This window comes from Oenanthe melanoleuca, chromosome 8 (genome assembly GCF_029582105.1).
Source record: "Oenanthe melanoleuca isolate GR-GAL-2019-014 chromosome 8, OMel1.0, whole genome shotgun sequence".
In the NCBI taxonomy this organism is placed as follows: domain Eukaryota; kingdom Metazoa; phylum Chordata; class Aves; order Passeriformes; family Muscicapidae; genus Oenanthe; species Oenanthe melanoleuca.
The window spans coordinates 9,224,272-9,296,360 of NC_079342.1; the positions used below are offsets into that span (position 1 = coordinate 9,224,272).

The following is a 72,089-nucleotide window of genomic DNA, read 5'->3' on the forward strand; positions in this document are numbered from 1 at the left end:
TACAAGACAGAGAATGCTGAGGAGTGGTGGTGAGTGCTGGATTTACAGAAATGTTGAGTCATACACGTCTCTGGTAATAGCCAGCTGGTAATCACAAACGCTGGGGGTGCTTTATTGCCAGGCTTACATTTCAGTTAAAGCATCTATAAAAAGTTGGTACAACTGTAGGAGGGTACATTTTATTTGCTGTTTTTGTATTGTGCTGTTGTTTGTAACTCAGAAATGCTTGGTGATATAATTATTTCAGTCTGCAGGTGGATGTGCAGCCATCTGTCTGTCCTGCCACCAGCCAGGCTGCAGCTACAACGCAGCCTAGAAAGAGACAGTTTTTTCATTTTCTCAATGAGCAATCAATGCCTTTCTCAAGTTGTCCAGTCTTTCAGAAATCAGCTCTTTTTCCTCAGATTTTGTGAACATACAAGAGATATTTCCATTATCAAGTGGGCTCATTGGCAGAGGCAAAGCTACTCCAACCCTGTACTTTTGCTTTGATCTCAACCAGAAATCTTTTATCAGGTTCAGTAAGCCTTCTTTTGCTCCTATACTGAACTGTAGGATATTAAAAAATCATTTGGAGAAAAAAACCTGGGTATCATGGGATTTTCTCTTTCTTTCTGATAAGCCACCTTTCCAGTAGCATTTTCCAGAGTGGAATCTAGACAGCTGCTGCTATTTGGCTTTGCTGACATATTCAGCAGCTGCACTTGCATTGGCATAGTAAAAATCTGCAAGATGCTTGAACATCATTTAGATTGAGTTCAGGTTTGAAATATAGACAAAATTATATCTAAAAATAATAATACATGAGTTAAGAAAAAAAAATTAGCAAACAAACTCTAAACTACAATGTATATATTTTGAATCAATTATTCTCTGACCATTTGTTTTTCTAAAAAGAAGTTTTCACAAGTTAACTCAGTTCATACTGAAGTAACAAATGAGCTGTTAATGGAATCATTTGAGCCTGAGGATTTCTATTTTAAATCCTGATGCCATTCCAAGTGAACTTTTTAAGGTAAGTGTTGCTATTCTGTGCTCTATAACATGATAGTAGACCGCCTACTTCAACAAAATGCTTCAGAATAACTCTCAAGATTAATTCTGTTTATGTCTTATAAATAAAATATAAAAGTGTCATTGCTCTACTCATTTACGTGTCAAAAACCATCAAAACCAAAGGTGTGCATTTTCTTTTTTAACGTGCCTTGACATGAAGATGACATTAACTTTCCTTGTGACAATGGCAGACCTTGATGTTGTTCAGCTGCCCAGTTTGGGCACCAGATCTGGGAGCATCATGAGGTAAGAAGTCTCTGTAACAACAACTGGCAGCGTGCCTGGGTGGCCAAGAAGGCCAGTGGCATCCTGGCGTGTGTCAGGCATAGTGTGGCCTGCAGAACCAGGGCAGGGATTGTCCCCCTGTAAGTGGTATTGGTGAAGCCACATTTTGACTGTTGTGTCCAATTTTGAGCCCATCACTTCAAGAAAGGCTCTGAGGTGCTGGAGAGTGTCCAGAGAAGTTCAGGAGGACTAGGGAAGGGTCTGGAGCACAAATCTGCTGAGAAGCAGCTGAGGGAATTGCTGCTGTTTAGGCTGGAGAAAAAGGAGCTTATAGGAGACCTTTTTGCTTTCTACAAGTACCTGAATAGAGGTAGATATCAGTCACTTGTCCCAAGTAACAAGTGATAGGATGACAAATTGCACCAGAGAGGGTTTGGAGTTGATACTTGGAAAAATTCCTTCACTGAAAGAGTTGTCAAGCTTTAGAACTAATTGCCTAGGAAAGTGGTTGTGTCACCACCCCTGGAAATATTTAAAAGATGTATAGATGTGGCACTTATGGACATGGTTTGGTGGTGGCTTTGGCAGTAAGGGGTTAATGGCTGGACTCAAACTTAGAAGTCCTTTCCAGTCTAAATGAGTCAATGAAGGACTTTGTTTCAGTTTCTGTGATTTCACTTGCAATAATAAGTTTGGGAAATTCAGGTATGTCTCTGTCAGAAAAAGCTAAACATTGGGTATCACTGAGTTATATCTCTCTGAGGTTTTTTATATAACACAGCCACTTGCAGTGGTGTCAGGAAGCCAAACATCAGATGACTACTTTCAAACGCAGATCCTTGTATGCCCTTGAAAATTGAAGGCTGAGTTTATGAATTTGAGGCAGGTCATCTGCTACTCTGCCTGATTCTGCAGAAATAATCCCGAGCCAGGTGCAACAGCTTGAATTTCCCAAAAAAGTCATGATCTATTTCCCTCTCCCCACTGGGAGCCCAGTCTGATGTGCCCTCCTTCTATGACCTGTTCATAGATAGGTTGAATCCAGGCCAGGTCCTCAAACTTTGAAATTGTTCAGTAGCATTGTTTACTGAAAAGCCCATGTTACAGCGAGTAAAAATAGAAGTTTGCATTGCAATTAGCAACAATAAGCTAATGAGAAGGTAGACTTACAATATTCTTAAAATATTTTAAGGGGCTATAGGTTTTACTGTCTTAAACATGCATTCTTGTGGGGAAGATCTTGATATTTATAAAAGTAATCTGAGACCCTCTATTTTTATGTGGCTTGTATGTGCTGGATCAGGATGTACAGATGGGAGTTACCACTCAAAGGAAATGCCCTGCAGTCATCTGCAATAAGTTGAAAGTATAGAAGAAAAACCAGGCCAATGATGTTTAATAACTTCATTTAATTTGATGTGGATAGATTACATAGACCTGTAAAATTGCCTTTTATATATATATATTTGTTTCTCTGTATAAAAGGGAACTATACAGGGTCATTATAATTTTCTGCAGTGAAGTATCCATCCATGAGTTTGCAATTTTGTTTATGAACTCTGGGGCATCAACTTGAAAAGTTTTAGCTCACAATGAAACTCTGAACAAATGATTAATATTAACAACATTATTGAGCTGTCTTGGGATTGGAAATAGAAATCTGAACCAAGAACCAAAAATGAGTAAAATAAAAAGCCATTAAAAATCACTGATTATCACCTATATTGTGAGACTATCCCATTTCAGAAAAAAACCAATCAATATTATTTTAGAGAAAATAGTGCTTAGCTGCCACATAGTTGCTTTGGTGAGAATTAATCTTTTGCTCTTTTGAAGGGGACGTAAACATTAAGATTTCTCTAGCTGAGGAGCAATAATACAAAGAGAGGAGCTTTCCTGCCATCAGTGAGTAAGAATGGATATTGTGGCAGAGATATATGATTCCAATACCACTGTGAAGTTGTGGGTGAAGTGAGGAAATAAGCTCAAGTTTGGTGATAAAATTAAAAAATGTAGGATGGAGATGTCAAGTCTGGAGTCATTGTACTTCTCAGTAAATAATTTAGTCCTGAAGTAATGTCTTCTGTCTGAAAATAGCTATTTGGCCATTTTATAGCAGTAGACTCACATTTTCAGAAATAGGGAAGTTTGGAGGTTTTTTTACTTTGTGGTAGGTTACTCTGTGCTCCTTATGAATGCGTATGTCTGCTGAAATTAGAGTATCTAGACTCTTAATGAAATATATCATGAATAATTTTCCACCTTTTAACTTTCTCTTGAAGGAGTTTAAAAACAAGATAGAAGAGTTGCCAACATAAGTGATAGAAGAGACAAAATTTTAGTTATGTAAAGCTGGCTCAAGTTCTGAGTTCTTATGCTAAAGGAGAACTCAGTGCAGTGCAGGCTGGGAACCCCTTGTAGCCTATTGGTGCTCAGTAGGTTGTGAGAGTCTTGAACACACACACATACACACACACACACAGCCATACTAGGAGTCTTATACTGGTTTTGATTTATAACCAGAAATACTATCAGAATGAAGCTTTTGCTGTTGAAGGACTGCTTTACTTTTGATTTATTTTTTTCTGTGTAATTTGATCCTGTTCTCATTTTATTTCAGTGGCTTTAGATCAGGCCCTATCGCTAATTTCAGTTCCATGTGGTTTCCCTGGTAACGTTTTATTTTTAGCATCATTATGCTTCAGAGATCTGTCATGGAGGGTTCATTTTAATTTTATTTTATATGTTTTATTTCATGGCAAAATGGTAAAACCCCCAAACCGTAGTCTGCTCCACAAAATGTCTGTAAATACCTAAAAATTGTGACCATCTTACATGGTTAAAATTTTTATTACTTTGCTGTTACCTCCCTCCATGGATTCAGTGGAAGATTTTTAGGATACAGGTTGTTAGACATTCATGCATTTTTAAATCTTTTGAAAATCATTATCCCTTTGTGCACTAGAGATGTGTTATTCTGTTTTTTTCAGATCTACTACCACAGCAGGCCCCAAACTCTCAGCAGCACAGTGATTATAAAATAATTGGTCTGGCAAAAAAGGAGGAATACTTCTCTCATTTCTCTTCAGCACTAGTCACCTCCTCTCTCTGCAAATTATCTGGACAGAAGTAAAGAAACCGTGGAGATTGTATCTGTTTCTACTTCTAGGTTCTGTTTAATGACATGTACTTGTATAGTCACCTGAGTGCCTTGCCTAGAAATTTCAATCTCTGCTAGGAATGTGGCTGGCTGACATTCCATTCTTGTTTTGGAGTCTCCAGCAATGATTGCATAATGGGATTATAGTTGGAGATTGCAGGGGTTTGTTTTTTTCTTTTTGCTTAAATATTACTTGCTTGAACTAACTAATGTGTATTCATTTTAACCCTGAGACATTGACCAACCACCCTGACAAAAAGCACTGCTTGAGAACTTAGGCTGAATTTACAGGGAATGAAAATAACCCTGCTAAACAATAATTGAGTGAAAAATCATAAAACCCCCACAAGAAAACTACAACACTCTGAGTACAATATCAATGTGATGTTCCGTGATACTACTTCACTGAAAAAGGAAAAAATGTAAAATTGTGTTTTAAAGCTGTCAGTATTTTTCAAGATAGTTTGGATTTAGAGTGCTATTAGCCCATTAACAGATCAAGGACTTTCTGATTATGTCTTTTACTCAAGCTACATAGGAAAGCTGATCTGTCAGAATTTATCAGCAGATGAATATTTATTTATCTTCTTATATAGGCTCCTATTTATAGTATTTGTCAAGCAAGTTCTCTCCTAGGGATGGATTATAATATGAGCACTTCTGGTGTGATGAAAGCCTTCCCATACCTCAGGCTTTGTAATCTCCTTTTATCTGAAATAATTGCCATAATAAGACATAAGGTCTAAAAAGTTTTAACTAAAGGTCCTGTGCTATTCAGAAAATGCCTTGGTTACAAACAGATGCTTCTATCTTCTGGCAGTCCTGAAATCAAGGCTCTTCAATAAATGAAAAAGAGCCCAAAATTTTCATGGTTACTAGGGAAAAGAGGAGAGAGAAATAATCCTTCCTCTTCCTTGAAGAAATGACCAATTCATTTCATAAAGTATGTCATTCTCAGAATTTTTTAGCTTTGTATCTTCATCGAACAATCTTGACTTAATCTGATCTAAAATAGTCTGATGGGACTTAGATGTTAGTTGGGCCAATAACATCTCATCACTATGTCTTGAGAGATGAAGAAAAATAATGAGAAAGTTGCCAATTATGGCCTTTGGCCCATTCCAGCTGCCATACCTAAGAGCAGTGCTAATGGGACTTACTGGGTTCCTTTCTGCCAAATTTGCTTGTTTTCTTCACATAGACACATTTTTTCACCTCTTGCAGTGAGCAGGAATGAAAGGCTTTTAAAAGAAAGAATTGCTGGAGCTTACATATTACAAAGGCTCATACAAATTGCCTGTCAGTCAATTGGATTTGATAGGCAGGAAAGACACATTGGTGAGAAATGGGGTTAGGACATCTGCAAGGTTCCAGCTAGAACATTTCTCATTTCACGGTTTTGAATTTTTCCACTAAGTGGAGAGCTGAAATGCTGCTGCTTTTGTTTGTTGATGTGGGTTAATAATTAGCCACTGCTTGATTTGATGGTTTTGTTAGTGCTGATTATTTGATCTATTTTGGGAGACATTCCTGTTTTGAAAGCTAAATGTGATGGCACTGCACTTTATTTGTACTTTGCTCCTGTAGAATCTTTTTCCTCTCTCTTAGAAGGGAGAGGAGGAATAAAGAGCAATAAAAATAGGTACCTTGAAGAAGTATCAGCTTTCTAGAAGCGTGTGTCAGTCACCTTTTTTTTCTGTAGACAAAGGGGCACAATGCTTCCAGTGGTTCATGCTGCCAGTACAGTAGGACCCAGGAGTGTCTCCATGGGCTGTGGTGTAGCGGTTCATGTTGGGTGATGCACAGCCCTCCCTGGAGTCCTGGCTGCCAGGATTAGCCTCTGAGGTCACCTTTGAATGTATATATTTTGGGCACCTATACAGCTTACTGTCATGATCTTTCTCACTGTATAGTGGCAAACACAGGAAGAATGTACTTCCCAGAATGTGTGCAATTTATGGAGAAAGAAAAGTAATGATATGGTAGAAAGGAAGAAGTGGGTAAACACAATCTATTGTATAGAGTTGTAGTTTTTGTGAGAAAATAAGGTAGGGTACTAGGACATGGGATTAATACTACAGTGAGGAGAGTAGGTGTTATAAAATCTAAAAATATCCAGATTTCTACTTTTCTAAGAGCATTAAAGGAGAATGGAAGAAACTGGAGACAGCTAAGATTTCCATAACTCATTGTCTTTCCCTCTTGTTCACATTCTGTCTATATTCTTGTCCATGCTGGTGAATCACTGACTCTGCTACTACTGCTGCAGGTTTATAATTTCCCAGGCTCTTACTGCTGACAGTTTCCAAAGTCCAAAGCCTCACACAAGCTTCTTACGCTAGACCATGGGCAGCCAGGGCTGTACTCAGCCTGTTTGTATCCATATTCTACACAGCCACACTAAGGATAGTGCAACAGGTTTCTTACTGGCAGGTGTCAAGTAATTCTGGCAATTTCAAGGGAATGTTTATTTCTATTTTTAAAAATTGTTTAGAAATTAATTTAATCCACGCATCAATCACAATATATGTGTCCATGTGTGTGCCGTGTTTTGACATTATGATTACTTACCTGGACAGAGCTGTAAGTTGTAGCAACAGCTAGAAGATTTCCTGCTAGTTTTCAAACATACAGGGTTATTTAATCTTGATAGTATACATTTCCTCAAGATTGATTTGGTTCCAGTGGACTTCGGATGCTGAAAAGACTTGAGTGATTGTGTGTGTTAGCTAATACACAGACTTCCAGAAGTTTTTAACATTTGCTATGATAGCTAAAGGATCTTGTTTATTGTAACTGACTCTTCACTGTCCCAAGAACCACTAGGTTTTAAATTTTTGTTTAAGGTGATGTAGATTACAGTTTGAAAAGAAACAGCATACAATATACAAATCTTCTGTCCTTTTGTCTCATCTTCTTAATATGCACTTAATATGCAAGTGCTTTCAAGGAGTAAAAATGAGGCAAACCTGAATTAAAGTATTTTCTTCTTCAGATTCCTTTCAGGCACTTGGTAGTAGAAGACAGAGATTTGAACTTTGTGTTCAGTGAAGAGACAATATAATCAACTAGATGCTCAGCAAAACATCTAAAAATATGTATTTGGAAAGTATATGCTAAAAAGACATAAAGTACTTTCAACACTTTTATGCTTAAGTGATAGATCTGTGATGTTCATATCCAGAAGCTTCTGCTTGCCTAGGTTGTTCTTTGGTATTGGTACCAGAGACATGTAAGTATTGCAAATATCTGAACTTCTGGATTCATAGCACCTTAATCAAATTGAATTTTCTCTTCTGGAAAAATGAAGGATCTTTTCATTAATGCAGGAAACAATTACTGCAGTTTACATAAGGTCAATTCATACTTTTTAGTAGAAAGCAGCATTACTGTGCAAGCTGCTGCCACAGAGTATCATTATGCTGTGAAAACCATGTAGGAGTGCATTTAAATGGAGCATTTTATTTTTGTCTCACAGAAGAGAGAAAAACGGAATAATTTTACAGCATACAATTTTTTTCCTATTTAAATGATAACATCAGAATTCAATCAGGAACTGGCAGCACTCAGTAAAGATAAATACAGTTGCAGGAGATTATGGCATGTACCAAATGTCATCTTTGTGCCTTAAATATAATACACACAACAGATATTACATGTCTGCCTGTAATTTATTATACGACTACTTTGTTTTATGTAGTCCAATCTTTTAAGAAGTGAGAATCAGGGTGGACTTGGAATTCAATTTATCAGCTGTATATCAGTGCTAAACTCTCTCTGGACAATCCAAAGCTCCATGTTGCTATAATTTAAAAGCAGAAATACATTTGCATTTTTCTAGAGAATTATGAATAATGAGATACTAGCTACAGAGAAGTAACATTTCTGCCTTGAAATGTTGTGATTATAATTTTTTCTAAAAGTAAACCCTAAAGTTTCTGCAGTGATTTAGACAGTGGCTTATTTTTACTTGTTAAAAATGTTCATTGATTCCACACAAAGCAGTTGCATTGTAGGTGAAACAGATTGGTTAAGTCTCTACAAGGACAGGACAGGGTATAATAGAAATTGGAATGGGCACCCTTGTAGTGTATAGTTCTGGCAGTTGGATTCCTTATGTACAAGAAAGTACTATCAACTGGTACTTGGAGAGATGGATTAGAAATATGGAATTTCAACTTCATTTCCTAGCAAATAGGAATAAACACTGCAAAAGTAAAGTACTCTAAATGCTACAGGAGCAATGTCTGGATAAGAAACGAACGACAAGGTGCTATAGCTTTTTTCATTTTTCTGATAATAGAAAGCACTGTGAACATCAGATTAAAGCTTCTGAATGATGTGTATTCCTTAATTTTTTAGTTTCTCATCTCCAGTTTCCACTAGTCCTGATAGAAAGTATGCTAAGCCTGTGCAGCTACACTATACTATAAGTAATAACTGATCGTTTATCTGTTTCAGATTTTAAATTCTGATTGAACAAAGCAAGTTGATACAGTCTGTGGTATACTGCTGATCCATGGTTTTCCTCAGTGTAGCAATGATGCAGCACATCTAGCAGCTACATCTGTTTCTATGGCAGCAGATCTCTTGCTGTGTCTTTCTACATGCTTTCCTTTGTAACAACAGACTGTTTGTACAGTCTAACATGGCTTAGTGGCATACAACTGATACTGCTCAGCTCACCAGCCTTGCTAAAAATCCATTCAGTGAGCTTCACTGGTAATATGTTCCTTCTCAATGACAAGAGCTCAGAGCTTTGTAAAGTAGGTACATTTTATATCTTAAGTATGGAGGAAATTAATTGTGTTGCAGTGACCCAGTCTTCATTTATTTGACGAATAACTGAAGAGGAATTAAGAAAGCACTGATGTGTACTAATTAGCATTCTACACTGCTTGATAAAAATCACATGCAAATTTAAAAATTTTATATTTTTTTCTTTCAGTGCTGCTTACTCTTCCATTTTGTATAGCATCTTCAACCTTCTCCTGACTCACTTTTTAAATCTTGGGTAAGGTATAAGTTTTGGAGCTTTTAGACTTATATCTGAATTCTTCCACCTGCATCATAAAGTAAGTTGCTGAATTGAGAACTCTCATTAAAAATAAAAGTGTTTTAAGAAACCTCTTCCAGCTATCTGCCTTGGTTTAGCAGATCAGACAAAGCTGCAATCTGTTAGGCTTACAGAGCTCACAGCACATTTGTTTTGTGTTACCAACCAGAAAGTGCTATGTGAAGCTGTCCTGATCATTTAAACTGCTCCTCTTCAGTTTTTCTGCTCATTATTGGTAGTAAACCAAGGAATGATTTGTCATCATACCCATAGTAGTTCTCAGGAAACTAAAGCCTAGAAGTGGCCAAAGCCTGCAACTGTTCCCTACCAGGCTGGTTCATAATTGTTGTTGGGAGATATAGGATAGTTCACAGGTGAAAATGAGCAAAGCTATTGCTCCCAGTTGTGTAATGTTATTCACATAGCAGAGGTAGTCTTCTGGCCCTGGCATGGGGTAGGAACAGACATGATCCACAAACTGTGTTTGAAGTAGAGCAGAGACAGGATCACATTGCACTTGGATATGCTCCAGTCTTCTCTGAATGATTCGGTGAGAGAGCAGAGCTTTTCCTTATGCCTCATTTAGTAGCTGTGGAGATTTGACAGATCCACAAATCCTCATGGCTCCCATTTCTTTCTGAGCAGATTGTCTGAAGAGATTACTGCACGTATAACAGAAAAATTTTAGAGAGAGTATTTGCAACCTTGCCACAATTTGTTCATTGATTCATATTGAAGGTTTAGCTTTCTCCTTCTAAACCTGGCTTGAACATGTTAACTTTGTGTTGTGTGTGTTTTTATGCACATATATGCAGCTGGAGTTCCCTTACTTTTATTTTGAATGTAGAGTATAGAGACACTTGGAAGTTTTATCCCACGTTTGATACATTCTGTGCTTTAAGGTTTGTGAAAAGATTTTATTCATAACTTTATGAACAAGGGTTCTAATGCTTTTAAAATGTTCCTGTTGAATTAGGTGTGCACTGATATGTCACACAAAAGGTCTTCAAAAATCTGTACCAAATATATTCTGATACAGTCTTGTCTTATGTGACTTCTTATATCCAGGCCTCTGAAGCTCTTATAAAGTTCAGCACAAAATAGATTTATGTTTCAGTTTAATCAATCATACTTGTCACTGTTTGAGGGTCTCTTGTGCCCAAGACCACTCAGATGGACATAGGATGGTGGTTTAAGGCTTAGGGTATTCTTGAAGCTGCCGAAGAAAGGCTGCAGGAGACAATCGTCCGGTCTCAAGGTCTGTTTTTTATTTCTTATCGATAAGTGTTCACGCTCGCGAGCAGCAGTCTGATCAGCACCGTGTCCAGGACGAAAGTCTGCCCACAAAAGGCAGGACTTATCTTTTATACCTTAAACTACGTATTCTATGTTTACACTATTTTTTCAATACTATAATATCTTATTACTATGTCTAGTTTTGTCCCCAACCAATTTGTGATTCCCAGCATTCCTTACCAACATGGAGAACAAGAAGAAGAAGAAGAAAGAAGACACTACACCCCAAATTTTCCATCTTGGCCTCGTGGCTGCTAATATAAACAATCCTAAAAACTACCTTTTTTACATGCTAACTATCTAAATCACACTCTAGATTCACTTAACGGTTGCATTTCTTCTCTGAGAGAAGGCAGATGTTTTTATGGTGCAGGACTCAGCTCTCTGACCCCCCTGGCTCTATTTGGGGGTCTTTTAGGGGTTTGACAGGGGGGTTTTCTCACCCACAGAGGGTTCAGAGGGACTCCCTGGACCCCCACAATACTTTTGCAAACCCCTCTGCATGATCACATTTAGTCATCAATCTTGATCACGGTGAGCGGCTCTCTTAAATCAGTGACACTCTTGCTGTAGCCAGAATGGTCTAAAAGAATGTGACAAGGTTTGTCATCTTCATCTTAGATGAAGTTTTATAATATAATCTCTACATCAAAGATACCCTTCATAGTGGGACTTTGTTTTTAGCCTAAATTCACTTGTTTAAAATGTGACCTTTAAAAGTTTGAATTAATTCAAAGGGGCCAGTCCCAGAGGAGAACTCATCACATTTGCATTGCATGTCAGCATTCAGCAGTCCTACCCTAATCTTTCTCTCTTGTACCCTTCACAGGGTCTCTCCCAGCCATACCAGCCATCACTGTCTGTAGCTTTTCCATGCTGCCAACACATGTCCCAGAGGATGGGACACTATAACCTTGGGCCACAGCCCTTATGCTTCACACAGCCTCACTCAAGGCATATGATGCACTGCCACAGCAGCATCTGCTGCTGGCCAAATGAGAGGCCTCCTGAAACTGACTCCTGATGCTGTGCGGGCAGGACATTCTTCAGCCCCAGCCACAAGAAGAAAGCACCTTCTGTCACCACAGAGGGAGCAGTATCACAACTGTGCAGACACTTGTCTTTTTTTGAGAGACAACATACTGGTTTTTGATTTCTTTCTCGCTTGAGGGCTCCTATCTTAACTTGTCATGAAAATCATGGCATGGGGATTGCCAAGTGACCCAGATTTGCACCACAGCTTGAGGCGATGTCAGTCCACCCTGTGTGCCTTGGCATGGAGCACAGCACATGTGTGACATTGTTGTCACCACTCAGCTCTGTGCTGCCTGGCTGGAGTCAGCAGGGACAGCAGCTGCCCAGTGCCCCCAGCCACAGCAGGTCATCTGCTCCAAGGACACACAAGTGCAAAGGGGCAGCCTGCACAAAGGCGCAGGCACACTTGGGAAAGCTTCTCAGAGTGTTTGCTGTGCTGCCATGCATTGCAGGGGCTCTGCCACTCCCTGTGGTCCTTATTAGGCCATTGGCAGTGTCAGTGCAAGCCTCAGCTGCAGCTGTGCCTCACTTCTGCCATTTCAGGGTGTTTCTAGACAGGTTTGGAGGGTCTTTGCTGTTTGCTTACCACACTACCTTGTGTGCCTTCTAGGTAAGGCTGCTTCTCTCAGGTTTGCCCCTGACTTCTGCCCTGTTCTCACAAATCCAAGGCCGGCCTCGCCATATCTGGCAGCTCTACCCAACACTAGCAAGATGGTTTAGGGCCATTAGGGGCTTAGTAATGCAGCTGGTGCTGCAGAATGATTGACCAGGTACATCCTCACATGGCTTGAAGTTCCCAACTCACTTGGTTGTTTTTTTTTTTAATGTTTTTTTGGTTAGAGAAAAGTTTGTTTGGACACAGTTCCTTACAAATTTTTACCACTGCACAAGGTCTTGAGGTTTCTCATCAATGACCACTTTTACACATCATGAGATACCTAATAGTGAAAAACAATTTGGGAGGAATAAGACTTTGCTTCACCACAGATAAACAAACATCAATGAGGAATCTTATCTTTATTTCATGATGTTAGCACAATAAACTCACACAGTAGCATTGATCTGTACTTATTTAACAAAATACATTTATAGCAATTTACAAATTATTTTCCATTTGAAAACATGGCATAACATTTTATTAAACACAATACTTTATATAGAGAATTCTCATTTAAAAACATATTTTATTTTTAAGTATTTTCTTTTCTCAGTAAAGCACAGCCTAACAAAGAAATTCGTGCCTGTTAGCAAGTAAGAAAATCAGAACACTAAGAAGATGTCACCTGTCAATTTATTTGATTAATTTTAAATTAAGGTACCAGTGGAATGTAAACAAAGAGTAATTTTACAAAAGGCTCCTTATCAAATATACATGCAGAGGTCTGAGTTCCAATGTATATATTATTACACTTCTGCTCTCTAACGTAATATAATTTGATAAGCCATTATTAAAAACAGTAGCCTTTGGCACTTTGAGTAAAAAAGAATATATCAATATTTATGTATAGAACATAATTTCAATGATTACACAAGAGCTTTAAAATCTTTTCTTAAGAAATAGGAAACTTTAGGAAAAATATCACACTGCACTTGAAATAGTGCAGCAAATTTTAGAGTAATAAAAGCAACATATATGCCAATATATATCTGACTAAAACCAAGGAATAAAGAACAAACACTCCCACCAGGAATCCTGCTGTTTCCAAAACAGCTAAATTGCCAGAGGGAACATTTTCTAATCTTTGCTTTATTGCCATTATTCTCCATTTCAATTTTCCTTTATTTCCAGGTTCATCTACTTATGTTCTTTTCCCCTGCACTTACAAACTAACAAATGATTGCATCTTATTTCCCTGCACTGATAGGCCAACAGTGTTTGTGTCTTACCCATTCCTTTAAAGCTAATCCTACCTGCTTTATCCTGTACCTAGACTAAACTAAATCCAAAGGGTTTTGTTCATGACAGTCCAAGTGTTTGTAATTCCTTGGAATCTTGTACAAAATTTCATATTAAATACCAAGGACTAAAGATACATCCTTTTGAAACAAAAAAACAAATCCTGACTTGTAAATACTAGCGTTTGAGAACTTATTTCTAAAAAAATTACTTCTTTTTCCTTTTCTCCTGGTACTATGATTATTTTTCCCAGCTGATGTGCCTTAAAGTATGTCTTCAACATACAGTGCCTTAGACAATACATAGACAATATGCTGCAACCCTACTGGGCAGCTTCTTACATGCAACCTGCAGAATGCTTTCTCCCAATCATCCGAAGTATGATGGGGTCATCTTGTATCACTAGCAGAAAGAGTGTGGTCATTTCTTTAAGGACTGACACTCTTCCATAGCACTGGGTGATGGGCAGGTGAGGGAAGCATTGCTTGGCACAATTGGCTTGACAGCAAGCATTCAGTAAGCCCGGAGCACCTGAAAAACTGGGAAGAACATATAAAGCTTTCCATCAACTCACAAACACCATCCTCATCCTTGTGTAATTACTTAGGTTTGGGGTTGGGTTTGGGATTTTGTTTTGGTTTGGAGGTGGTTTTTTTGGGTTTTTGTTTAGTTGTTTGGTTTGGTTTTTTTTGTTTGTTTGTTTGTTTGTTTGTTTTTTTGGTCTATGTTTGTGTTGTGCTGTTGATCTTCTTGAACAGGATGATTCTTCCTTCTACCTCCTACTTGGCCGGGGTAGGGTGGGCCCTTCCTTGGAGTTCTATAGGGTAGGGTCTGTAGAAAGGTTCTGACTATAAAGAATGTATCTGGTTTTCTGATACCCTAAATGAGAAGAGGACTTAGACCAAACCACTTCTCTCAAGAAGCCAGAGAGAACAGACCTGATTTGCTATTTCTTATTCAGTGAGAGGACTGCTAAGCCTCCTAGCTTCCCTTCCCTTCCTAGCAGGTGTCTGAGAGTTGTCTCTCAGGTAGAAATAGGAGAGAATGAAGAGCTGCAGTGGGTGAGCACTGCCCGTCTTCCTTCAGGGTTTAAGTCAGAGACAAATTAAATGAGGCATTTCTTCAAGTAGGCCCATTCAAGGACATGCTATGTTTATTCCTTTGAGAGCTTATACTTTCAATAATTTTTTGGCAATGGAGATTTTTAGCAGGCAAGTTTTTTCATTATACCCAAAGCTTGGTTTACTAAAATAATTCATGTTCTCTCAGGTGCAGAGGCCTTTTATATTCTTAAGTGGCAGTGGTGGGAAAAATATGCTTAAGAAGGCTCTGGAGAGTGTCTCAAGGAAGGTGAACTGTAGCAGTGGCACAATGCAACACTTGTTCAGTGATTCTGCAATACCAAGGTATTCCATTCTTAAAGAGAAGCACAAATCCCCTATGTGATGGTGATTGGGGTGAAACTTGTGATTGTTCTTGTGGCATACTAAGCAAGTGAGGTGAATGACTGCTTCTAAGTGTGAGCTATGATATTAATTCCTGTCTCCTTGGAAGCTGTTCAGGAAAGTTGCCATCTATTTTTATTTACTCATGGCTCACCTTTCACATTTGCACATCTTGCAACTGTTGGTGTCCTGCATTATTTTTTAAAAACTAATAGAAAAATGGAAGGGTCACTGAAGGATAGAATAAGAAGTTTAAAAATGTAAAATCTGAATTACTTGTAGTACTTGATAAGACCCCTTAAAAAACGTAATTGAATACAATTCTACAAGTTAGCCCACTAAGAAGCAGCCTCTTCATTAGTAGCACCTGTTCTTAAACAAAAGTTGAGCAGTAGCAGCAAAACTATTCAAAATAGATAGTCATTCCATTTTAATGGAATGTCACCCACACATTTTTGTTGCAGTAGACATCTTAAAGAACTACACAAAACCTTTGCAATCTTTGAATGTGACAGATCCACTATAACAAAGCTGTAAATATTTCCTACGCTAAATGAATGCAGCCAGCATCATCATAGTATTAGCAATATTACTTGTAAAGTAACTGCACATCAATATGTCATGTTTGCAGAGTCTAATAATTATATAATTTTTCAAAACATGTAAAGTTATCATCAGCACCATCCTGTATTAAAGATTTGGTGCAAATTCTGCAAAGGTGAATATATACCACTGATACAGCCTTTGCTGTGAAAAAGTCAATTTTGGACACAAATATAAAATAGAAAGTTGGCACATTCAGGAAATACAGTGTCTGTGTTCAAGACCATTCTTTTAATTGACATCATTGCCCTCAGATAAATGTTTTGAATCTGAAGAAACAGGTTGCATTAAAATGTTTCACATTAGTTCTGGCATTGTGCTTTTCCCCCCACCACATGCTTTTCACAGGCTCATGCACATTGCAGGGCTGCTGGTCAGTAAATTGGCACATAAAGGTAAATATCAGCTCAAAACAAAGACAGCAGAACCTGTGTCAAGACGTGTTTACTTTGTGGTGGTATGGTCCAGCTGATATGTCTCCTCTCAGTCCTTGTACGCTCGTGTGGGGGATGTGCCTTTATAGAAGATGTTTCTGGTGTTCTCTGGACTGCTCCCTCTCTCAGGGATTAAAATGATGTTACCTTTTCTTCGAAGTGTTGAGTCCCGGCTAGAAGAAATGGACAGAGTCTCTGAGCCAATCTCACTTCCCTCCACTGGTGTGACTCTTATCGTGGTGATTCCATGATGGTGATGCTCGGTGTTATCTATGTTGCTTCTTTTCCTGTCACCTGACCCATAACTGTCTTTTAAGGAGTCACAGCTCTCAGAGTCTCTGTTAAGATCATTTAGCTCATATGTTTGACGAAGAGTGACTTTTTCAGGACCTTTCCATTTCCATGACCCACTTCCTTCGCCTTCTGAGGGCATCTGAATTACAGGTCTGTTATTTTCTGGATGGGCCTCAACTCTTACAATGCTACTTGGCTCATGGTCTGTCAAGGTTTTATATCTGATGGCTCCTGTACAGGTCACTGTGCTTCCCTCTGAACTCTTTGGACTGCCCTGAAGCACTCCTTGCTGCTTAGACATGGCTATTACTTGCATGATTCTTGGCTGGCTATTACTCCTGCATGCAACACTCTTCTCAGCAGCTTTCAGCCATTTAGCTCTAGCTGAACTACTTTTGGGTGATGTGTTCACGTTCTCCTGAGTCTCTTCAGGAATGTGTACCAGCTGGGATGAGCCAGGACGGGACTGAATAGAGACCCTTGGCCCACCAGTAAGACCTGAGTTGTTACAACCTGGTACGCTGCCAGGTTGGATTTTCAGGTATTGGCTAGTTGGGCCATGATGATCACCATTTACACCCACTCTGGAGGGTTCTGAACTTGACCTCATTTCGATAGCCCTTGGTGGTGACTGGCCAGATTCAGTCTCTATTACCTGCAGTGACAACTTTCTACTTTCATTCTTGTTCTTCCACTGGGACAGCAGCTGTTTGGAACGGGCAGAATCCATTGATGCGTGTATTGTTGCATTTCGTCTTGCTGGATCTTCCAAGGATGGTGTGTTGACTCTTGGCAAAGTGTTGCTGAAAGTAACCATGTTTTCTTTTCCCATTGGGCTTCGTGGTGTTATTATTTCTACATCAGCATTTGCTCTCTTCAGATTGGTCAGAGAGCCTGAATCTCTGTGGTTTCTATTCAGGATACTATCTGTACGGTGAGAGACAATGCCATCGCTGCCACCACCATTTTTACCTGGCAGGATTCTGTTGGCATCTTGGCTGAGGTCTGTCAATGACCTTAGAGGTTCTCTGTGAAAATTTGGGTGAAACACATTCTCGTCACTTGGTAAGAAGTTCCCCACAGCATACAGGCCCTGATATTTGGACAGAAGCATCAACAATTGGTTAAGTTAAAAAGGATGCATTTTAAGGTACTTTAATTATTCTTTTGCTTTTAAATATAATTCAGTGACATAATTACTCCAGCTAAACCGATGGGTATGCTCACTTGCCTTTCCTCATTAGTATAGCCTTAGTCCAAATTCTGTCCTCAATCTGGTACCTCTAGGTATGTATGAAGTAGTCTCAGTAGGATAACTGGGGCATATTATTCATAGCACTAAACAGTTGAGGTATGGATTTAGCCTCCATGAGCTTTCTTTTTATCAAGCAACAGATACAGCTACAGAAATAATGTTTTGTCAGGAAAAGAGCAAAATAGATGTTTCCACTCTGTTAGGCAAAGCTATTTTACAGCTATACTACCGCCTACACTGATTTACTGAATCTTGTTACAGCCTGAGTTGTTCTCTGCCATTAGCAGATTCTGCCCTTTCTACTGCACAATAACCATGTAATACAATATCTACATAATAGAAAAATTTATCAGCTTTAAATCAATTGCTTTCCAAGCTGTGCAGAACTTTAATAAGATTTAGTTTTAAAATATTTTCCTAATCAGTAGGCTCACTGTAAAATGCTTTCATTTAAAAAAGACTCCACTGAGGGTAGCCTGTGAGAGGGTCAAATATCTGACTCAATCACTTGAGTTACTTGTTCTTTACACTCCTTTCAGAATTATTTGTAGTTTCACATTATTTCTCCATCCTCCTACTGATGTGTAGTCTTGAGGGCAGATTTACAGAGCACTGGGAATTCAGGACAACATACTCTCTGCTGTATGATGTCACACAACAGTATATTAAGACCTAACAAAGCATACTTGTTTGTGTATTTTAAACATGGGGATAACAGCTCCATTTAGGTAAATCTACAACGACAGTCATTTGAAATAATATTCTCAAAAGAGTGCCTTACTGCTCACAGTGCAGTCATAGAAGCTCACTTTAGTAGCTTATTGGGTTTCTGTTATTACTCTGACTGCTCTTTCTTCTGCCACTATGAAAGGCATTTTTCCATGGTCACCTCGGCAGACCATTGCAGGTACCTCAGGTTATGTTATCACAGAAAAAAGGAGGTCAGGAACTTATTTTAGTATTATACTAAAATTCATCATTGACTGCTTGGGGGTAAAACCATCCCACTGGCTCTTATGACCCTTCTGTTCACCTGCCTACACTCAAGCAGTGGTGTCAGCAGAAGCTCTGATTGCTCCTGGGCACCTGTGTTGCTCTCTGAGCAGCCAGGGCAGTGAATTCCTACTGGAGACATACTGAGAGCAGCAAGCAAAAGCAAGTGCTTGATGAGCTTCCTCTGACAGATACAATCAGGCCTGACCTACATGGTTCCTTACAGGGCCCTTCCAAGGTGTTCCATTTCTTTTGACATGGTACAAAGGAAAAACATAAGGAATAACCTGATCTGAGTATCCTTTTTCTGCTGCATGGTTTCCCTAAGAACTCCAAAGAATCACAAGTGTATAATATTGCCTTTAATTTCTTGAATATTCAGCAATTCACTCAGCTGAGTTGCTCCTACTAATTCAATAATTTTTTGAGATCATAAAGCGAATACTGTCAGTATCAAGTCAGGTCAGCAACAAATACTAATTAATCAAATATTTTTATTCTGGTATGCTTTTAAGTGTGGATTAGAAAATATGAGTATTTTAAAGTATTTAATAAAGCACATAAAGTTAAAACTGTTTTTGTATACAATGCCAGATTATTATATTCCACTTTATGCACTGTTCTGCAACTTCACATTGAAATACTTGTTCGCTTTTTCCTGTTTGCTTTTAAAGTCATTATCCCTAATTCATCATCTTCAACACATACTAACTTTATTTATACTTATAGCATGTGAGCATGATGAAAAGTTTTCATAAAAATACCCACTACTCTTATTCCAGCCTTATAAATGTAATTTTCTAAAACTTAATCATGACTATTATATTTACCAAATAGAGAGCAATTCCTCCTCCTATGAGAAAGCCACAGTAAACATCAACTGGATGATTCTTATACTGGGTGATACGAGTCAGACCGCATATAATTCCACAGATGATAAAGGCAAAGACCAAGAGTGGTTTAAGAAGTTTTGAGGAGTCTGTTAATGTAGAATTGAAGTACATCTTGAAAAATAAAGAAATAAAGAAGCAGTTGAAGAAACTTAAATATACCTAAGAGGATGTTAATTTCTCACATTAAGTGTTCCTTTTATATATAGATTACTAGTACACAGTAATATTACAAGTAATCAATTTAATTTTGCTTTACAGTCCTGTTAAAATTTGCTCACTTACTGAAATCACAAGGAATGGATTTCTAAAAACATAGGCAATGTTGCTTATTGACATCAATTAGGATAAGTATTTTATGTCTCAGTATTGTTCCAAATCAGCACCTAAATGTTCTATAAATGTGACTAAGGAGCCACCGCTTGTGAATTACAGAAGCCAGATGTCATGCCAGATGAAGGCAATAACCTGTTCCAACAAAAGCTACCACCAGATGCTTTAGAGAGCCATTTCTCAACTGAGGGCCATAGTATCAGGGAGGTCACAAAAATTAAGTGGAGGTGGTTCATCAGTGTTATTCCAAATCTGGCCTTTCTCTGGGCAGAATAAACACTGGCAAGCTCCCAGTACGTGCACAGTACTATTACCTAATGTCATTAACTGGTCATTACTGTTGTTCTCCTCTGATTTTTACAGCACAAGTGATGGAATTACTCTTTAAACTTCAATTAAGTTGTCTGTAGAACAAGCACTGTGGGCCATACTGAAGAAATGTTACTGCTCAGAAGTGCAAAATCAGCTGTGATTGCTGCAGCATGTCCCACAATTCTCTGCCAGTGACTGATGGGTTTTATTCACTTGCTTTGCAGTAACACCTTGAAGGCCTCTGGGAGTGATTGTGCCATTTCATCCATGCTGCAAATCTCTGGAGGTGAAATCAAACTACATCACATGAATGTATGGCCATTAATGCCTCAAGTTTAAAAGCAGCAAATCAAGTGAAGACAGCAACAAAGGAAGCACACATAATGGTTAATTTGACTGGTAAGTTAAAATATTGCTCTGTAAGACAGATAAACACTGCATTTTATATGAGGATAATATGAGGTATCAAATATACTTTAACATAACACTTTTGTTTGCTTCTTAGCAAAGGATATGAAGCAGTTGAATCTTTTCCTTATTCTTTAATAGCTACAATAAAAACAGCTTTATTAATAGTTTGAATTTACTTTCATATTGGTAATATAAATGCATCCATTCATCCATCCAAGATATCCAGGAAACACATAATTTTAAAATATACAGCAAATTAATTTCTGACTTTTGTCTTGTACAAATGAAACTGAACAGAGTTGGTTACTCACCGAAATGTACACTGCTGCAAAGGCTGCTAAGGTGGCATGTTGAGAAGGGAATGACTTTCTGCCAAGGAAGGACACTCAAATTATACTTCTCAGTTCAAATGCACAGTGTGAGTGCTCACTGATAAACACACTGGGTGGTATCCATCTTATACGTGCTAAGCAATATGTGATCTAGCAGTAACATTTGTCATTTGACATTATTCCTCAGAGAGGCAAACCACATCTTTATTTACTATGTCTATAGGTTTATTAAAAAAAAAAAAAATCAGAACTTTACATCATGACAGAAGCTAATGGAGCACAACAACTTGGGGAGGGTATTTTAAGAATTACTGGGCCCCTTCTTGATAAACAGAGAAAGAGAATAAATGAAAACATGTCCAAACTCTGAGACAGTAGGAAATACCAGGTCTGCTCTTGAAATTGTTGAGGGCCTTCTGCTCCAGTTGAAGACCTGGAGATGTAAATGATGTGGACTGGGTGTTGAGTTACAAGCTTCAGATATGAAATTTAAAAGTGACAGTTTAGCTTCTACTTCTCTGACAAGAAAAGGAGGTTTTGTGCAAGCAGGAGCTACATAGAACCATCACATGAAACTCTCTAATATTTTATTATTATTATTATTATTCTAGACCCATTTCAATTCTTTAAAAACAGCCAAAGAAAAGTGATGTGAATGCAAAAGAGGTTTTTACAAAGTAGAGAGAAAAAAAGCTGGGTTTGAATTCACTGTTCTACAATGGACATCTAGATCACAGAAGCCCTAAAAAAATTCTAAGTCTGCATGTCTTGGTGAAGAAGAATGTGTCTACCTTGCAGTCACAATACTAACTTTCACCTGAGAAAGCTCAGCTTGGGTTAAATAATTAAACTATAATTTGGCTTCACAGATGGGTCTTGCCACCCTAACTGGGCTCCACATACAGCCAATTTCCTAAAAACACCTGAGTGAGCTAGTTTAAAATAGCAGAGACTGAAACACAGTCCTTTAACTTTAGACAGACATTTGTTCTGCAAAGCAGCAGAGTCTGCTTTCTAAATTTGTTTCCTAGGCATTTTGCCTTGTCTGTTCTACATAATTAATTGGCAGTTAAAAATCTAGATGTAGTTCAGTGTGAGTGACATACTGCTGACCCGAATTTGAGCCTATGGCTCCATCAGGTTCATGACTCTGGCCAAAATGAATTCTGCATGGTTCTTTTTGCATTTCTAAAGACAGACCTAAATTCTTCTTCATCTTATTTTATTTTTAACCTCCCTGAAAAAAACTTTCACAAATATTATTCCTGCGGAACAAGCTCAGGGCTGAGGACAGGGGAATAAAGACATGAAGAAAAAGAAAGGTAAATGTTTATAAGAGCTATTCAACTCCTTTATCCTGTGCAGGTTTTAATGAAGCATAAATCTACTTAGAGTCTCTGTGGAGCTAATGAGTATATTTTAGTCTATGATCTTCTCTACCACAAAAACTTAATTTGATGGCATTTTTGTAGTATATAAGGTGTGTCACAATGGCACAGTCAATTTTCTCTTTATTCTCTTTTCTATTCACATGCTTTCAGGGCAAACACAGACTAAATGTACTCTCTAATGGTGCCACTGCTTTTGTTCCTCTATTTGTTATCTTTTAATCTAAAATGAAAATAACTCTAGCTAAAAATATGTAGGCTTTTTGTACGGCTCTGTATTGAAAAGGTGAACAAAGGTCTCAAAGAAAACATGTCCTGAACTCTGATGACAGTGTATCACTCTAAATGCTCATGCATGAGGATGTGTAGAGGGAACAATGAGAGCCCTACTGAGAGAGCCATACTGAGTCAGAACATCAGAGATTACAGAGGACAGAGACCTCCCTGAAGAGCTGAACAAGAGTGATTGAAAAGGCTCTTTGAAGATAATAGAGGAAAAAATGGACAGTAGGAACCACTGGATATTTGGGGATGTTGCAGAAAAATATTTGATGTAATCAGTTGGATAATTATGTGCTCCTCTCTATGCTATTCAGAGTCAGAGGCAAATTTCTGGAGCCAGTGTTTCTGGGAAGTAAAAATCAAAAATGAAGGCTGTTAGCAAAGTCAGAACAAGTTCCTTCCAAACTGAAATTAGTGAAGTCAAATTAACCTCCTGTACTGTAGAAGTTATACTATAGTTTCTATATAGGTGACTGAAGGAAGTAGCAAGTGCTACTGAAGAACCAGTAGCAAGTGCTGCTTGCTGGGGTAAAGTTGAGACTGGCATAAAGAAATAACAACATAATAAAGGAAAAATGCAATAAAATTGAATTAAGGAGAAGTTGTGGGTGGTGTCAGAATATTACAGATTGCCAAATGTATCCTCTATGATGGGAGTAACTTCGAGATGCCAATATATGGTTGTTTTTCTAGGGGAACAGAAACACCCAAAACCTGATTGCTTAGTCTTAATATTTTACAATTAATTTCACTGTGTTTTTTAGAAGTGATGGTATTTAAACTTAGGAGTGATTGGTGGTTTTGGAAAGGCCACAGGCATTCATTTCAAAGCAGCAGACATCATATTTGCGATAATGAAATTAATGAGATGTAACTGTGAAAATTTTTCTGCCTGCTCCTATGTAACCATGTCCTGTTTTCCCTGGGACACCATGCAGTTGCAAGACACTGCTTGCAAGAATCAGGCTTCACTGGCAATATCCCAGTAACAGCAAATGGTTATGGGGAAAGAAATAAAAAGCCAGTTAGAAATACCATGCAAGAAAAGACTGGTTTGGGAACACACAGCTTTTTACTATTGTTACACTTCCTCTAAAAAGGAAAGATTTTTCAATGTTGTTAGTATAAAAAAGATTAATTAGAGAAACAGAAAACAAGCTTGTCCAAAATAATTTATGTTATACAGAGGTCTCAGACCAAACACTTGGGAGACTTCTTCCCCTGCCTGTTACAGGGAACTTACCCACATAGCACTTTGGAAAGCAGTAGAAGCTATACATAGTGACAATTGTATAGGAAATTGTCTCCTTTGAGGGGGCAGAACACCTGCTAACAACCGTGCTTTGGAACCTGACAAAATCTTCCAAAGCCCACTGCTAGACTAGTATCTTTATGGAGAAAATTGAACATCACTAAAAAGACATTCATGCATTCACCTCTAACTCATTCAGACTTTAATTAGGAAAAAAAAAACTTGACATTGGAACAGAAAATTAAAAAAAAGAATGAATACTTTAAAATGCACACAATGAAGAACAGAACCAACCTTCCAGCGTTGATAATATTGAGATCAGCTCCTGAGCAAATATCTTCCACAACATATGAATTCTCTGAGCAAGATACATTTAAGGATGTATAGTTAGGTTTGCAAACAGTCAGGAAATATGGTGCCTGATATCCTGTTGATAGCTGTATAATATCAGTAACAAGAGCAGTTGCACAAAGACCAAACACATGAACACCTAGGAAAGAAATCAACAGAGCTTGTTAATTTTATTATATGCATTAATTAGGTTCATTAATTGTGCAAACTAAATTCAACAGAGCTCTGATGGCTTTTGTTATTGAGAGAACAAAAGCTTATTGCAAAGTTGAGTTCATTAATATAAAAATTTAGATAGCTTGTGCTTGTTTTCTTCCTGTTGATGCTTAAAATTTTGTTTTAATAGCTTGATGTCCTCAAACATCTTTTCCTAAAAGAGAGCTACACTGGAGCTGCTTCAGTTTGGAAAGTTTTCTGAATTGACTAAAGAGTAGCCAACTATTTGAGGAGAGCACATATGCCTATCCAGTCCTTGGAGCTTCCCATTGGAAGACAGGCTTTTAATAGTATGGACAACTGCCCATAGTTCTGAAGACCTATTCTCTTTTTGCTACTACAGAATCACCAGCTGGTGATAACTTTGGCTATCTCAACACCTCTGATGTTTCTTGAGTATTGTGTCCTTGTCACTAATCCAAATATTTAAATCTATTTCAGAAGGAATCAAGGTTTCAGACAGATTAATAATGCCAAATTCACAAGGCAATTGAAGTAATGCAATTGCTTCACTGAACATTTTCAACTGCTCTTCTCCTAAAGATTTTCCTATAATTCCTTACTTTTATCAATAGAGATAATTTTATTTTCATCCTAAAATTAAAAGAATGTTAAAGACAATAAAATATGAAAAAACTTTCAAATTCAGAGTGGGAATTGGGGATGAAATTAATGTGTCTTTGAGCTTGTTTTTTTGGTGATGGAATACCAAATAGGAGAATAAATGAACGTGGGGTATGTTTGCAGTCCTCCTTGCTCACGGTGTAATCTACCCTGTGCTCTCTTCCTCACTGCTGCTCTTGTGAAGCTTTACTGGTGACAGATTTCATAATCTCGCCTGTCACTACCTCCCTGTTTGCCAGACTACCAAAACCCAGGGAATAGTTGTGCTACCGGGTTTTCAGTCTGCTGTCTTGCTGGTTGTCTTTGCCTAGGCTGCCTTCTCTAACAAAAGATTTTTGAAACAGAGGAAACTTTTTCTTTAGCCCCTCATTGGGAGAGGAAATTACCAGTGAGAAGGGAATCAAAGTCCAGTTGCCTATCAAAGTAATGTTTTTCATAAATGACAAAACAGTAAAACGAAAGATTTCAACGTGTTCCTCTATCATTTAAGTTGCCATATTCTAACCCTTTTTGAAAGCAGATAAACACATTCCAGAAAAAGAATGTCAAACCTACTGTGTTTCTGACAAGTTTTCACTGTCATGCTGAATAGTGTGACAGGTGGGTTGAATCCTTATGATGCACTGAAGACAGGCAGGGGAAGCTATACACTGAAATGATTAAAAGGCAGCCAACTCGAGGTGGGCAGGGAAGGAAAAACAAATTTCTCTTTTAGAAATACTAACAATAGTGCAGGAGAGGAAAGGGAATATGGAATATGGAATAATGAATGCTCCGTTACTGAGTATGGGGCTGCTCTGTTGCAGTCTGAGTTTCTTCTCATCTTTTCTAGCAGATCTATGCTATTGACAGCTCTGCACTGTCCTGAAAGGCTGTTTCAGAGAAGCAAACCTGTATGGTCAATGTATGTGGAAAGTTCTTTCTTGTGAGCAAAACCCACCAACAAATCTGACAGCTCTTCTAAGAAAAGAATTGAAGTTGCATCCTCCTGCATTAATATTGGCCTCTGTTCCAAACCCATTTCTTCTTTTGGACAGGCAACAGTAGAGAATTCCTTCTCCTATCATTATCTGCAATGACAAAGGAGCCATTAAATTGAATGTAGCACTTACTCAGAAGATCCTGATTGAATTTAAAGGGCTGTAATACAATTGTAACACAACCAGTGTCATCCACTGACATGAACTCAACTTTAAAAGATTTACATCAGTATGTAAACATAAAGTAATGCAACTTAGCCTGAATGAGGGCAGGCAAGAAGATGGCCCTGAAATTAAATGCAAATGACATACAGTATACAGTGCTCAGTGCTATCCAGGCCTTGATCTAAAGCTGAAACTTAATGCTTCTACAATAAAAAATCAGTAATTGTAAAATATCACCTCTATAATAATCCAGAGCCAATGCAATATTTTAGTGCTCCTGAAGTGGTTTTAGCATTCAGTCCTGGCCACAAGTCTAGCAATCCTGAGCAGCTTCTAATTATGTGACAGCCTGTTCTTCTGTATTTGTTTAATTTGGCTTGGGTTTTAACCAGATCCACAGCAGCAGAAAAAGTCCTGTCCTTATGGTCCCTCACAACACACCAAGCAAAACAGATTATGACCAAAACCCTAGACAAGATTTTATAAGAGGGAGAATAAAAATTAAAAAATGGTGTCACTTGCTGGAAAATCCAGAGACATTTATACATTTGCAGTCTCAGATTTTATTGTTTTCTTTGTTCAATAGAACAACTATATTTGGAATTCTGTACAGGGTTTGTACAGAGTTCAGAGTAAGGGTTGAATTGAAATATTGCAATTAATGAGGCAATTCCCACCAGCAAAAGTAGATTCACTTTGCCTATCCACAGCTGCACTGAAAACTAATCCGTGCAATGCCCAAAGCTTATAATGCAATGAGATGCCAAAGAATCTGAATTATGCTGAATCTGCAATGGTGTTATCTATACTTAATATCCTCCCCCTGAGGAAAAGGGAGGTAAAGTGGAAAAGCTTAGTCTAACTCTTTATTAGCTGAAGTTTTAATAAATTGAAATTTCTTGACCAGGAATATCAAAGCAGTGAAGGTTCTCTTATGATATGGAAAAGCCAGTGGTAACGGTTATTTAAGGAATTCTAATTAGCTGAGAACTATGGCCACTATTATCTGTCTACATTTGATCAATTTATTGCTGAAGCTTCCCAGAGAAACCAGTAGTGTTCTAAACATAATACTCAGAAAAAACTCTTAATAGTTTTTAGCCAAATTCAAGAGAATGTCTGGTACAGGGAAAACACCAGACAGTTTGATTATCTTGTGTGATAGAGCAAAAACCAACAAGGCCTATGTCAAGGAAAATTCAGAGACTGGCATAGAAAAACACTCCCAGTAGAACAGGCAATAGGAGTGAAACTGCCAGCAGTGAATTTCTCTCCTTGAGAATTGATTTCCCAAATCAATGTGATTTAATGTCTTTGTGATCTCTGTTGGAAGGGATATTGTTACCTCTAAGCAGGTTTTTAGTCAGTGGCTGATAAGAGTTTGAACCTTCACTGATATGATTAAATAACTGGTCCTAACATTTCTGAGTGACTATCTAGAGAGAAAATCTATCAGTGTATCAGATTCAGAGTTTTTTGAAGCAAATTGAAATCATGCTGCAATTCAGATTTAACAATGTTCTAGACATAATATATCTATCTTGAAAATATCTTCAAGTCCAGGTGTTCCACACTAAAGTCTCCTGCAGTTTTTGAATACATACACAAAATTTCATCTATGCCACAAGCTGTAAGACATATATCAATGATAAAGGTAGTTATTTTCTGTAACCCTTCAGGGCTACAGAACAGATCTTTTTAAATGGATTTGCCACTTACTAATAATGAGAAAAAAAGTTCAAAGCCCCAAAGCCAAACAGATCCTTGTGTAATAATGGCATGCTTCTGATTAATTTTCTGTACTGCTGGTAGAATGATTCAAGGAAGAATAACATTTTCTATTTCAAAATGTCATGCAATGCTGAAAGAGTTAAGTTACAATCAAAGGCCTTAACACTTTATAATGAAAGAGGCATATTTTATCCTGATTTAAGGTGTTTGATATTACCTAGGCTTAACATAAACTCTGTGAAATAAAAGCCAGGTTTTCCCACCTACTGTGGCCCAAGTGAGCCTAAGACAGATTCCTTCTATAGCTGTTTCAGAAAGTCCAGTTTGTTGTCAGCAGACACACTTAAGAAACCCATCCAAACCCCAATACTAGTATTTTGCTTTTATCACAGTATTCAGTGTTTGCAACAATCTTTAGCACCAGGATCACAAAGAGTCCTAGCTCCCAGTTCCTAAATGTATAATTTTTAGCCTGCTAGTTGTGCAAAATCCTTCAAAAATGGTTTCTAAAGCAATGAAAATCAAATGCAGTAAGAACTGTTCCGTTCAAAAAAACAAAACAAAACAAAAAAACCCAAAAAAACCCCCAGACAAATAAAAAACATTCTGGAAAGCAAAGAGAGAACAGCACTTGATAATTTTTACACAGGCATCACATTTTATATGTTTTGTAACTGTAAATTGGATAGTATTATACAATGAATTAACTGACTGAAGTTAAGAAAATTAAGAGAAGCTGGAAGCAGTTATACTTGCAGCCGCCCTTCGAGAGGTGCCTAACAGAGATGCATAGTCATTGCTGTCAGGGGGAGAAGAGATCCTTTCAAAAGGTTGATCATGTTTTTTGGGTGCATAGAATCACCCACTCAAGGTGAATTTCTCTCTCCACTTGCCAGACAAGAGTGGTGTGAGAATCAGACTCCTATCTGAACCGCTAAAATCAGACAAAATGAATTCTCTCCTGTCTGTCTGTCTGTCTGTCTGTCTGTCTGTCTGTCTGTATCTATCTATCTATCTATCTATCTATCTATCTATCTATCTATCTATCTATCCATCTATATTTTATTTTCTGTAAAATACTGACCCATCTGCTCATTCTGACAGGATATTTCTGTTCTGTTGAAATCATCTCCTCCCTTTGAGTGAATGATTAAACCAGCCCACTTTTGCCTGCTCTTAATGACTAACTTATAATTTAGAGGTGTTTCAGTTCTATTTGGGAAAATGTAATTGAGTTCACTGACAAGACTGATATACCTTCTCTCTGAATAAAGCTAGTTCTGACAAAAGTGGCAAGTTCAGGGCTGTGAAAGGCTTGTATTTCAGAAAAAAAACCTTGCATTTTTGATATATCTGAGAGTATGGAGATGCCCTGTCTGTAAAAGTTCAAATATTTGTTCAGCATAACAGAATGATTCAAGCTATTCTCATGCAACTGTAGATGCTGTTTCTTAACATTAAAGCCCAACATCAAGACAGTGACAGCAGATGAAGTGCTATGTGGAATGTTCTAAGGAGTATATCTCCTTTTGTTACAGAAGAATGAAGCATGAATTTAAAATCCTAAGGAAACTAGCCTGGATGACACTTTACAGCTTAACTCAAACCAAAGGAGCTATTTTCTTATGCCAACTGAAACTTCAAAATCTTTATTAAGTGACAGTAGCACCTCAAACTTACCGTAACTGATGGTCCAGCAAAAACCAGACTAAGCAACATCAAGAAAGGAACAGACTCTTGTGTAGGTTCAATGTATGGCATACTCAGACTCTTGTCATAGCAATTAAATCCAGAGTGAACTGGCTTGAAGACATCAGTAAGTTCAAGAAAATAGAGGCTAACAACAGAAGATGCCAGTATGGGCAACTAGAAGAGAAGAAAGCAACAAATTACTGTTTGGAAATAGAATAGCAATGCTTTTGCAAAGACAACACAGTCTGTTAATACATCTCTTTGATGTTTGTAGTTTATATCTCACTGGTCCTTGTCATGCCTTTTTTACTATCTCTAAATAATTAATTCTCTAGAGATATGATACTGTTCAGTTGATATCAATAATCCTGCTGTATACCAAGCTAGTCAAAACACCCAGCCCAATCTTTAGCACATATAATTTAGCCTTTTCATCTATGAATCATTAACAGAAAAACTTTGATTTAAATTTTTTTTTAGGAAAGCATCAGGACTACAGTCTCCCATGTGGGGCCTCAGCACCCTGCTATTCATCAATCACCCTTTCTGGTCCTTTAGCAACTCCCTGTCATGTACGGCAGTCTTTACATCAAAGCCATTTTGCATTAAGTTTCAAAGTAATAGTTAATGAAAACCAGTATCCAGTCCTTCCCTAGAATCTAAATATGTAATAATGCACATCCATTTCGCAATTCTATCAAAAAAGCAATTAACTTTGGCAAGACTCAGTCTGTTTAGAACCTTGATGACTACAGCTCACAATTCTTTTATCCTCTAGCTATTTAGTTATCTAACCCTTTGCAATTACTTCCACTAATTTATTAAGAGCAGAGTTGGCCCTTCTGGGAACCCAAATTCACCTCTGCTCACCATGAGATCCTTAAAGAACAGGATCAACCACTAAATCTCTATGGAAGGAAGTAATTGAAGAGAAGATATAGCAAAAAGGCATTTTAAAGCTATTGGTTTATAAGTGAACAAAGAGAGCAGCCCTGGCAGATGGGCATTGGAGCATTCCGAGGTGACCAGCAGGATGTGAGGTACCTATGCTTAAGAGCATCTGAGATTATGAGAAACAGCAACTGTCCTAAAAGAATTTTGAGCATACTTGATTATTCTTGCAACGCTCAGTTCACATTTACAAAAACAACGGATTGTTTAAAATCAATGTCATCCATCCCATTCTACAATGCAATATAAAAGCAGAGGTAAAATGGGATCCATATGTATTTTGTGAAGATGATGAATAAAATCTGCTCTATATAACAGAGGGACAATGGTTTCTTGCATTAACAGGTCATTTTCTGATTTTTAAGCATTGAGCTTATAAAATTCAGGCTCTTTGTGCATAAAATGCAATTCTGAGTGATTAAAGAAGGAGGGTTCTTACTAAATTTAATCAAAACATCTTTTAATATGAGTTTTGTTTAAAAAAAGAACAGCTTATCTTTGATGTGCTGATTTGAAAAGGGTGAGTTTTGTCTTCAAAGTGTTCCAAGCAGAATCTGAAGAGGGTGGTGAGTGGAAGAATGTCACTTGTCTGGTTGTATCTGTGTTCAAGTTGATTGCATTGTAATGTCACATAGTATAGAGGCTGTGATTGTGCACAAAGGGAGGAAATGTGGATTGGCATCTTTAAATGCTGTGAGCATTACAGAAATAAGACCAGGCATCTAGGAAGTTTGCTCCAGTAAATAGTGTGCATATTTATATACATATATGTATAACCCAAACACATCCATTTTGCACTCACATACTCTACCATACACACATATTATGTACAGCATATGACATACACAGTATGTAACACATATTTTGTGAATGCATAATATATAACTATTTTATAATCTGACAGAAATATGTATGAAATAATTACATAGAATGTCACCAATTTAAGTCCTGCTTCTTGCCTATCACAGGAAGAAGTCCAGTTATCTAGCAAGATACATTATATAATACATATTATAATATATATGTATATATAATATGGTATATATATAATCCTCACTTTGTGCTGGATTGACCATAATGCTAGCATGCATGATTAGTCAACATAGGCTAGACTGCTTCCAGTCATTATATAGATGTGCAGGATGAAATAGGACTTCCCTGAACTCTTCATACTCTGGGAATAATTTAGATTGTTGTGGAGCTGGGTGTCCTTTTCTCAACACCTGTCTGCATAGAGACCTGCTGACTGGGGTAAGGGGCTTCATGACCCAAAGGCTGCCACACTGTACCCTGTCCTGGTGTGCAGGGAACCTGCAGTGACTCTGTGCTGCTCTTGCTAAGACATTGAAATTCTGCACAGCATTTGAGCTCTCAGCTTCCCTTCTGCACTACATTTAACTCTTGAAACATATGCAACATCTTTTATTATTAACTATTTGAAAGTCATACTTAAGGACTTAGTCAGGGTCCATGTCCCATTGAGCAAAGCACCTTGCAACAAGACACACTTATTCCAGTGGGCTAAATGGAGAAAACAAGCAGATGCCTATTGTCCCTTCTTTTCAGAAATTATGCCCTTTTATCAAGATGTCCCCAAAGGTTAATTTCCCAGAACAGAAACACAGAGCAGGCCCACTCATGGAACACCTTGTATTCATAGTTTCATCTTCACTAATTTTCCACTTCTTCAATATCAGGAAGGGAAGGTCTCTCTTAACAATAGCTTATGCATTAACCACAAGGCAAACTCAACTTGAATCACAGTATTTTTAGGCAGGCAACTGTTTTACAAGGCAGTATTCAACTATCAAAAATAGGCAATTATTTGAAGTGGTATTTTATTGTGGAACACTAAAATAAAAGGTGGTGAATAACTTTTTCTTTAAACTACCATGTGTAAACTGCAGCTATTATTAATTTAAAAAATCAAGGAGTTTTAGGAATTGCATTTTACTGTCTTATGACTTCAGTACAGGACTCACATGTTATTTCTGACTGTAATTATCCATTCTGCTAAAGAAAAGATATCATTCTAAAGGATTATGAATCTCTGAAATAACTGCTTACAATACTAATGAATAGGTCTGTAGTCACTCTGCTGTATATTGTATGTCAGGTCCCAAAGGACATTTTTTCCCATCTTTTTAAAAATACAAATATAAAATATGTCTTCTAAAAGTCTAACATTTCTAAAAAGGAAAAGGCAAATGTTTCTAAAATCTTCTAAACAGTATAACTGGCTATTTAATATATGAATATTTATGGAGTGTTCTGCTTAAGGCAGCAGCATTTCTGTAATTATAGACTTCGGCGCCCAACACCTTGAAAATGTCAAATATAATTAGGTGGTAGAATGTGTATTGTTTTAATTACAAAATGGAATAGGAATTTTCCTGTGCCTAATTAGAATAATAAAACCCCCAACGTCAATTCTTGACTAATCCTGACTAATAAGTCTTTATACACTTACTTCCTTGGATGGCTAATGGAGAAAGATCCCTGTTTAGCTTTTAATTTAGACCTGTAAATTTAGAATTTGACCCAAATGGTCACACTCTATTCAGCTTAGAATCTTAAAGTCAAAAGGATAATCAGCATAGCTACTGAAAAAGTTTGATTTGTGGTCTTTTTATTTATTTATTTTTTTTTTTTTAAGAGGTTTTTTTGTCTTTTCCCTCCTTGCTATTTTCTTAAAATGTAAGTTAAAAGCCTTCAATAAATCACAGAACTTTGCTATTAAAAATAATTAACATTATTAATATTTTAGAAGCTTTTGCTGTATTGATTGAGGAATAGTCCAAGCATCAGAAAAGATATTCTCTGTTCCCAAGAGTTCAACAAGGATGCAAACATCCAGAGATGCTGTAAGGAGAAAACTTCCTGTGTTACACAGTGCAGGAAAACCAAAGTAGCATTCAGCAGCACAACAACTTCTCTGAACTGATGGGACATGTAGCAAATCTTTCTGCTGGCCAAGAAGCACAGGACAGCTATCACAATGATAGATCACAGAGGACTGAAAGAATGGATGGCTGGGAGAGGAGTTCAGAGATCGGGGATAACAGTTCTCTAGGCTGTTCATCTCTGTTCTGTGGGACATGCTCTGATTGCTCTGGGGATAATTTTGGAGTGCTTCTGGCTTACTTGTGAGGATTAAGATTGTCCAGGATGCTCAAGTGCAAGCACAATTTGCTACAGGTCATATGATGCAGCCTATGCACAGAAGCCATGCTGGTCCTGCCCAAAACTCAGAAGTTGGTTACTTTTAACCTCGGGGCCCAAAATTGCTGGGGTGCTTCTAGATACCTGGAAATGCTTCTGTTAAAACTGGCCTAAGATTAGTTTTCCATTACTTTGAATGTATGAAACAAGGAACCTGTAGAGCTGTCTGTAGCCCACTACAGACAGTATCATCACTTCTACTAACAAGCTACAGATTTTGTACTGAGTTTGCAAGGACTCAGGGCTGAGGCTCATCAAACAGGCTTTGTCTTTAAACCTTACAAATCAGGCTATGGCAAATTTGTTTTACTTTCATATCTTTCTATGGCATATCTCTGCATGGTTTTTGTATTTATATCTTGCAGTAACAAGTAGTTATTTAGTATAAAATGAGCTGTAGTGTAGTGCATCCCAAATAATTTTTCAGGAGCAGTATAATGTTGATGGGAATTCAGATTCTTCCTCACTTTAGGAACTACTTTGGTTCATTTTTGTTTGTTAATGCACTTTTATGCCTTCTTCTCTCTTGGTCTGTCTTTTCACATTAAGTCCCAATTTACTCTATGTAGCATGGTGAACATACATTGGATTCTTATTTTTGATCTCTTTTTCTTTCTCTTTTGATCTCAAACCTTTCAGTTTTGCCAGCTGCAGTTCTGCATTTCTTTATCAGACCATTGGGTCAGTTGTTTATACCCTTCAGGTCTCCATGTACCAGTACCAGTACATGCCTCATCTCCTACCTACACCTACAACTCCACCACATTGCACTGTCTGTAATGCAGGAATACAGGTCTAGTGTGACAGCAGTGGTCTTGCAAATGGGTCAGTGGAAGATCAAGACTTAGTAGGAAAGTCTTATGGGAGTGGATAGAAACTGGGAATCCCTGGCTTCTATCAATTCTCTAAAACTGTACACTGGTAGTTTTATATTTTACTCTCAGATTCATCAACATTTAACGAAGCAAAAAGCCCCTCTTTTTCTTCAGGAAAATAACATCTTAAAATTCATGGGTTTTCGGGGAATTCAGCTATGGAATGTCACATACTCAGATACTGAACCTGTTTTGTATGTAGGTTGATGTTATGTGACTTTTGCTTTGCTAAATTGTACTGTCTGGGTGTCCTCTCTTACAATGAGCTCATACCCAGATGCTGTGGTGATGTTGCCTGTATGAAAGGTAGGCAGGAAAGAGAGGAGCAGCAGAGAAGAGAGGAGCTTTCAGAGAAATCAAGACATGGTTTGCCAGATGCAGACTAAAGACAGTATGATTAGCCCAGCTGTCGAAAGAAGGGGTTATGGGATGCCTGGTACACTGTTTGGATATTTTATATTTTATAAACGATTTTCAGACTTGGATGGCCAGGAACTTCTCAGTTTCTTAGATGGTTCTGCAACCCTTCCACAGCAAGCAAGGGGTTCCTGAGTATGGGAGCCGTCTCCTGATGTTTCTCTTGTTTTCTGGGAATTGGGAATCTTTGTAAGCAATCAAGTAGATAAACAGGATTGCCTCGAAGAGATAGCAAATGAATGCCATTGGTTTCCCAGCATGAAAAAAATATCAGCTAAGTCTTTGAGAGAAGGATTGTTTAATTAATAACTATGTTTAGTACCCATGACAAGGCTGTAGCACTGTAGAAGATTCTATTAAATTTATCATAAATGTCGGTCCTTGTGCCAAGGAATTCACGGTCTAAATGACAAGGCACAACAGATGGATGAGACAAGAAAGAGGGCTGTAGTGGGTTGGAGGAGACAAGGTGTTCCTTATCCAACTACAAACAGTGACTGCAGCTTTCAACCACCCTGGCTGTTGTCCTGTTGTACTTTGCTGTGGGATTCACAATGGACACAAGGAGAGAATGGAAAGAGGATAGAATTCTCTTATCCTGACAGGGGGGAATACTGAGGTCATTGCTGTAATTGAAGACCTTCCAGAACAGGTCAGTATTAAGAAATGGCATCAGCCAAATTCTGCCATTTTCTCATTTTTGAGGGCTCATGACTCAAAGAGAGTACTCGTCTGAAGAGACAGTACTAAGCATGGGATGACTATAGAGCAGGGGACTGGCTTGACAGAAAAGTGAGTTTTTTAGATTTATTTTTATGTTCTAAACTTAATTCTTAAATGTCTCAGGCTTATAAAAGAAGGCATTCAGTCTTTTCAGAAATCTAAGGCTTCCATCTGTAGAAAGGCTTTTTGCTTTTCTGCCTGAATTTGAGTTTCTGCTGCTCCTTGTCCCTTTTCTGGATGCAGGTTTCATCTGGCCCGAAGCTATAGGGAATTACTCTTTTCTCTAAAGTACTTGTCCCTCATCATTGTCTAACTTTTGTGGAAATTATGTACAGATACGATATAACAGCCTTTCTTCTCCTAGATTTAATGCTATTTGATTTAATTTCAACTTAAAGTTGAGTTTCAAATCCCAGATGTCTTTGAAATCTATTATAATCACCATTTTGGAAAATTAAGTTATCTGTATTTCCAGCATTGGTTTTAGAACCTAATTTAATTGTTTTGTGTCAATTACAGTCTAGATTTGGAAATACAACAACTATCTTCATGCAACTCTTCAAATTATTCTTATCTTCTACCAGATCTTAATAGAAAGGTCTCAGTATCTGTAAAACCATAAACAAAAACCAGAGCTGATAGATCAATGACACAATTCCTATTTATTTCATAAAATCTCAGTCAATAATCCTGAAAGTGTTTTTTCTCTTTCTTTTATAAATATATGTGAAGCAGCAATCACACAGGGAGAAACTAAAAAAAATAAAAATGGTTTAAAAATATTTTGGGCAGGAGTAATCTATAAATACTTTACAAATTTTATATATTATATATTATATATATTATATTAAATATATGTGTTTAAAGTAAATTCTCAGACACAAATTTAAAACACAAAAACACCAGTACTGCATTTCTTTTCAGTGTGACTTCAAAGACAATTGATGGCTCCTTATCATAATGATTATTATATGATTACATGAATAATAATTATAATAAATTAATAATTGATTGTTACAATCAATTAATAACCACATACAGTGAGATTTAGGATATTACATGAACTGTTGATTACAAAGTTTATTTTATGCTCCTGCTGCAATGTTATGGTAAATCAAGAACAGCAGCACTTCAACAAAAGGCAGATGTTTTCAGGTCAGTGTGACCAAATTTCAGCTAGAAGTTTCTTCAGAAATTCCATCTCGAAGGGACAAAGCTGCCAGCCCTTGCACAATGCTAAAATTTACTGTACTCTCTAAAGCATGCTGATTTCCCTACATACAAAAAAAATGTAATCCTGTAGATGCCACCCCTTCTCAGTGGCTTCCTCCCATGCTGTTTAGCCACTTCTGAACTCCCTACAAACTAAACTTTCAAGTGACAGGATCATCAGACAAGGTACCATGTTTGTAAAAGCTCAGCTCCTGTTCTTGTTAAGGTTCCAAAATATGCTGTTTTTTATTAACTTTGGCTCCAGAGTAATAGATTTTTAACAACTATAAAAGATGATCTCAGATAGTAGGATTATACATTCTTGGAAGAGGTAGTAATTCAGAAAAATGTATCTCCATTAATTTCTAACATATTCAGGCTTTCTTTTACTACTGCAAGTATTAGGTCAAGAGTATGTTGCTCTTCATCATCCTCTGATGAAGAGAAAGGAAGCAGGGCCTTCTTTCACTGAGAGCTACTCAAGCTCTACATTTGCCAAGCACATAGCCAAAACCAGAAGGGACATCTAGCTTGTGGCATTTGCATTTGTTTTCCAAAGACAGCCTTGGCACAGGTGTGACACCTCCCTTTTAATTCCCCTTTTACGGTCATCTCCTTCTAAAAGCTGGTATTGCTTAGGCTGTATGGCTCTTCCAAAAGCACAGAAGTGACAGGAAGGATGCAACATTGATGACTTGGCCAATGAATTATACAGCTACTCTGAATGCATAGCAGCCTCCTCAAGTCTCAGACAGTCCCCTAATATTTTGGGGATATTGGTCTGTAATGCAGCTTCGTAAGCACATGTCATCTGTCCTCTGAGAGTCAGCCACAGGACTGGGTCAGCTCAATGAGCAGAGAGTTAAGTGTATTTCTCCTCCTCCTCTCATTGACTCTTTTGAGAGAAAAAGGCATATTTGGAAAATATTACGCTAATTTGACAGTAACAAAGGGATAATTTCATCTTCTGTCATTGGGGATCTTTGTTGGGTGCAGCCCCCAGTTAATTTAAGTATAACAGAAAACCAATCTAGAGAGGACTATAACTACACTGTGCCTCTAAGGCACAGTTTAATTCTTACATTGGATCAAATCATCTTGTTCTTAGGAAGCAAGATTCATTCCTAGAGCCTATAATTCTAATCACAGATTTTTCTTTTATTTATTTTTTTTGGTCTTTTGCAGTCACACCTATACAAGACTTGCAGATCATTGTAATTTAAATATTTTTGTGGGTCATACATGGCTGAACAGCTGAAAAGCATTCCAGATGTGACGAAGAAGTGCTGCTGAGTATCAAATGATGTTTCAAGCCCATCTATCTCAGTGTATGTTAGAAACCAAAGGAAGTAAAGCATCTGTTACTGAGACCCAGTGGCCATTCTCTACATGCACTTATTTCAGTGGGGTCTCATGACTTCCTGAGTTCTGCAGCCTGGAGTTCCACAATGATAACAGATCCTTGTGCTTTCTGCTAGTGAGAATTACAACTTCTTTGGGGAACAAGGAAAATAAGTGGTCATCTACTACTGGAAGAAATGTTTCCAAACTGATTAAGGCCTGGCTGAGCTCTGGTAAATGCAGAAAAATCAGCTGTATCCATATGCATTCATAACACAGGACCTAGAAGACAGCATAAGGAAGAAAATTTAACTGCACAAGAGACATTTCTAAATATCTCCAATTTTAGTCACGGGAAGTTATACAACCAGCAGATGAAGGCTGTGCTACAGCAACACAATTTAGCTGGAGAATAAATGCATAGAGTCATGCAGATTGACAACACCTTGACCTTTTGCATTCCCACATACTCGGCACTGGATGAAGCAGTAACATCACTGAATTCAAAAGAAAAATTTATGCAACTTCCATAAGAACAGGATTTAAACCAGGAGTTTTTGGAATGGGAGAGCATAAGTAAAGACAGTCTATTTCCTTCACCAAGAGAAATCTATCTATCCTGACTCCAAAGTGTGACCACTATGCCAGGAATAGAAACTACATATCTCTGGAAGTTTTCCAGATTGATACTAAACTTCAAGACATCAACATTTCTTCTTTAAGTGAATATAATAATGTTATACTCTGAATATGCTGAAAACAGTCAGTTAATAAAACCCAAAACTTATTCCAGGAATACTAATTTTCAAAGTCTCCCAGAGGTATGTAGACTTCGTACCATGAAAAGTAATTCCCACTAGGCCAGAGGGACTATGAATTTTCATGGAAAGCTTTGTCTTTCTCAGCTATGCAAATGAAATTCAGATAACCCATAACAGTCAGTCTACAGAACCCTAAAATGCCTTAAGCATAATTAGAAATAAAAGAGGCCTAACTGCCTGCAGTGATGATTACCATGTCCTTCAGGTAAGCGTGCACAAGGCAATCTAAAATTATTCAGCTCTTGGGAGTGTGTGCTAATAAGAGGTTCTGCTAAGCAGAACTATTGCCAGTCCTTTAAAATAACCCCTAAAGCATTCTTATAAGACATAGGATAAGTCATCAAGTTATTTTATTTTATGAATCGTGAAACTTGAAAACATGAAATTGAAAGTGTGTTGAGATTTAATTCATAACATTTATTTGCCTCCAATGCTTTTAGAGAATGACCCACACACATTTTTCAGAAGCTGTCTCTTCATTTTCTTTCCATTTCCCTGTCTTTCAAAGCTCTAGCTCAAGCCAAAGGTCTTGCTGGAAAGTGGATGTCAGCAAGCCCTACTTTTCTTGTTTGAAGGTGGAAACTTAATGGGCTATGGTTTTTTTTTGTTGCAATTCAGAGTGGAAAGGCACTGTCTGCTATGATCAGGAGAGGGAAAATAAAAGAGGATGAGTGCCAAAAGGAAAAAAAAATCACATAAAATAATTGACAGAATTCAGAGGCAAGAGGTTGAAAGACTGTTTCTTACCATCAATTTATGAAAATAAAAGCTTTGAAACTAAGAAAGCTATTTAAAGTAGGTAAATTTTTGGTTTAAGTAGTTGGCTGTTGTTGGATTGCATTAGGACCTTACCTCCTGCTTACAAAGGAAATCCTTATGACATGGTGAATGCCTGCCAACCACACTGGGTGACTCCTCTATCCCTTACACTTGCAAACTTCTCATTGCAATTAAATGATCTCTGAATAAATCCCTCTTTATGGAGTACAACTTAATCTGGTTCTGTTTGAGCCAATCACAACAGAAGATTTGAAGTCATGTCCTTTCCCTGATGCTGCTGAAGTGCTGGCATTTGCTGTGCTCCAAAGCTTTCGAAAGGCATTCCCGTTAGTCTGATTGGAATTGGTGCGCGTGTGTGCAAACGCAGAGTGGGAGTTCACAGGGAACACGAGCTACATGCTCCTTTCAAGTATCACATGAACTGTTGTTACCCTTTCACCTAAGTGATTTGAGTACTCAACTGAGAAGTGGGAAACGGTTTCATATCCTCCTGCTATGTAAAGGGACTGGGCTGATACCTCACCAAAAAGTTTCCTAATAACGTTTAGGTTAAGGTGTATTGCAGCCAGTTTTTTCTCTTGATGTTGCTTTTACTTTTCAGTTCAAGAGCGGCTGTAAGTCTGCTGCTCAATAATGAGAAATTACTCCTGGTGGGGAAGGGCTCACATAGGCTCTTGACTGCTCCTGTGACTGAATAACATAGAAGTCTTAAAAATTAGGACACCTCTCTGTTAATTGAGGACTTGACTCCCTCAGACCAACTGGGTGTTTTAAAATGAAGCTTGAAATGATTTGCTGAGGGAGCAAACAGTCCAGACCTGAGTGGAGAACTCGCCTGGATTATGTGGGAGCTGTAAACAGAGCTCAGTGTAGGTTCTTCACTGCTCACAGAATCCTTTACCTTATTCCTTGTACAGCTGCAGGGAGCTTCTAGGGAAAGGATATGTATGCAATCAGTATTACATAAGGCAACTCTTAAGAACAGCAGGCACACACTTTGTGCTGTTGCTCTGCATTTCATCCCATCTTGCTGCAGGCCAAAGCACAGCCCACCTAACAGCACAAGTTCTGTTGTGTCTTGCAGGACCTCTACATCATTTCCAGCATTCGTGTCCTGCTCAGGCTGAGGTACAGCAACCTCCCTTCCTGTCTGCATTCCCAAAGTAGCAAAGAGAACATGGAGAGTGAAGAAGCCCTTTACCTTTACTTAGGGGCTTCTCCAAGCTTGACCTTTCCCTCCTATGCAAAGCTAATATAAGATATATGGCACAGTGTCTTCCATCAAAGGGCTTTTCTTGAGCAGGCCTAATCACATTGATAGTATGAGCTTGATGCTTCCATATAATGATGCTTACAGTCTCTGCTAAGCTTTCCAGTTGGTGCAGCTTAGTGTTAGGTGCTGACCATATCCAGTTGCTTATAGAACAGAAACACCCTGCTGTTACCTAAAATTCCTTCTGAGCCCAACCCCCTTCTACCTTCTAGAGAACCTCGGAAGCACTTCAGTTGCATCTGTCAGAAAAGGTATTTTTTTTATATTTCACCCTATGTTTATATTTTTGTAATTTTATATATATATATATATATTATAAATATTATATATATATTATGCTTTTGAGTGCCAGATATAGTTAACTTACACTGTATTTTACCATTAAGTTATTTACATTATTTTCACAATCTGTTTCCTATCCAAGTTAGGCACCTCAAAGTGCCTCAGGCTCTCTTCCCTGTGAGTAGGGTCACATGAAACACTTAACCCATAAAACATTTTTACCTTCTTCTTTTTGCTGTGCCATTAAACAAATCCACATCACAACGGTTTCTTTAAGCTTAAACTGTGTCTAGTCGTGATCTTCCAGAAGTACCCAAGTGACTGTACTTTCCACGGAGGCTAAGTGCCTCCAAGTGACACACCAAGCAGCCAGTGTCTCTGCAACTCCACCTGCTACCAGCTGAGCAGCCATAGCAGGTTTTGCCCTAGATGATGTGCCGAGAACCTTATTCTGTTTTCAAAACAGACATTTTTAGCTCTGATAGAGGAAGCACATACTCCAGGGTTCAGCAAAAATATATCAGCGATTACCTATTTGAGAACATTTCTATTTTTCTAAGTGTTCCCTTATGAATGTGATTTTTTAGTCTATCAAAGCAATGCAAACGGCATTTGCCTAGAAGCCAGCCCTTCTTGAAACATGTCTTCCTCCCGAGAGGTTCTTGTGCACATAGCCTGATTTATTTAAGCAACCCTTTCATATTCTTAGAAAAAAATCCTGCTTCAGAAGGCTCGGAAGATGAGATTAATGTACTCCTGCTCCTTATAGGGAGCTCCGATGCTGATTTTGGCGATGCAAAGCATCACGTCAGGGTTTTGCACCAGACGGTGCGGACAGCGCACCGAGGCGAGCCCTCTCCCCCGGGCGCACCGCGTTCCCCCGGATCGGCTCCGCGCCGCTCCCCGCGCCCGCCGCCAGCCCCCGGCCAGCCCGCTCGGCGCAGCGGCCACTCACCTCCACGAAGTAGAAGCAGGGCAGGAGGGTGACGCTGTCCTTGGTCACTTTGCCCTTTTGCCGCTCCTTGGCGGACATGCTGGCGGGGCTGCGGGCGGCGGCCCCGCGGCCAAGCGCAGCCCCGGCCGCTCGCAGCCGCCCGCCCGCCGCGGGTCTCCTCCGCCCGCCGCCGCCGCGCCGAGCGCTGCGCCGTGCGCGGGGCTGACGTCAGGAGCTGCTCGGGGCGGGCGGGGGTCCCGGCTTAACCCCTTCGAGCCGGGCTGGGGACCGGGGGATAGGGGAGCCCCGGGCGGGGCGCCCACACTCGGGGATGCTTTGGCTGCGGCAGATTTGTGCGCACCCGTACAGGTTTGAGAGACCTGAACGGGATCCCGGCGGGCATCGGGCTGTTCGGGATGCTCCTTGTGGAGTCTGCTGCGTTTATCTTATTTCTGGGAAATATTTTTTCTGAAACAGGGTAGTAGAAGGTTCCAGGAAACAGCATTCCTGTGCAACCAGTGTTCTCTTATTGCAGGTGTACTCTTTTTGAAATCAAGATGCTAATGACAGCTCACCTCAGTCTTAGTGCCAGTCAGGGGGAGTAGTGTGACTAGGACTGAACCAAACTGAGCTCTTCAACCCCATGTGCAATACTGAGGCATGTGATTTCTCTGATCTGGGAAGTATCTGGTGCAGTTCCTGCTACAGTCTTGAAGAGAACAGAATTAACCTGAGCAATTGTTTCCATGGTGAAATGTGCTAAAATCCTATTTATGGATCAAAGTTTGCAGCCTTTTCTCAGGCAAGCTCCTGTTGATGTCAGTGAGAGGTAACCTGGATAAGGCCTGCAGGAATTCTGTGTAAAAGATAGCATTTTCATTCTCTGTAGCACATTAATAGGGTCTGCAAAAGTTGACTTGTCCCTGTAAGGTTATTCTTGCATTGTGATGTTCAGCTTTAATGTGCAAGGAGAGAAGTGTGACTCAAGCAGTCATTGTTTATTTCCAGACTTTCTCCTTTCAGGGGAAAATGGGAAATTACCTGCTGTTCTTGTTCAGATGGTTGTTAGTATTTTGGCTGCTATGGCAATGGAGGTGAAGATGCTCATCAGCCCCTTTTCTTCTCTAGCTGTTCTCCTTTCATTTATCTAGAGTGGATATGCGAATCCATGCTCTGCACTGAGTAGACAAGCTTCATGAGAGGGTAAAATCAAAAATGTACTTCATGCCTGCAGGCAGATGTGGAAGGTAAATCTGTAGTCTGACTCCAAATCATTGAAAAAGACTTTTCAGAGCTGTAACACATGTTGCCATACCAACACATATTCTTCTCTTAACCCTGCTAGGAAAGATTTACAGATTTGCTGCTGGCTCAGGAGTCAGGGCAATTGTTGGTAGCCTTGTTAAAGGCCGGTCAGGGGCCTCCAGTTAGTGGAGGTAGCCAAGGGGGTTACTGGGAGCTGAGGAGCTGTGGGCAGAGGAGGTTTGTGCCTGTCTGTCAGCACTAAATTCCAGGAAATTATTCTGAGTGGTGTGGGGATTTCCAGTAGTGGTTCATACCCATCAGTAAAAGTCTAGCCTTTAAATAAAAGAAGTCTCTTTTTGTTAACTTTGCTGGTGAATTATCCCAAGAAAAACAGCAACAGTTGAGGTGCTGTTGTAAGATTTTGTACCTGCCAAATATGTAACTGTTATTGGAGAGAGTGGGTAATGAGAGACACCACTTAAATTGCATTTCCTGTATCGGCCTTGATTGTGAAATCATGAATCTGGCTTGAAAATAATCAGCACATTCTAACAACAATTATTCAAGAGTACTTTTTCTGCCTGTTTCACATATAATTGCTTCATTTGGGAGAATCAGGGGGATCAGATGCTTCTCTGGTAAAATGAACGAAAAAACTCACATTATGATGTAACTTTAGAAACTGGAAAAATTCCTCCTATAAATTATATTTTATCATTGGACTACCTAAAGGTCAGTTAAGAGTGTATTTATGATAGGTACAGTGAAACAAGTAGTAGCCAGCTTCTATTCTACAAACTCACTATAAAGATATGTCTGGTGTGAAGGATACCATGCAAGCTGTGTGACTTCTGTAAGGGCAGGAAGAGTTGTGCTAATTCTCTGTGTTTCTTACAGAGCCATGAAAGGGGTTATATATGAGTTAGCTGTGAAGTGGTTACTTTTTGTCAGTGGCAGACCTTGCCACAGAATCACAGAACATGTTGAGTTGGAAGGTACCCAAAAGGATCATCAAGACCAATACTTGGCCCTGCAAAGGACCATTTCCAAGAGTCAGACCATGTGCCCGAGAGCATTGTCCAAATGCTTCTTGAACTCTGCCAGGCTTGGGACTGTGACCACTGCCCTGGGGCAGTCAAACACTGAGAAGGAAATGAGCCTTCCTCCTGGTGTGCACAGTGACCCAGCCTTCATCTTTAACAGACCCTTGGCTAACAGTCCTTATTACCCTGTAGGGTTCTGAGTCCACCGGCTTCTCCACTACACTGGAGGTTTAAGACTCCCAAAAGTCTTGAGACTGTAGTGTCTCTGGAAACAATCAGTCTATCTCTTGCTCATTCACTCAAGTACTGGGTAGCCTGTCCACTTCTTCCTATAGCTCCTTCACCTAGTGACACAGCTCCTCACCCACAGCATACCCTCTGCAAAGGAACTGTTCATCATCCCTAGCCTCACAAAGAGGCACCAGGCACTCCTGGAAACCTGTGACCTGGCCAGCTGCATCACCTGCCAGCATGCTCTGGCATGGCTGGCTCAGTGACTCTTGCAGCTACACAGGATTCTAGTTCAACAGAGGAGGAGAAGGCTCATCAGTGCCTGAGCCCAGCTTGAGGCAGGTCTATCTCACACTGCTCTAAAAGTGACATTGATGGGCAAGTATGGGCATGTCTAGGGTGCATTTCCCACCCTTCTCTCTGGGCTTTCACTTAGGTTCTCACTTGAGACTCAGCTAGAACAACCATTCTCAGGAATAAGTAACCAAGGTACAGCTAAGATGCCACTTTGCCATTTCTGTTGTGTCACCAGCAGTGGATTCCTAGCTGCCAATAGGGTTGGCAATAAATTTACTAATAAATTGATAGTAAATTTCCCAAGACTAGTCTGTTTTTCCCAAGGCAGCAACTAGTGAGTGATCTCTCTCTGTTCTTGTCTTGACCCATGAGCCTTTTGTTATATTTTCTGTCCCCTCTCAAGCTGATGAGGGGAGTGATAGAGCAGCTTTGGTAGGTGTTTGTCCAGGGGCAGTTCACCATGAGTGTCTATCCATATGATCTCCTAATGGAAAATGTGCTGGTGGTAACTAATTCAGAAACACCTCCTGTCCATTTCAGTCATGATAGTCTTACAAGAAGGTGTGGTGATGTGGTACTTACGAATGTATCTATGTGTTGGATAGTCATATGTACAGGATCTGCACAATTCCTGACAGCTTTTCCACCCGCCTTCAAGCAAACTCAGAGAAGTGTCATAGAACGTTTAGCATAAAGCATAAAATTGTTTGTTTATGCTTTGCTTCAGCTAAACCAATCAAGATCACAAAAACATTTAAAGGATTTGGGGAACTAAAAGATGAGATTCATAGATGTGGACAATAGGCCTCTTCTGACTCATCTAGAGTGAGTTTTTAGGAGTGATTTATTATTCCATCAACAGAAAGAAAACTTGGCAATCAGTGGGTGGCACTGGTGACTGCAAGCTGATTTTTTTAGTTTGACTTAAGACCTTGGCCCCCTAAAGCATTGTTGGTGAAACTTCTTTAGGTGAAGAAAGCACCTTTCTCTGTGCTTGTCGGGCAGGCAGTAGCTGCCACAGTTATTAGAAACATGATATGAAATTCTTTTCCAATACAATCTAGTGTGTTGGCAAAGTTGCAGTGCATTAAATGTGACTGCAGGTCATTGTCTCTTTGTCCAGGTGCTCTCTTCCCTCTGCGGCAAAGCCTGCCTTTGCTCCCAGGCTTTGGTAAGTGCTGGACACAGGCAATGGCTGTGGTTTCATTGCTTCCATGGCAACAGAAAGCATACTGCAGAAGCAAGGACCAGTGTTTCTTCAGTGAATAAACCCACTTGCAAAAGCAGTATGAAATAATATGGCAAAGATTTAGAGGAGCTCGTGAGTCTACGGCTGTGCAGATTACCTGGTCAGAGAGTGGCTCTGGGCATTTGTAGCAAGCAGAAGTTTGGCCAGAGGCTGCAGCAGCAGCTGTAGTTGCAGGTACCATTGCTTAGTAGCCTACAGAAATGGTAGTTACCATTGCTTAGTATCCTAAGGAAACCTGCTTTCTTCTGGTCATCACACAATTTTCCCACACAAAGGCCACTTCTAGGGCTCTGTGTATGGATCAGGGTTAAATCGTATTATATAGATTTTGTTTGTTTGGCTGGTTTGCCCACTGAAAGCAGAATAGATGATGTGAACTCAGCATATTAAAACAATAATCCTCTCTTGAGAAAGGGTGGCATATGGGAGCTGGACTTTGCTATGTGGAATTGACAGATGTTTTTTGTTCTGCTTTACTTGCCATATCAGAATTCAGAAATGCAGCAGTGTGTGTTTGTATACATATTCTTCTTCACCCCCTCCCCCACACCCCCAGTCCCTCAGGAAAATCTGTTTGGGGGAATTTCCTGTGAATTCACATGTTATTCTATAGGTAAATCTGCCCTGAGCAATTGAGAGGATGTTGCTTGTTTTAGTCATTCATTTAAAAGATTGTTCTGGTCATAAGACAGATAAATTTTTATAAATATTTTATGAACAGGCTTTCTAATCTTTGGTGCAACTACCTCTGTATAGCCTGTTATTTGGAGGAATAAAATTGCTGGCTTCTAGGACAAAGCTCATATCAGACAACATGGCAGCATCTTTTCCAGCATTTAAACAAGGTACCTAACATATGAACCTGATAAATGCTATGAAAGGGAAAAATTACAGGATATAGCAAAATTGGATAGCTGAATGGTATCAAGGGCATTCCCTTAATTATCAACATTTGCATTAGCTTTCTTCAAGTGCAGGATTTTATTTTCCTTGCTTTTTCATGTTAGGGCAAAATTTTCCTCTTTGACCCATCTGTAGATCCCATGTTGGCAGCACATAGCACTCTTGGGTAGATGGCATGTGACAGCACTGGGACATTCATAGTGGAACAAGTTCAAAACATACAAAGGAGATGCACAGTGCAGATGGGAGAGTTAAATTCTGCTTTGAAGTTGTAATTGGAACAAGCAATTGTTTCTCTGCTATGCCTAATAATCTCCTGTTGTTGTAAAGCTCTGTCTTCTAACGTCTTTTCCTTGGCTGCTAGATATAGGTCACAGCTTTAAAGTAGCAGATGACTCTGAATGATTCCTGGCTTTCCTGCTGCCTTTTACACTGTAGCGTTTAGTTTGAAAAATGAATTTTGCATATTTTGCATGAGTCATGCTAAGATAATTTTTCTGAATCTGTGCCTTTAAATTCTATTTATGAACACATCTACATAGTATTTTGCAGACTTACATGGCTGTGCTTTCTAGCCTTAGGCAAGTTATAGGTTGCAAGCCATGTGGCTGCAGCAGCATAATGCTGGACTGTGGTTTGTATGAACTGCTTTCCCTTAAGACAGATTTAGCAACAGGCAGAGTGGTTATGTGGCTTTTTAGTGAAGCTGCCTTGTGAGTCTGTGTTTACTGTGGACTGTGCCCAGTCTGTGTTTTCTGTGTCTATATTTCTATGCTGATAATGGTAGATTCTTGATTACCTGCACACATCTCTATTTAAGATCTTAAGAGTTACAGGCATGAAGGTGTGAAAACGTCAGAATGTGAAAACCCCAGCCCATTTCTGGAATATCAATAGCTCTTTAAAGCAACTTTCTATAGATAGCAAGAAAAACCAAATCTGGATTACTGTGCAATGACCTGTCGTAAATATTTTGCTTGAATCTGGGCAAGTTATCACCAGCTAATTAGGTATCAGCCATTTTGTACATGAGCTTGGGCAGAGAGAGGTTCAGTAAGAAACAACAGTCATGCAATTAACTGTAGAACCCATTTAAATGAGTTTATAAAAACCTGATCTATGAATAAGTAGAATAGAAATATCTGGATTATAAAGAATAGTTGAATACTCCCAGAGACAGTGTTCTTTATAAAATTAGCACTTGGGCAAAAATATAAGAGGTTATACAATAATTTTGTACCTTGGTTCTGTAATGTGAGAGTGAAGAGCTGACAGGTGGCTTTCAGCCCCTTTGTGATCATACTTAGAAGGCTGTTAAAATCAACCGTTTCTGAATTAAATGTGGAAAAGTCTGTTAAGAATGGAAATGTAGACGTGAACAGTCAACAGGTGTTCACATGGAAGTATCTTGCTAAAGTTCAGAGTGCAAAGCCTGAACAGAGTTGTAAGGCCAACTGTAACAATATTTATCATGTAAGTGGGTGATTCTCCTGGTACAGTTCTTCATCTCTTTTGACTGGAATATACTAAACACCTTCAAGCCATTATGAGTTCTCACTGAATTTTAAGGATTGTAACTATTAGATGTAACTTGCAGGAAAAAATGAAGATACGTGGAAGATATAAGATGATTTTGCGACATTGCAAGCAGAAGCATAGATTGTGTATACTTGAGCTGTGTGGTCATGGCATGGTGTGGCAGTAAGTTCTTGTTTTGTGTAGCTGCTCCAGTAAACACAAGCAGTAGGATCGATAGGAATGGGGAAAAACAGGGAACTAGACATATCTTATGGCTTAATGAGTGCTTTCAGCCTCAAGTTCTTCCTTTCAGCACCTGGCTTTCCCTGGGTGGCTGCTCCTGAATTTGACAGATTCTAGAATGGAAATGGTATAAAATCTTGGAAAATTAGGACTCAAAGTGTTACCTAAGTTAAATGTACTTCGACTTTCTTGCCTGACCAACAAAGCTTCCAGCCTGTGGTAGCATTCAGGAACACCAAATATTATAGTAAACATAACTCCTGCAGGCCTCTGCTTTGTAGACTGGCTGGTGAAGAATTTTGCTGGCCTTATATTTCTGCAGTGTGTCCCTCAGCCTAGAGAAATGCCTCCAAATGGAGATCTGACATCTTTATGGCTTCAGTAATATCAGTGTAAGAAACCCCCAAATGAGGGACTAAAGCTTTACTCATATAATTTTAGAGGAATTAATTTTTATTGTTGATTTTGTTGATGTATAGAGAGGAGAAGCTGTGTAGCCCAAATGCAGCAAAATTCAGATGCCATTTCCAGGGAATTCCGCCCTGAGGGGACGCTTTATGAATTAGATGGTGAGATCTACAAAAGAGGAGAAGCTTATTTTGAATGCATGGGAGTAAATGGCTTTTATGGACAGACAAACAGCTGTCAATTAACTGAGGAGCAAGGACTGTTCATTGCCTGAGGCAGGAGATCATTTTAGGTTAAGGGAATCCGTAGTGATTTGCTTTGGTAAAAACTATATTGAGCTAAAACTTCATCCAAACACTTGCAAATCTATGAAAAATAAGGCATTCCTTCTTGGAGATATTACTTTAAAAGGCCCACAGCATTTTACATACTAGATTTTCAAATTGCAGCATAATTAGAGACCAGAAATCCATTAAAATCTGTTTTCCTATTGTGGACAAAGGGATGTCACTCTGACCAGTTTTCAGCAGCACCCCTGAATTGCACTGAAATATAATTATTGATAGCTTTAATCTAACTCAAATTAAAAAGCAACATGTTGAATTTTCAAAGAAGAAAAACCTTACAAAAATGTTATTAATTCCAAATTAATTCGAACATAAAATAGTGTAGTTTTATTCATCTTTCCCAGGAGATCATTTATGTTGATTGAAGGATTTATTTGTATGGAGTTTGAATATCTTTGATAACAGAATGTCAATATAAGTACTTATTTGGAAGAATGTGATTTTCATGTGCTTTTCATTGCTATTATTTTCCTTCCTGCTCTGGTAGAATGCTTTCTGGATGCAAATTCTAGTGATAAATAGGGAAGTGTGACCAGTGACAAATTACATGTCTAAACCCAAGGAAAATAAATGAAGGAGGTATTACTTTCATAACTGCTTAATACTTGATTTCACCATACTTTGAATGGGCTCATCTGTCTATCTAATGGCAATAATTTATTTCAACTATTTTTTCTACATTTTCCTGCTTTGGTAACAGAAAAGCTTACCATTTTGATGTAAAATTCTACATTTAATTGATAGTAATTAAATAAGAGTGTGGGAATCATTCCTTTTGTTCACATTGGAATTTAGTTCAGGTAGTCTGACCTGCTGTTAAAAGACCGAATGTTATAAATTTCACTATAGTAGAAGAAGTAGGGCAAGTAATCAGCAAGACTTTCTTGTTTATGTGATGCAACTTGATGAATATGCAGATGAACCTTGTCACCATCTTTGGCACCAGAGGAAAATTGTTTATGTGTCCTGGATATCATCAGCTAGTTTATTTATAGCACAAAAGCAAAATTGTCATCTAAATTAAGCAGGTTAAAATGCTACATTTTAAATTGCTCTGAAGTCAAGATTGTGATCATTGTTAAGAGGATGGAAAGTATTAACATTTTCCCAGGATTTAAAGTGTATCCATCCATCTGTTAATGGATTGGTGGCTGGAATAATAAGTATTGATTTGTCTTGAGATAGAGATGTGAGGTTTGGAGATTTGATGTGATGTTCCAGAGTCAGGTATTACTGCCCACAATATGGATTACATATTCCAGTATTTCAGTTCTTGCCACACGTTTTTGTATGTTCACAGTTTATTTTATGCTCTCTAGATACTGTGCATCTCTTGTTCATATCTCTTTCACATATTTTCCCCATTTTCCTTGCCATTTCACCAGCCCAATTTTATGACTCAATTCCATATAAATCTTTTCTTTTCTTCTACTTCAATGTCTGGATTGCTCCCTTCTCTACAGTTTTTTTACTTTTCTTGCCTCTCCCCATCCTTCCTTCCTTATCTTTTTCTGTCATCCAGCTCTTCCTGTCTTTCATTTTAATTTCCTCTTTTTACCTTTGGCACATCTGTTTCCAAACTCCCTGCACCTCTCTTCATAGTGCTCCAATTCTTTGTTCTTCCCTAGCATGCTTCCTCCTGTGTCCTGCTAGCCAGCATTTCTGCTTAGGGCAGTAGTTATTTGAGACAGAGAGCAGAAACCAGGAGACTGAGCCTGGAAGTGAAGAGCAATATAACACCCTTCTCTTTACTTGGACCCATGCCCTGTGCTTACCATACCCCTTGAAATATTACCTGTACCCAGGTCACTGCTGTTCAGTGGCACCATCCCCTGCTCACGGGCAAAAGTGATGCTGAGGAGCTGTCCAAGGTATGGCTGGCAGTCCCATCTATCTTGCCCCATCCTGTTTTGTCCTGCCCTTCTACCTCTGTCCTTCAGCATTTTAGCATGGAGCTTTTCAAGAAAGTGACTGAAGGTGTAGCCAGGAAACCTCTCTTTCTCTCATCCTAGTACCTCCACTGCTGTCTGTGGGGTGGTGTCTGTTATCTGTGACCAGCTAATAGAATCCAGGATAGCAATCTTGAGGTGCTGGAGTCAGTAGCATGTTGCAGAGCAGGCAGCTCAAACACCACTTTAGCTGGGTAACATAAGGAACACAGTGGAAAGCCTTATCTCTTATTGCAAAGTTTGGCAGAAGAAACATGCAGTTTATGCATGGAGATAGAATTCCAAACAGATTACCAGTGTCCTGCTTCCCTAATCCCTTGCCTAGTTAGATTTCTCAGATATGCAGATATGTTGTTCTACACCAAATTCATACCATCTAATTTGGTTGTTTTTAAGTGCTTGGAAAATGCATTTAAAATGTTTTTCTGTGCATTGCTGTCAATATTGTGAACTGACACCTAAGGACACTTTTCCAGTCTGTTGATCCAACCTTTCATTTAGAATATATGTAACAGATATCTGGTGTATCAAAGATGTGGTGAGAGATATTGACAGGTACAGGGGATCAACCTTCACCTCTCCTTGTTCAAAACAAATACTTGTTTTAATGAGCATTCTGAAGTAATCTTACTTCTTGCTTGAAATATTTTCATCATCTGTTTGACAAAGTAACATCTCTACACAGAGGATTAGGGAAAGTTTGTCTGTTGTTCAGTTTGCTTAATTTGTACATTTTAAAAATTCCTTGTGTGTATTTAGTTTGTTCCTTAAGAGGTTCAGTTTCCCACTCATTTATATGACTTTCCAGGAGTGATATTCTCAAAACCTAGAAAAATAGGGTTATAAACTCACCTTCTAAAAAGCAGAAGAGTGACATTGGCACAGAATATAAAACGTTGTTGTTTCTGTCATTAACTTTTTTCCACACTTTTTTTTTTTTGTCTTTCATGAACTGTGCTGAAGTTTATGCATTTGTAAAATGGAGATAATGTCCTTTGCAGTATTAGGAGATGGTATGAGTGTTATGTAAACTATAATTAATTCAGTACTGTGAGGCCATTTGAAGGAAGTCTGTTGTTATTATGAGTTACTATAAATCTAAAGATACTCAGTTGGGTGCAATTTCTAGCAACATCTACTGAGTCCCCTTCCCAGAGGAGCTATGGGACTCTACTCTCACTAGAACTTTTAGGATCAGGTGTGGTAACAAGAGGTTCAGCCACTCCTCTCTCTGATCTGTTCCAGTCCCATTGTCACTGAATGACAACACAGCAATTCTTAGCTCCTTCTGTGCCTCCGTAAGAATTTCCAAATAATATATAAAGTTCTTCTAGGAAACAGTGAACCTGAGGTTGTGACCCAATGGATATTTTCCATGGCTGGTGTCTTTTTTAATGCAATCACACATTTATAATGATACAATGGGATAATTTTTCATGTAGAAATTTCACAAAACAAGAAATAAGTGTTGTTATTGTTACTGCTGTTCTATGAATACTCTCACAGATTTTCCCTTTAAATGTAGCACATAAGATTATTATATGTTTGTAATAATTTATCATCTTTTACTTTATTTAAATTCTCAAGTACTTTCTTCCTCAATATATTCTGAATCTCTAAGTAGTCTTTTAAAATGTAAAATACAAAAGGCAAGAAGTAAGAGTTGGCAAAGAAATGCTGAGATTTTTATATGAATCAGCTATTTTTCCAATTATTTCCTGTTATGAAAATATGGTGAACTAGTAGTGTTACAGTGTAATGGTCAAATGTCTTGGATATCAGTTCTGAGTAAGATCAGCTTTTTTATTTTGGAAAATGTTGAATTTGTGAGAAATGGGAGCTGATTCTTGAGCAGTCATATAAAAATAATTATAGTCACATGTGATTTATAAAACTATGCCTAAAAACATGCCTCTGGCATGTAAGAAGAGAAATTTGCCATGTGAAGTGTAGTATTCCTCTGTGGGTTTTCACTTCAGGAGTTGTGTGGACTCTGGGGATAGGAGAGAGGACAATCCCCACATGGCTCTGTAGATGAAAGTTGCATTGATTTAAAGCTCACCCCTGCCACCACAAGATCTATAATGAATAGGTTACTTACTAATAAAAAGAAGAAGAAAGAGCATTTTTCTGAGTTATTTGCTACTAGTTAATCCACCCCAAGAAAGAAGAATTTCAGTAAGATACCGAGCAGAGAGGTGCAGATTACACCTGACATAATGGGACATGTGTTAATATTGCATTAAATGCAAAAATGAAAAGGAAATATTCATATCTGTTCCTCACCTTTGACTTTTTCCACCTCTTAACCTACACAAAGTCCTGGGAGTGAAATGCTACTTTAAGTGCTATTTTTATCTAGAATGGATTTTACAGTAATCAGTAAATCAGGACAACATCATTTCCCTCAAGAGTTTCTCTGTAAACATTGTTGAAAACCAAAAGCAGTTGCTTGCCCTCACTTCCAGTCTCGAGTGCCTAACCTGGGATGGAAGAATCCTGCTGAGTTCTTTGCTCCAGTGAATCCTCACCTGCAATTAAATGCTGCAGATGGCATTAGTTATTCACTTATACTTGATAGCATCAATGCCTTCAAATGATATTAACCTACCCCCTGAGCTGTGCTGTTCTCCTTCTGCTGGTTTGTGGGAGTTGTTGATGAGAATTGGGCCTAAGTAACTTGTTCTGTACGAGTGCAGCCAGGGTGTGTGTGGAAATGTTGGTTATTGCTCACTTCAGATGCTAGAAATTTCACTGCAATGCCTAAGGGAAACCTTTACCTAATCTTCAGTTAGTAATTCTGCCCTCCAAATTTTCAGGCAATTGTTTGGTGTCTGGAACATTAACAGTATGTAATAAAACAGCCAAAGTCCCTTCAAAATGTGGTGCTAAGTAACAGATGTTGCTGAGCAAGAGCAAAAAACCAAAAATGTATATTTAGTTCCTTCATGTTTTCTTAGGAGATGCAAAGAAATAAAGGAAATAATTTTGTCACTATGGTTAATAGAAAGTACTCAGTATTTCAATGCAGGTAATCCACCATGCAAAGCCTGAGTATTTTAATATGATCACTTTTTAGATTAGTACTGTATTGCACTTAAAAGGAAAAAATCTGAGCCAAATTGAAGGTAAATACTTCAGTCAAACTTTATATTAAAGTATTTCATGAGGAACTGCACTCCTTTGTCTTTCTAAAGAAACAGAAACAGCTTACTGAAATGAGTCCATGATCCCTTTCTAGGCTGAAAAAAAGGGTAAATGGGAGAAAAAAGTTAAGTCTTACATTCATAAAGATCACATATATTTGCTATACATACAGGGCAGTTTTGTTTAGAATTGCCTGAGATTTTTGAAAGATATCTTTTGACTGTTCCTTTCTGAAATTTGCATTCAGCTTTCAATGCATTAAATTATGCTATAATGATATTGATGTTTCCCACCCCACTGGTATTGGTTACATCACTTCAGTACCATATAATGTTTGATCATTACTACAAAACATGTATTTTTGAGCAAAAAGAAGGAAAGACTCAAGAAGGCACAGCCAGAAGAAAATGAATGAAGAGAAATATCACAGATCAGACTACACATGCATAATGTATGTATTTTTTCCTCCTATTTTCTCTCGATCAAGTCTTATTATGAGGGGAAACTAAAAAAATAATGGACATTCCTAAATGGAAATTGCTAAACCAACTATCTTGGTTTAGAATGCTTTGATTATTATTAAATGAATTAGTTATGCCATTGGGAGAGAGCAGCTGCATTCTGAACCAGAAAATAGCCTGATTCTGCCTTCATTTTTATTTTAAGCCAGTGAAAATAGCATATGACTGAAGTCAATGCATCTAATGAATCTTTCAAAATACCTTCCTGGCAGGAACATAGCCACCTTGTGAACAAAACCCACTAGAAACAAATATTGCATCCTGGTGTTTCAGAGCAACTCCTTTCATTTCCAGTAGGATTAAGGAACATAGTCTGGTGCTTTGTTTTTATGTCTCTTCAGACTATACATTACAGAATGAAAAGGTTACCAGTTCAACAAATTTGTAGAGTTCCATGTAGTAAAGGAGCTGACTTAGTATGTTTATAATACAGAAGAACATTCTGAACACTTTATAAGGACAAAATACTAATTCCCTTACAATGTGTTTTAGACATTTATTTGTTGTATATTTTAGGTCAGACTAATTTTAAAATTTGAAGTAGACAGAGGACCATATAAGGTCATATTTCTCTGAATTCCCTGTGTGCTTGCCCCAAACATGAGATCTGGGAAAACTGGGAGAGTTGCTCTGGAGATGCAGCATCAAAGGGAATATTTACTTTGAAATATATAAAGTTGTCTTCATCTTCCTCTATCAGGATTTCCCCTCTCCTACTTGAAAAGGCAAGACTATTTTGGCACCTATAATGCAAATTTCTCAGGGATATGTGCTGTGATGAAAATACATAGGGTCATCTGGAGAAGAACTGCATTTTATAATTTATATAAAACCTAATCATGCTGGAAAGAAAACTGGTCATTACAGAGTGTTTGATGGTCAGTTGATATTTTTTCAATGCTTTCAGCTCAGCAGTGCAGTGATCTGTGTTTAATGAACGTAGCTATGTAAGGAAAAAAGGACTCATGGTAAAACTGTGTTAAACATCTTTCACAGAAGAAAAGAGGGATAATTTTGCTACCTCCCCAGTGAGATGGGTACTGAGGAGCTCTTGGCTGTCTAATGTCCTCTTCTCCCATTCTTTGTCCAACACTACTCTCTCCCTTAAGTGCTGTATTCTTCCATGTCTCAGGGAGGCCACAGATATCTGGGCCAGATATTTGGGCACAGATTAATTCTGCCCACGTTTAGGTATTCAGTGCCCAAGTTTTCCATATAGTCAATGGAATGAGTGGGTGTGTTCTGTGAGACAGAGGCATCTCCAGAAATCAATTCAGGCTTTAGGAGGACTTAATGTACTCCCTGAGTTCTGTTGACTTTTGGCTTTTGTAGTCAAAGAGTTGTAGTTGGAAGCCCTTAGCTGAGGTACTTCAGTTAAATAACTAAATATGGACAAACCTAAGCCTTGGTATGTATTTTATCCCTCAGGTTATGCCAGGGAAAATCTGCCTCTTAGAGTGTCGGTCTTAATTTGAAAGAATGCAACCCACATATATAGCACTGAACTAAGATCCACTGAGAGTTGCAGTCTTTAGAATATATCTTCAATTAATGTCATGTCAAATTGTGTTTGTGGTGGAAACACATGCATATGACATTTCACAGGAAATATGAAATCACAAGCTGATATTTCACGGAGTAGAGTCCTCCTTGTTACAGCAGCTTGTGTTTGTGTAAAAGTTTATCTGCACTGCAATAGTGGAAGAACACCAGGCAGCACTGATTTCATGGCTCTTTGCCCCACCATGTAACTGCTACATTAGGCTCAGGGCAGAGACCTTCTTCTTCCTTGTTCCAAAATGTTGCCCACAGATTTTGCAGGGATAAAAGATATGATAAATCTGTGGGGGTTAAACTTCTTGTCTCTTCTCAGTAGGAGCTGGGCATTTTAACTGCACTCTAACATTAAACTCCCAGGTATGGACTGCATTCTATGATGCAGTTTCAGAGCAGAGCTACATTTGCTCTGAAATACCTAATAAACTCTTACATTTCTTTCTCTGTAACAGGATAATGGACCCCTTAAAAATTACTGACTTGGTCCTGATAGTTTTCTATTTAAAAAGGAGAAGAAAAATTTGACTTCCACTACCACAGAAACAAAGCTAACCAAAGAAGAAAATCTGCATGATATGGCACTGTGTGTTTTTAGCACCTCTCATCCTTAGCTCTAAAATGAACTCTAAAAATGCTAATTTTCGATTTCAAATTGCTGGTGGTGTAATTAAAATAGACATTTTTACTGGGGTTACATACTCCTTCTTTTTACAGTGCCATGATATTTTAATATATGATACTCTTAAGTTCTGAGTGTACTAATGTCCTATCTTGTGAAAAGCTGTTATGGCTATATTCACTGAAAATCTCATTTGTGCATATAACTAACTATAACTATAACTAACTATAACTAACTATAACTATAACTAAACTATATAACTCTAACTAAACCTAACTATAACTATAGATATGTATGTATGTATATACTGTTTTCATGGCCTACTTCAGATATCTCTATTAACAAAAAACAGACAAAGAAGAATAGGAAGACACATTATAAGAATGGTGTGTTTCAACTCTTGCTGCTTTAATTTAAATAGATTTATTGAAATAAACTGAACTTTCAGGCCAAGCAATGAATAACCCCTGTTAATACTAGATTAGAAATATGCAAAAATTCCAACATTCCCTTAATTCACTTCTGCTCTAATACTTTTTTCTTTTTACTTCTTTCTAACCTTTCAAATTCAGCAGGAAAACAAATATACAAATCTCTCCTGTTAATAGTCCAAAGAGAAGGGATGGTAATCATCCCAGGCATTCCAGGGATACAGCTGCCTGCTGTTTGTAGCCTGCTCAGAATTGTGTTCCTGCAGTTACAGTTGTGACATTGGGGCATCTTCTGCCTACAAATTGGCTCTTCACAGCACCAACAGCACTCTGCACCAGTAGTCTGTTGTATTAAGGGGTACTTTAGAGCAAGTCACTTTCCCTTTGGATTTTTACCTTCTGAACAGATGATTTGCCACATGTGTCACTGAACATCATGAGGAGTAAAGTCTTCCTATTTTGGACAATATCTCTGCTAGAGAAAACCTTCATCTTCAGGGTATGAGTCATAAATTGAGAATTTCTCAGTGTGAATTCAGCCTTGCTAGAATGTCTGTTGAAGATTGGAGGCTTGTTTTTGCATAAATACTGAAGAAGAAAAATATTAATAATACAAGCTATCCATATGCAAAATTCTCAAATTTGGATAAGGATAAAGATCTTAAAAGCAAAAATATGTGAAATTAAGTAGGAATATCATTGTTGTGTTAGAGTAAATACCACAAACTGTACAAAATGTGTTAGTATACACTGAATTCAATGATATTTTCTCATGGGGGATCAATATATCATCAGAGTCCTTGGGGTCTTCTTTACAGTTACAGCTAAAGACAGCTTTCAGTTTAGATAAAGTGATGTCTGCCTCTCAGCTGTGCATATGCAAGTGAAGGTTGTCCACCTATGTACTTTGCACTCCCTTGTAACTTTGCCCAGTTTCCTGGGTATCAATTCATATTCATATTGAAGCACTTGCAATTAGCCTGATTCTTGGAGCCTTGAGAATAAAAATGTTAGTGTATAAGGGGAAGTGAGGGAAAGGATGTACATTTGTCCTCTATTGTACAATTAGCCTCTACTGTACAGTTAAGGATCCAAACACAATCAATAGGATAAAACTAACTGGATAAAACAAACAGCACTAAGCACAAAAAAAAACTTGCTCTTTCTTTGATATCTAGCAATGACTGTAACAAAAAAGAAATAATAATTGTTTTTATTACCGTCTAGAGAACATATATTGCAAGGCACAATATAAATGGTGGGATGTAGACTGAATATGCTTGTGAAGAGGGTTTAATTTAGAATTCAGCTGATCTACTTGCAGAGGCACACTTCAGAAGCAACTGTACTGCAATGAAGGGAGTAATCCCAGCACACACTCAAAATCAGGCCAGTCGGATTGCTTCTTTATTTCATGTTAGGCTTTATTAAGTAGCTGTTTCAAACGTTTTTGAGATGGTATTATCAACAACTTCAAAGATAGTACTGATCTTCAGTACTAAGGCTCATTTTTGTCTGCATTTGGCTCCTTCATTGTTTTTCTGTAGCCTAGAAAGCACTCAGTGAAGGAGAAGATGGAAGCAGAGACTGACATCCAGGCATGTTTTTTAACAGCATCTTTAATAAGAGAGAGAACAAGTATTTCACTCTGTTCACTCAAGCAGAAGCAGTTATGATATGTCACTAATGCAGAGTGCAGGGGCACATGAACCCAAGCATGCTTTCTGCTCCTCTTTTATCTGTGTGGTGGAGATCGCACTGAAGCAAAAAGGACATAAGCCATTTTATTTCAGTCTCTGCAGCTCCTCGGTGCAGAAGCACCACTGATCTTTTTATTTTTTTTTTTTTTTTTTTTTTTTTATTTTTGTTTTTTTTTTTTGCTAGGAAAAAAATTATTTCCATACAATTGTATGAAGAGAAATCATGCAGCTTATTTATTCTTTGAAGCAAACAAATATCTCAGCCCTGGCGTGCAGGCAGGTCCGTGTTGGCTGCGCCTTTAGTCCGTGCGTGTCCCCCTCCCGGGAGCGTGTGCGGCTGCGGGCGCTGCTGCGGGGCGGGAGCCTCTGCGGGCGGGAGCCTCGGGGCTGGAGCGCTGCGGGCTCTGCTCCCTTCCTGCTCGTGCCTTTCCATGGCGCAAGGACATGGCAGAAATGCTTTTACCCAGCTGCCCGGCTCTTGGGCTGGGGGATCCGTGCTCAGTGAGGGCGGGGATGAGCAAAGGGAGGCTGCCTGAAGAGCCATGGGCCCGGGCTGGGGCTGCGGGGACAAGCGTGTGCGGTGGTGGCATTGCCAGGGACACAACAGGAGTGGCACCAAGGTCCAGGCCCACCTTGAGCCCTGGAGTCCTGGCAGTCAAACGGGAATTCTGCTATGGGAGGCAAAAGTCTGCTGTCTTTCGAGCATAATTGATTTATAAAAATCAATCAACAGTGATTTGCATTGCTCCTTGCTTAGCTGTGAGGGACTGTCAGTCATGTGTGCATAATCCTGTTTCACTTGGCACCAACGATTCCTGTTGGGATTTTCCACTGCCTCGACACAGTGAATTCAGAAGTGACTATGCATCAAACTTGCTCAGTCAAAAAAAAAAAAAAAAAAAAAAAAAAGACTCAAATATTTGGCTTTTAATTATTATTATTTTTTTTTTTTTTATTTTCTAGCAAGTTCATGTAATGTACAGTCTACATAATAATAGCAGTCTATGCTATTTTTGAGCCATTATTCCTCTTACTCCTGGCAGCAGCTGAGTGCGGGCAGGCAGCCATCGAGAGCAGCCTCTCGCCATGCTGCCCATTGTCCCGACTCTCCCCAGCCCAGTGCTCTGCCATGCCCTGCCTTTTCCCTTCATTGCCTTTTTAAAATACTTTGGGCACCTTATTTCCTTCAACACAACCATTTAATTCCATTAAAAGTATGTTAAGGTAGTTTGTTTACATAAATGCCTAATGCATATGGATAGTTCCTAAAGACTCTTGTTACTTTGTACCTGGTTCTATTAATGTTGACTTAACAGGCATAACGAGTAACTGATGTTGCTAAGGATGGCAATAATTTTTAATATTTTTAATTACTGAAAATTATCTCTTCTCTGGAAGAAATGAACTAGAGATTGAAATATGCAGTGAAATGTTTTTTAATGCATTGGGGAATTGAATATATTATAAGAACTCACATAGATGAAATCCTGATTAGTATTTAGGGAGACTAATTATAGCTAAAGATTGCTCTGCAGAGCAGAGGTTGATATGCAGCCTTGCTGCGTCTACAGAAATCTTAGAGTGCAGGGCATACAAGAGACTTTACCTTTTTTGAAGTCTGTTACATGTGTATTTGTAGGGCTTACAAAATGCTTTTTGTATGCAGTGAGTGATGGATTGGTATGTAAATAAGGAGGCAAAGCATCACACAGCTGTAGCAAAACTGGATACAACTTCCCTGGAAAAATGGAGTCTGATTTCTAAGGGTGTTCATCTAACAGGATGAAACTGTGCAAAGCTTGCAGGATGTAAACAGGAATGTTTTTGCTGATTTCAAGGGCTTCGTGAGCGGGGAATAAAGTGTACTGGAAGGCAATATATGGTGTGGCTTTAAAAAAAAATCTACATTTGTCTATTTTTTTTAAGTAGGTTTTTCTGTTAATATACAGTTGCAAACTCATAAATATTTTCTGGATTTTGGTAGAAGATACTTTCTGCAATAGAGCTGTTCAGTTCTTTATATGATGCTTTTTCATACTGAACTTTACATATATTTGCATGCACTGTAGCACCAAGAATGTTTAAGCCTTGAGACTTAAAATGAACTCGGAATAGGAAGAAGTTCATCCTTCTACCAAACAATATATTATTGGAGTTAAATGTTTTCTGGAGCAATAGTGATTGTTCAGAAAAGATATAAAGCTAGATAGGTATTTAGTCTTTTCTTACATAGTGTTTCCAATGTTTCTAAATTGCTATAGACAGCTAAAACTGAAAGGAATATTGCTAATGTTGATCCACAAAGCAGTTGCTTCCTTTACACAAAATGTTCCACTGAAGGCAACTGGATAAATCTCTGAAGTATATTAGTTTTATAAAAATGTAGAATACTAAATAAGTGTTTGGTAATATTTATCAGTAAAAAATGATAAAGCATATTTCATTTTCCAGCCACCAGAAATTCCCTTTCATAAAGCCTTTTTCTCTGAAAATAGAAAAGGAAACATCAAATCCAGTAAATGCCTCAGTAGCGAAAGCATTTCTGCTGAAGTCCCTGATTTATATTGACGTAATGCTAGATGGCTTAAATGCCCTTCTGCCTAACACAGTCCCTCACTCCAAGCTAGACACCCAGAATGGGATCCAATGAGACAGTTTAAAAAGGAAGAGCTTAAGTAGTCACTAAAGTGAGCAAAATAGGCCAAATGGACACACTCCTTCTGACTGCTTTTACACAATGATTTGGCCCTAGATTCTGCTTCATCCACAGTAGCCCTTCTTATTTCTTTAGAATCTGTCACATCTTTAACTGTAAAATGTCATTTCACTTTATTTACATTTATATCCCTTTTCTGGTGACCGAGTTCTTTTTGGTGCTGGTATCCTCATCACAACTGCTATTTCAACGTTTCTCTCTAGACGTTCTTTTCCTTCACACAAATACTTTTCAGGTGTTGCCTAATGTTGTTTTTGTTAAACTACTTTATCTTAAAAGTCAGATTTTAACAGCTATGTCACTGACTCTCTTGATGATATCAGTTAATATTGTCTTTTATGTCTCTGCTTGTAATCCCTTCCTTAAAATGTCTCTCATCAGAAACAATTCCTCTATTGAGTGGCCAAGCAACCCAGACCCTTCCTTCTAAGATTAGACATTGAGTCACCTTGCAGTTTATTTAATGCTGTATTTAATATATGTTCCTTCTTCTGGGACTGGAAGAATTCCATTAAAGACCAGAGAAGGCAGTCTTTCCCATGTGGAAGCTCTTTGATCTTGCTCTTGATGAAACTTTGCAGTGACATTTATCAGCATGAAGTAGGATTAATGAATGCTTCTTTTCTCCCATGATAACTTTTTCTACCTCAGGACAAGTATACTTGCTCCTGCCACACTATCTTTGCTTTCCTTCAGGTCAGCTTTGATGACTTGCTCGTAGACACTTCAATGAAAATCCTGGATCATCCACACATACCTGTTTTTTGGGTTGTAAATCTGCTTCTCCTCTTACCCCTTATTTATTTCTTTATCCCTTTTTTTCATCCTTTTCTTGTCTCTGTTATGATTTTCTGTATAATGCAATTCATTGTCCTCATGATCCTGGTTATTTTCATTGCCTCTTCTTCTTCTTATGGAGCTAGCTGCTCTTCTTTTCCTCTTGATATGCCTTCCAGTTTCTACTTTTTATTTCTCCACCTTGATAGCACAGTGAGCTGTCTTTTCTCTTGTGTTCATCACATGAACGGCTACTTTTCTGTGTCTGTGTGTTTCAGATCATTATTTTCTTCAGGCATATACAGTTCTTGAATCTTCCATGATGTTCTGTCATTCCTCCTTCTTCATGTCCTTAAATCCCTTTTAAATACTTGATTCTATGTACCCATGGCAACAGCCACTTCAGATTCTGTGACCAAAGCAAGCACTGAATTAATCCTGCAGTGCTTTTCTTGTTTACCACATCATATAAAAATGGGAGAGCTGATTTTCCTTATGTGATGACTCATAACTCTCCAGTAGAACTGATGTTTAAGCCCTTTTCTTTGGAGATGAGTGAACAACTCCCAAAGAACAAGTAATTCAATGAAAGTAACCTTTTTTTTTTTTTTTTTTTTTTTTTCCCCTAGTTGCCATGAAACAGAATCTGTTGGATTTTTTCAAAGAGTAAATGTTGAATGGTTCAGGGTGTGTTGAGCCTTGGAATATTCTTTGACAAACCTTTAGAGAAGAAAGTCAGTGATGGGCACCATATACCTGGTAGGGTGAGGGAGGAAATAAGACAGACCAACTTGGTTAGCAGCCATCTGTTACTCCCACAGACACTGGCTCTTGTGAATGAGTGACTGAACACATGTGGAACAATGCAGTAGGTTCAGTCTGAGGGGATGGCTTTGCAAATCCTTGGCAAATGCTTGTAGGAAGCTGCAAGCACTCCTCAGTCATTAAAGACAGCTGTTGATAAGCTGATCACAGCACTCTGAATGATAGAGAGCAGCAACTAATGTGTTAGGAGAACTGCACAGCTGCTACATATATAACATATAATAGCAATGAGAAAATTAGCAGTGACATGCAGAAGTGGCAATGATACATAGAAGGATGCTTCATTAAGCAGGGGTAGAGGTGTATAAAGAGTTGATTGAACTTGTGAGATAAAGTTCTGATGTGGTTTCTCATGGTAATAATACTAGAAAGAACCTGCTTATCTGATTATACAGATTTTGAAGACTAGTTCTTTCAGCAGATGACTCCCCTGCAAATAAGATCCATCTTGACCATCTGTTGCCAGATGGAAGTGTTCTACTTCTGAATCACTGGCTGCAATGACATGTTTAGACAATGAATCTTTCATGGTTAGATCCAAAGCACAAACACATATTGAGGTTATGTTTTCTGTTTACTTGGCCTAAAGTTATAGTATGGCTATATATTCTGTGCACATGCTGTTAGATAGTAGATAGAAAATCCAGCAGTTCAAACCCACTCTTAGTGATGTATGCCAGTTGCTTGAATAAAAAATACATAATTGATCATCAAAAAATGTAAAGACAACATAGAGGACTTACTTCACTTTTATTTTGATATCTGTAAATTTTTTTGAGGAGTCTGAATGAGTCAGCATATGTGATGGCCAGTGTAGGCAGTGTTTTGGTATTCAGGCAGGCCCAGAATACATCTCATCAACTCATATACCTTCACTTACAGGTCTATTCTTAAACCTCTCTGGTGAAAATAAAATTGCACTCTTTTTTTCCTTCAAATTGTTTTCTGTGACTTTTTGGGATTTTTGTTGTTTATTTTTTAGTGAACAGAGAGTAGGAGGAAATAAAAAAATACATAAGCTAACTGGGAAGTTTACAATTATGCAGTAAAATTTTAAATTATTGCTGTTTTAATGAAGTATAAAGATGATTATTACGGTTAAGTTCTTTAAAGTTTAATTGTGACTTTTTGCACAATTTATTGTGTACAAATTAGGTTTTATGCAGAAGTTGAGAACTGTCAGTGAATTTTATTTCAGCGGAAATAATGCCAGGTTTTAATCTTAGATTAGCTGAGTCTATTTGGCCTGAAGAAAATAGAGCAAACAAGTGGAATCTGAAGAAATAGCATATAGAGATTTATACATGCTAGCCTCCCTCAAGTTTTTCTAAATGGGAAAGAATTGATAAATTATTATGCAGCAATATGATAGGGACTGCTGACGTGCACCATTTTGTTCTTGAAAAGGAAGAATGATCACTGCTCCCATCTGCAGTTGTTTCACATCTTTTTGGCAGTACAGAATTTGTTTAGATAGTCACATGAGGAAAGTACTTAATGTATTTTAGGATACAGTTGAAAGAAAAACTGCAACTAAAGGCTGGGAAGAAAACCATTCCAGTGTATTCAGGCCAGCTCCCTAAAAACCACCATCAAAAATTCTGCAGATCAGCAGTTCCAGACAACTGGAGATGTAGCTATTCTTAAATACAAGTTATTTTGTATTGTTTTGATATACATGTGATAGTGGTGACTCTATGCCTTTTCTTTGCACTTTTGGTGAACACTAGTGAAATTGACTCTTTCTGCAAAAATATATTTGGAAATAGTAAGTTTCACAGGCTGAGCTAACTTTTAATTATTACAAGGTGGAATTGACCTTTGCAGCAAAAACAATAATGTGTGATATTTACGTCTACTCATAACTAATCAACATTACTTGAAATTTGAATATTTGGCAATTAAGAGAATTTTAAAAATCAGGACAGAAATGTCAATACTGAATAAATTTAGTGAAACCACAGCATGGCTTCACTCTGCTATAGTTTTCTTCTAATAATATATTTAATAGTTAATATTATAATATTAATTATTAGTTAATTAACTATTAAGTTAATATAATAATATTATAATATTAGTAATTATATGAATAGTATAATAGTTGATGAGACACAGAAAAAGTGTGTTAATCAACTGGATAAATTTTATTAGCATCTGTCTGACATCTGATTCCAGATGATGACAGGCAGGTCAATGTCCATTACTCATAGTGGGCCAGCTCAGCATCCACTGCTGGATAGTGGCTGTGACTGATCACTCCTGGAGCTAAGATCAGGAGTGACCAAACTGAAAAGAACTGAGAAAGTGTGGCTGGCCAAAAAGTACTTCAGTGACTCTAAACACTCAACTGAGCGCTGAGTGAGGCAATCAACTGTGGGACAGAAGATTCTTATGATATGGATACACCAATCAAGCTTGACTCCCACCGCCTCCACAGTACTCCAGCTGTGCCTGTGAGGAACTTTTGCAACAGTAATTCTAGTGTCATCAGTGTGTAATTAAAACAAATCCCTTTCAATTTGCATGTTTTATTGGCGAGTTATTTGTTCAGAGCTTTCAGGATTGAAAACTTGATTCCATTTGATTTAAAGCCCAATATAAATACCCTATTGCATAGCTGGTGTCATTCATATGTCCCTAGCCATTGGTAATGCATAGAGAACTGCAGCTGATTTGGCCTTGCCTTTTAAATCCTCTGCTGACTGGAGAGCAAGCTGCAGACTAAGACATAACATTCCACATATTTGAATATTTTGATTCTAAATCAGAGAGCAAAATGAAGACAAAGAGCCATTCCAAGATCTATATTATTCCAGACAGTTACACTGCACTAACTATTCTAGTGAACTTCTGCAGAGATTCCCACAGTCAGCTGCCTGTGTGGGAAGGTGTCTGTGTAGATGCCTTGTGAGTGTCAAGGGCTTCCTGTTATTATGATAAAGAATTGCTGCCACATCCGTGGTGGATGGGATTTTATGTCAGCTCCAGAATTTTGCTCTTTCACTCCAGTGGGCTCTTTTTAATGTACAAAGCTACAGGATTAAGATTTGCCTTGATTTCACAATTGGAGTAATTTTATGGAACTCTTTTATTGTTTAATCCCATATTAATTTGCCTGCTTGCAAAACAAGTGCATTCTTCCCTCATCTTCTTAACAGAAAAATGACCTTGTTATTTCTGATACTGCAGCTTGTTGGGCAAAACTTAATCCTGTCGCTACAAACATAATCCCATGAATCCTCTTCTTGCTGATAACACTTTTTAATGTCTGAACTCCTGTGGGAGCTTTTGATTTGGTGTTTGACAGGATTCCAGGTTCTTCTAATGTTAATTGTCAGATAATGAGTAATCTAAGAAAGAGAGGGATATAGTTTCTCTAGTTCCTAGCTTTCATCTTTCATGGTAATAAGATTGTCACTCTATGTGGTTCCAACTGTTTCACAGTTTTTTAAAAATTAATTTTATTTAATTTCAAGAGAGAAGAGCACACTTTAGCTCTCAACATCATCACAAATTATATACCAGTCAGAAGGTCAGCAAAGAATGAAGAAACAAAACATTTGTGCAACATATGTGGAAGTCACTGGGGAAAATACTGTGTTGGTATATATTGTTCTGCTTCCAATCTGCTGGTGACATTTCCTCCCCATATTTCATTTACCTTGACATACATGTTGCTGTGTGTTGGCAATCACTGACAGCCTGGCAGATGTTACAGGGACCTTGTTGCCACTTGTGAGGTGGAAGGTTATTTCAAGGAAGGGGCAAAGAGAGTAAATGCCCTGGGCTTCAGAGGGAAAGAGCATCTGAGTTCATTACTAAAGTTCACCAGTTAGTGGCACTCACAAATTTTTAGGTGGCAAAAGCAGCCAAGTGTGTCATTCCTTGCTCTAATCAGGATGATTTGCAACTATTCTCTCTCATGTGTCTCTCAGCTGATAGCAACCTATTCTTGCACATTTCATATGTCATTGGTTTCACATTTTACTTTTGAAAATGTATTAAATGCTGAATTTATCTCCATGATCTTCATCCAAGTTATCTTAAATAGTATTTCTCCCCCAGCATCTTTACCATCAGTATGTGTTTCTTCTGTTCCTTTTTCCTTATATATATATATATAGAGGTAAGCTCTCTCCTCTTGGAGAAAAATGCTTCTTATGTATTTCTCTGGCAGATCTAAAGCCTGAAAAAAAATCATAATTCCTAAGTTTTCATTTTACATTATTTTTTGTAAGAGAAAAGCAATTTGGAAATGTCATATTTGGCTGAGAACAAACTACCTAACATTTTACATGAAAAGGTATAGACATTAGTGTACAAAATTCTCTGTTTTATCAGTCCTATCTGCAGATAAGTTCTTTGATATTCTGTCATTTGGTTTGATATTCAGGTTACATTGCATACCAGACTCATCTCTGTTCTGTCAGTTATTCAAAGAATGCCTTTGCTATTCACAGAGTTAGCTTCCTACTGCTCTGTTTGTCCTCTGTCCTTACACCCTGAGATCAAAACTAATATGCATGTCAGAGAAAAGAGACTTCTAGTTACTGCAGCACCAAGCTTAAAATGTAAGAGAAATCCTTTTGGAGAAAGAGGAATAAAAGTGTGGAATAACTTGAGGAACTGTCTTCCTGCAAAGATTGTTCTGAATATACATTTCAGTATTTCCACTATGAATATGGTTCAGGTTATTTCAGTATTTTTCTCTGATAATTTTTCAGCTTTAGCTGATTTTTGCCAGCTTTAGATCATGTAAGAATTCTTTCTGATATAAGAATGGACACTTTTATCTGTGAAAACCTGAGTAGTGTTTGAAAAAGCACCTCTCTATGTGTATATGCCTGGAACTGAGAGGTAGCTGGAACATAGATAGAAATCAAAAGGAAGATCTTCACTAACAGTAGTTTTTATAAGTAGAGTATCAATTACTGTAAAAATTAACTTTAAATTTTTTTTCTCACCCCAATGACATTCAGCAGGAATAAGAGCCATGAAATGTAAGTAGTAAGTTTGAAACTCCTCGAGTTTGCACAGCAACTCTAATCCCTGTGCAGCTGAGTATCAGGGCTGTGCCTTTGTGCTCACCAATCTACCACCACTGGGGGCTGCAGCACTTCTCAATCCAGCCAACTACAGAGACAAAATAGTGGACAATTTAAACAATGGGCTAACATGAGATAAGTGGGTGAATGTATTCTTAGCCACCTTCACAGCTAAATGTTTGACTAATTAGTGCAAGAACTATCTTGGTGGGAATCTGGGACTGTCCCAAAGGCTTCCCCAAGAAGCTCCTGCCATGACCAAAACAATTGATGTGTTTCAATGTGTTGATTATCGTCTAGGCAGGAAATCTGGACCTTCCAGGAATTCTGCTGGTTCATATTAGAAAATTAATCAAAGTGTATACAAACACTCTTTAGCCCACATACTCTAAGCTCTCCTGCAATATATTCATGCAGCACATTTGCCTCCTGACAAACAGGTATTGATGATAAATAGATATGATACAAATGGGATATAGAAATGTCAGCAACTCAGAGGAAAGTATCAGCATTCTTTCTTTTTATTTCTCTTTCTCTTCATTAAAATGGCATAACCTTTTCTATTCTCCATTATCTCTATGAAGACTCCATAGATTTGGCACACTAAAATGGTTTCTTACCATAGATATTTTCTTCACAGCACAATGACCTTATTTCCTTTTTCCTTGACTAATTCAATGTTCCCCAGACACATTCTCTGTTTAACTTCTCGCAAGCCACTACATTTTTACCACACTGAGGGGCATAAGTGCTACTGATAGTTCTAGAAAGCTTTATTTGAATTTTAGTAGATTTTTTAGAAAGTTTATAGCATATCTTACATCTCCTGATTTATTAGTAAGCACTTTTTCATTGGTATAGGTGAATTTCACCCATAAATGGAAAGAGACAAATGAAATAGAATATGCCATTTGTATTTCTAGATAAATCCTGTTACAGGGAAACCTGTGATGAAATAGATGGCTTGTAATGATACAGTAGTGCCTTAGATCTGCTTGGAACTTGTATAACACGCTGCCTTTCACCAAAAATACCAGAAGATGGACATACAAATAGCAACCGTGGAAAATGGAAGTAGCAAAATAGTGAGATTAGGGAACTCCATTTCAGAACTAAGGATATTTGAGTTAATTTTTCTGGCTGTGAAATGCAGTATGAAATAAATCCCTTGAAGACATATTCAAGCTATGAGCACAAGTACTTTCTCCTCTGTTTCTGAGTAAATTGGAAGTGATTAAAATCTAGACATATTTTTTCACTGAAAGTTGTTTGAAGTTTCCTAGGGCTTATGGCAGATATTACATTCTAAGAGGATGTCTCCTCATGAATCTGAAGTATCTGAGTCAGTAGATATGCCTAGAAATTTCTAGAACTGTTCAGAGCAGTGACTCCTTTATTGTAAAAACATTCTGCTATTGTGGCCCTGGTCTTCCTGTCCAATTCCCACTGCCTTTACAGTAGCTAAGAGTTGGTGGTTTAGGGGTAAGAGTCATAGTGCCAGGTTGATGGTTGGGCTTAAAGGTCTCTTCCAAACTTAATGACCTCGCCCTAGAAACACAAGTGCAGTTGTCTCAAGTTGAGGATAGTTATAAATTGAATGAGTTTTGATCCAAATAGGATCAGAAATACTGAGAGTGGGTTTGTATCAACTGTGCTAAGTGAGGATGTTCAGCTGCCAAGTGTGAAGTTCACCCTTGGCTCCCATGCTACTGTCGTTCAGAGCTGCTGCTGCTCAGCCAAATGCTCTTGTCCAGAGCTCCTCCTGGAGGTTTGTTCTTGCTGTCTCTTCCCAAACCAGCACAGCTGTGAATATGACACTCTAGTCTGGCAGTGAGACAGATTGGTGATGATATGTGGCAGGGGTAGGCTTGTCTGGAGAGGGATCCTGTAGGTAGTTGTTAGGCATGCCCCCAGAACAGCAGCTCGAGAGAGACAGGCTGCCTGATGCATACAGTGGGGTACTGCCAGAGAAACTGTTTCACAGGCTGCCTAGTAACTACTTACATAAAAAGACTTTATTTCACTAAAACAGAACTAGTTCCTTATCGAGAGATATTTATAGGGATGCTTGTAACATTTCAGCCATGCTCTCACAGATGGCTTCTTGATGTCTCATTCAGGCTCACTCATCTTTTTCCAAACTCATAGCAGCAACCTCTGGAGAGGCAATTTCATGTATTGTGTGCATTTATCCTGTGTAAAGAGTGTTCCAGGCTCTGACCAGTGCCTACCTCCACGCTATGGGGAAAAAAAAATCTGGGATACATCTCAGCCTCTAGAGCTCACGCCCCTTTGAGTAAACTGAGAGCTTTTGACACTGGTCAACACACATCTGCAGTACTTACACAACATTAACAAGAACATGTTGCTCCTTTGGTGCTATTCTGGAGAATATGAATCTTCGTCCCTTTTTATTCTTGAGCTAATGGCTGAAGAGCAGACACATATTGGTCCTTAACTCTCAGAGCTTGTTCCCTTTCCTTCAATGTATTGTTAGCACTCAATAAATGATAAATAACTGCTGTGTTGGTGTCTCTTTAATGAACTGAGCCTATATTCCCAATGTGCAGTAGCTGTGCATGCACATCTCCATATGCAATATTAATGGTTATATTATGTAACTGTATAATGGAGTGTCAAGGAGTCTCTGGGACTCTTGCCTGAGAGAGGATTTGAAAGGAATATGCACAGCAGAGTTTGGCCCTGGACTCATAAAAGTGAACTGATCAACAGTAGAACATAATTTTCTATTTACTATATAAGTAAGTTCAGCCTCTGA

At 38.3% G+C, this 72,089-nt stretch overlaps 1 protein-coding gene across 1 annotated transcript; it reads right to left on the minus strand.

Annotated features, from left to right (window-relative positions):
- Positions 1 to 12,833: 12,833 nt before the first annotated feature.
- PLPPR4 (phospholipid phosphatase related 4) lies at positions 12,834 to 42,725 on the minus strand. The gene is made up of 7 exons (XM_056497871.1): positions 42,561 to 42,725; positions 29,697 to 29,882; positions 26,081 to 26,210; positions 24,244 to 24,439; positions 21,007 to 21,064; positions 19,580 to 19,753; positions 12,834 to 17,594 (listed from the first exon to the last, which is right to left on the minus strand). The coding sequence occupies exons 1-7, from the start codon at positions 42,636 to 42,638 to the stop codon at positions 16,257 to 16,259; spliced, it is 2,160 nt and encodes a 719-aa protein (XP_056353846.1). The 5' UTR covers positions 42,639 to 42,725; the 3' UTR covers positions 12,834 to 16,256.
- Between the last annotated feature and the right edge of the window lie 29,364 nt (positions 42,726 to 72,089).

Bases quoted from the DNA above. Each gene is read 5' to 3' on its own strand.
- PLPPR4 (XM_056497871.1), bottom strand. From the start codon at position 42,638: ATGTCCGCCAAGGAGCGGCAAAAGGGCAAAGTGACCAAGGACAGCGTC. The intron at 29,883-42,560 runs GTGAGTGGCCGC...CTTCTCTTCTAG, and splicing joins CCTGCTTCTACTTCGTGGAG to TTGCCCATACTGGCATCTTC. The intron at 26,211-29,696 runs GTAAGTTTGAGG...TTGTCATTGCAG, and splicing joins TTGCTGGACCATCAGTTACG to ATAATGATAGGAGAAGGAAT.